The sequence below is a fragment of the Rhinoderma darwinii genome, chromosome 1, assembly GCF_050947455.1.
Source record: "Rhinoderma darwinii isolate aRhiDar2 chromosome 1, aRhiDar2.hap1, whole genome shotgun sequence".
NCBI classification, from domain to species: Eukaryota; Metazoa; Chordata; class Amphibia; order Anura; family Rhinodermatidae; genus Rhinoderma; species Rhinoderma darwinii.
The window spans coordinates 625,849,015-625,921,103 of NC_134687.1; the positions used below are offsets into that span (position 1 = coordinate 625,849,015).

The 72,089-nt window shown below is 45.2% G+C and overlaps 1 protein-coding gene across 1 annotated transcript; it reads right to left on the reverse strand.

Moving 5' to 3' along the window:
- Nucleotides 1-957: 957 nt before the first annotated feature.
- Nucleotides 958-50,203, reverse strand: MAP3K1 (mitogen-activated protein kinase kinase kinase 1). Its single transcript, XM_075842430.1, has 20 exons — nt 49,862-50,203; nt 22,241-22,391; nt 20,921-21,115; nt 20,205-20,405; nt 18,615-18,731; nt 17,149-17,297; nt 16,298-16,419; nt 14,375-14,456; nt 11,421-11,613; nt 10,229-10,513; nt 10,031-10,152; nt 9,851-9,942; nt 9,377-9,566; nt 7,431-8,706; nt 6,961-7,113; nt 6,569-6,731; nt 6,361-6,492; nt 5,892-6,034; nt 5,656-5,787; nt 958-4,879 (listed from the first exon to the last, which is right to left on the reverse strand). The coding sequence occupies exons 1-20, from the start codon at nt 50,179-50,181 to the stop codon at nt 4,730-4,732; spliced, it is 4,368 nt and encodes a 1,455-aa protein (XP_075698545.1). The 5' UTR covers nt 50,182-50,203; the 3' UTR covers nt 958-4,729.
- Between the last annotated feature and the right edge of the window lie 21,886 nt (nt 50,204-72,089).

Sequence of the window (72,089 nt, forward strand, 5' to 3'; positions counted from 1 at the left end):
GTTTACATTTTTTATGGCGTTCACGGTGAGGGTTACATAACGCTATATTGTAATAGTTGACTTTTACGGACGCAGCAATACTAATTGCTTTTTTTATTTTTTACATTACTTTAGGGGGACAATTTTTTTTTAAACTTATTTATTTTTCTCACTATTAAAACCCTTTTTTTTAAACACACTTTATTAGCCCCTCTAGGTGACTTGAACCACCGATTGTTAGATCGCCGGTACAATATACTACAATACTAACATATTGCAGTATATCGTCACTTTTACAGGCATCTGTTAAGCCCTGCCACAGGCAGGGCTTAGCAGAGGCAGAGTGAAGGCAGCCCTGTGGGTCTTCATTAGGCCCCTGGGCTGCCATAGCAACAGTCGTCACCCGCCGATATCACTCCAGAGGCTGCTCCAGGCTGTCTGCTGTCAAATACAGCCGACACCCGCAGCATATGGAGCGCGCTCCAAACATCACCCCCCGCACCCAGACGTAATGGCACGTCAGGGTGAGCGAAGGGGTTAATATTCTAATTTTCTGAGACACTACATTTTGGGTTTTCATTAACGGTTACTATAATCTTCAACATTAAAAGAAAAAAATGCTGGAGATCACTGTGGGTAATGAATCTATAGAATATAGGAGCTTTTCACTTTTTGAATTGAATTACTGAAATAAATTAAGTTTTTGATATTCTAATTCATTGAGAAGGACTGGTATTTATTCATTGTTTTTTTTTTGTATAGGTGAATATTGCTCTGATACCTCTGGCAGTGAAAAAGTTTGTCCAATGTCCATATAGCATACATGTATGCGGTCTGTAACATTATCAGGTATCTAATATTCACCCTGGAGATGATTATATATAAAACACTCAGCAATTTCTTCAAAACTTTTTTACTATAAAGACAAAAAAAAACAAAAAACACAAAAAAATACATAAAATAATGCTATAAAATCGGTTCATGGGTTAAAAACCTTTAATAATTAAAATATTTTGAAATATTTAAAACAATGGATACATTGAAGCCAAATTTTTTAATTTTCATCTTAACCCAGAGAATTCTGCAACATTTTTGCTTGCACAGTTATAAGGTGCTAAGAGAAGTTTTTAGCCCTTGAGCCCTGGAAGAAGTCTTAAGAATCAGTCATACAGCAAATATATAGTCTCATTGTGAAAAAGTCAACTTTGGTAGAAGAAAAATCTAGAGGACACCTGAGGTAGTAGAGACTGAAATCAAACCAAGCAGGAGGCGTTATTTACAGGCTCAAGAAGTACCAAATAACATTAAGAAGGTCACAAAAACAACAACGATACAATACGATTCTCAGTCCAGCTTTGATCCAAAGGAAATAAGATTACACCATAATCTGCATATAATAGAACACCACAATGGCAGCAAGTGGAGGAAACTAAGCGCAAGCCCACGAGGTGCGGAGATCTACAGGGTAATACTGATTCAGCCAAGGTTCATTTCTGCTTGGAGGGGGGGGGGGGGCAGCGATCAATGATCGCAAAACACAACAATCAATCTTCCAGTACAGAACATAAGAGTGCATCAAGACCATAATATATACATAAGAGTCAAGTACAATACAGTCAGAGCTACGAGACTTCACATTAAGGAACAGTCACTTTAACTCTTTGGAATTTGCTTGTCTGTCGCACGAAAAGGAATGTCCGATGTCATGAAATTCACATTTACACGGTCCCAGCGCGCTCATGGCGGCGGCTGAAACATTCAGTAGCTTATCGACAGCTGATCCTGAGTCACAATAACCAAATTCTTTTTCATTGTGCAACAACCTCACCTGGTTTCCAAGGAGTTAAAATCATTGGATTGATTGAAACGACGAGCGCCACGGCTGCTGCTTTCCTTCCATAGTACGTACGACGCAGAGAGTCCCCAACACATGCAGCAGGGGTGTCATCCATATGGGCATCGCCCCATTGCCATTGTGTTAGAGGAAATTAAACGTCTGCAGCACCTGAGTTCTAATTGGCCATATTCTCGGGGGTCGCACTTGTGATGGCTTTGCCGCTGCATTCATTTACTGCAGTGACCGGAGGAGCAACGTTAGTGGTTGGAAATGTATGAAACCTCAAGCACACATTGCATGTAGTTTTAGGCTGTAGTCGCACATCATGATCATATCGCAACGATACGACGGTGCATTTTGCTGGACACTCAAAAGAGATGTCATCTGAACACTTATTCTCACTTGACACCCCCTTCCCCCATATACATGTACTGCATTCATTAGGTAAAGGGGAGATGAGCGGCCTCCAGGCAGCTTCTTATCTCTGCAGTATAAAGGATCGGACACAATGAAATCCAACATGCCTGATACTCATCTCCCCTACCATAAGGGGACAGCCAGGAACCCTTCATACAGATCAGATGATCTCGGGATCCCACCAAAATAAGTGGAATCCGCTGATCTTACAGCTGCTCATCCATATTACTTTAAGTGGTTCCCCCAATATACATGGATGGCCTATGCCTAGGGTATACCGGATGAAGGGTTGCAGAGCTAGCGAGACCCATTTGTAATTTCTTCTACACAGCACCTCTGCTGACCAGGCTCTGTAACTGCATCACAGCCCCAAACCCAGTGCACTGCAGAGGTGTGAATGAAAATTCCTAATCCCCATAACATTTGGCTGGCCACATATGTAAAAAAAACTTCCCTCAGACACCATGTTAAGTCTGGCTCACTTAGAGTTAAAAGTTTAGGATTAAAAGCCAAAAATATGGCTGCTTTTTCTAGAAACAGCGCCACACCCATCCGCAGGGTGCATCTGGTATTGCAGCTCCGCTTCATTTAAGCGAATGCTGCTGAGCTCTACTACATTGCATAAGTGTGGCGCGGTTTCAGTCAAGTTGCACATGAAGACCCGAAGCCACACGGATCATGTATTACAGAAGGAAATCAGCAGCAAGATGGCGAATTAAAAACAGAAAGACAGATCGCAGTCAAGTCACAAACATTTTGATTTGGTTTGAGATCGATCCATCTTCCACAAGACAAAAGAATCACCTGACAATGAACAAGAACATTTTGTAAAAATTATGGAAGTTAAAAAGGCAATGAACCACGTCCTAACCAAGACAAGACGCAACGGGAAGAAGTTGTCACCTATCAGCTGAGCAACCTGGAAAAGAAAGGTATGGAGCTTAAAGTCGGTGTCTGTCAGTCACAAGAATTACAGATAGCACGGACCTATATCTGCAATTTCACCCCCATCTTATATTTCCTGCTATTTCAGGGACTGAAAACAAGTCTGTGCTGCATAGAGGGGCAGTGTATTGTACAGCAGACAACTTTGTGTGACCAAACCTGTACATGTACAGCCATGTACTCAAAAAGTTGTCACCCACACAGGAAGTCAAGTGGTCACTTACAGTGGAGCTCCAGCCCCTTATCGAGGTTCATTTGCCTCAGTCTATGTGAGGCAGTTCCCTGATAATCTTTTACTTACTGGGGGTTTTGTTTCTTGTAACTTATAATCATTCTGTCCTTGCTGAAATAGGAGTCATCTCTCCATGTACACCATGCAGCCAATCTAAATTGGACGTGCTGCAGGCTAAAGCATGGGGGAGGGTCAGAAGTGTGCCGAAACATGAGATGGATTTCAGACTACATTTAAGGAAAAGAACGCAGCCAAGCTGGGGGTAACTCATATCTATTACTTAAAAAGGTGTTGTCTCATGAAGACTACTATTTTGACATCCATATACCCCAATAAGGTATACAGAGGTCAGAGGGGTGGGTCTCCACACAGGAACCCCCTCTATGAGCCAGAACGGCGATGTGCTCCCTACCCTGCTTGACCTGTTGAATTGAATGGCCACCATGTAATACTACATTTGCCTTCTAGTGGCCAGCTCATCGCTGTGGGTGAGAGCAGCCAGACCAGCGGCGATCAGCAGATCACTGGGGGTTAGAGTAGCCAGACCAGTGGCGATCAGCAGATCACTGGGGAGGCTTCCATTTAATTAAATTAAAATAAAATCAATGGCTTCTCTTCATGGAGAGAAGCCAAAAAGATGATAAATAGCAGTACCCAAGATACTGACTAATGCAAGTGGAGCTCAACGTTAAGAATCCAATGTTCAGCACAACTAAATTGAGATTTTCAGATTTAGAATTTCCAGGTTACTCTTCTCACAGGGAAATATATTTGCAGCGGAGCAAGAAATTACAACCCCCAGCTGCCCGATGACATAACACATGGCAAGAAAAAAAAAAATAATTGTATGACATAAGGGGAGGAAGTGAACAGGTTGTTGTGTGTCGTACAGTGTGGACAATATTTACACATTGAAATTCTCTCTATGGTCACATCGCAGGAACCGATAAACCTGTAACAGGGTCTCTCCTCAAACGGAAGCCTCAGAACACCGGCTGACAACTTTTACATTATACAGCACCATCCTACGCCTTTGTGAAATTTATCAAAATGGCCACACCCGCTCAGAGACGTATTTTTCATATAAAATAAATAAAAAATGGATACAGTTAAAAGGCAGAAGGATAAGATCTCACTGAACCTCCCAACAGGCAAACGCCTGAACTATGGCCATAAGCTCCTGGTATTGAGGCGCGGGACAGCTAGAGGACACACCGGTATGGTTTGTGGCAGGGACAGGCCGCTGGATATTAGGAGCCCCCGTTTAACCCTCTCAGTAGCATGTTATAAGACGGTCCCCCTCTGCTTGAGACCGCTTTCTACCACTTTGTTCTGAAAACGGGGTGTTTCAGTAGCTCTCGGGATGGAGGCCGGTCTTGAGGTTGAAGTTCCAGACACCGGAGAGTCACATCCCGCAAACCGGGCGAGAGATGTGTTGGGATTGTTGGAGCAGTTGTTGCACTTGCGATCTGAACATGAAAACAAAAAAACAGTTGTGACCACGGCTTACCAAAATTTTCTGCCAAATGCCCGCTGTGATTTATTACTCAGCAGGTTCTCCTGATGCTATCCCATACACAACTGCAGACCTCCAAATACCCAAACTACCCTGCGCATTATGGGGTATGTGCACCTTTAATGTTTTTTTTAGATGTCATTGGTGGTGGTCCATGAGCAGAAGCCACCATGAATTGCTAGAATGAAGAATCCTTGGCATCTCGACAGATCCTTGCCATTATATCTCAGCTATGATCACAGACAAAACTGCATTGACTATTGGGAGTCTGCGGAAATCTCAAAACCTACCTCCTAGCTAAAGCTCTGCCCTCCTCCATGCTTTACACTGCACCTATGCCTTTTGAGATTAACAGACCTTGCCTCCTTAGATGCTTAAAAGGTATAGGGTTCAGAATTAGCAAAAGGTGGCTAATTTCTTCCAGCAACAGTGCCACACTTGTCCATGGGTTGTGAGTGGTATTGCAGCTCAGCTCCATTGAAGTGAATGGGGCCGAGCTGCAAGACCCCACAAAACCTGTAGTCCGGTGTGGCGCTGTTCCTAGAAGAAAGCAGCCATGTTAATGTAATCCTGTATAACCCCCTTAAAACAAAGCAGCGCTGCACTTGCTATAGTGCCCCAGTCCTCTTGGTGCTGCTTGAAGATTAGTCACTAAGAAAGGAAGTAGACAATAGATCTTCTAATAAAACTGGAACGTATCCCTCATAATATATTTAATATCAGCTATACCTTGAAGATCAGAGCCAGGTGGTTGGAGTGTTTCTCGGCGTTCCACGGAGGTTTAGCGCAGGACATCTCTATAATGCTGCAGCCAACGCTCCAGACATCACAGCTCCTGCCGTACTGCTGCCCCCTCAGCACCTGGACAAACAAACCACGAAACCCACACCATCAGTGTTTCTACAGCCAACGCGTTTCATCTTCATTACAATATACAGTGCTACACGACGGACATCATTCCTTACCTCCGGTGCCATAAACGCAATTGTTCCCAGCAGCTGGCCTTGAAATTCCCCAGCACCTGTGCCCTTTGAGGCGAGTCTAGCGGCTGCTCCAAAATCAGCAACACGCAGCCTCTGTCCAGTGCTGTCTATCAGTAGATTGGCACCTGTAAAAGCAAAGCAAAATGTCGCATTTATATAGGTTAAGAATATGGATCATCTAAGGAGCAGTTTACTAGGCCCCAGAGAAGACAACCTGGAGACGCGCCTATACCGACACTTCTTACAACTAGTCTTGACCAACCACAGTACGGTCGTATTTTAGTGTTGCGACACTAGAGCCTCCTGCAGTTCCAGTAAACAGGACTTTGCTCATCATATGTCGAGTACTGTAGAAAGTCAGGACCACACAAGACGCACGTCCCCCACATTTTTGTTTGCGGTACACCCCTATATCCATGTCATGTACACGAGGGCAACATTCGCAGCTTACCTTTAATGTCTCTGTGGATGATCTGATTCTCGTGCAGATATGAGAGTCCCCGCAGTAGCTGCTCCGTGTAGTTGATGACAACCGATTCCTTGAAGGCTCCATATTTACTCAGCAGGTGAGCGACAGAACCACCTGGAAAATGAACAGTGAATGAAGACAAAGCTCCACGATGGATTGTTATACAGCGGGAGGCATCGTCCATGGTTACCTGCCATCCACTCCACAAAGAGATTGTAGTTGCTCTTTTCACAGGTAGCCCCCAGCATTCTTATTATATTGGGGTGACTGAGGTGACCCATCATGCGGATCTCTTCCCGCAGAGCCTCCACCACCTCTTCTTGCTCAGTGGATGTATTCCTGACATAGGTTACCTAGCAGAAGGTAGAGGAGACAGTGATGACATGACCAGGGTAAGCATCAGGAAAGCGGCAGTGCTGGTAATATCCCATATGAGAGCTGTGAGTATGTTAGGGTGGACCTACCCTAGAAGCGGGCCATGCGGCTGCTATGGGGTCTTAAGGTGTGGGAAGCCCCCCCCCCCTCCCGAGGAGAATGATACTACCCGTGTCCAACCTCAGACCTACTGGCACGGCATCTCACCTGCTTAACAGCCATCAAGGTGCCAGTTCCAACATCTTGAGCTTGATAGCAGGAGGAGAAGGCTCCTAACCCTATCTGCTGGCCCTTCAGCCACTCAACTTCTTCCCGATAGTGATTCTTAGCTTTGGTATGACCGGGCAGTGTCTCCGGAGTCTGTCATGAGAATATCACAATGTAACAAGCAGAATAATCATTCAAGGGGTTTACAAAAACGCAGCTGCTTCCTTCCAAAAACAGCACCACACCTGTCCTCAGGCTGTGGGCAGTATTACAGCTTAGCTCCACTGAAGTGGCTGAGCTGCATTACCACTCACGACCTGTGGACAGGTATGGCGCTGTTTTTAGAAGCAGCCATGTTCCTTTCATTTTGTAGAACCCCTTTAGAGAGTCTAAAAAGGAGCCAATGTAATCCTCAGCCACTATAATTTATACCAATCCTAAAATTAGTAATAAAAGCAGTGTAAACTTACATCCTGCTGGATAATGATGATATCCTCCCCATTCTCCACTTGTAGCTGGGGTATGACTGGCAGAGCGTCCTGAGAAGCCGACATGGCGAGAGCAATAGCCAGCGCCTCCTCCTCCTCGGCTTCCATTTTCTCTTTGCACTTCTGATTATGACTGACATCTTCCTTATAAGTGTCATCAACCTCTGCTCGCTCGGGTGACAGCACAGCAACCTCCGATTTGAAGGTGACCGTGCTGTCACAGGCCGGCATGGAGGCTTCCAACAAGTCTTCCATGCTGGAATTAAGCTCTGTGTTGGCATCTAGTCGACTCTTCTCCTCTACAGGTGTGAACACAGTGTCGTCACTAGGTATAACAGCATTGGTACTACTACCACCACTGTTGTCACAGTGGGAAACATTTAGGTCAAGAGTCATATTGCCTTTTGGAGATTCTGCTGGTTTTCCAGTGTCCCCTGGTGTGGGCCGAGTTGGTTTTGGCCTGTGTATTTGAGGAGATGGCAATGGTCTAGCTTGGGTGAAAACGGGTGAGAGTTTTTCAGATTCTTTACCCCCTGAATGGTGCTTCTGTATCTGAAGAGAAAATTTCCTCTGAGTTTGAGGGGAAGCGGAGGAAAGTTTACAGGGAGCAAATCCCTGAGGTTTGGGCTTGGCGACATCCGGGACAGGGCCAGCTGTCCCAGACGCGGTAGAGGAAGGGGAAGGCAACGTTTGGAAGAATGAATGGGGTTGAGAGGATGAAGGGGAGTTCAAGCATTGACTTAGTGGTCTGCGTTTTGTCTGGATGGCAGGCTTTGGTTGTTCGGTGGGTGCAGTGGGCAGTGGAAGTCCCAAGGATAGAACTTCTAGTGTCTCACTCAAGTCCGCCGGGCTGGAAGCCGCTTTTGAGACACAGAGGTCCTTCCCAACTTTCCCTGATAGCTGCATAGTATGGTCTGGGGAATTACGTTGGGAGGTCACAGGGGAATTGGCAGGGGCGGAAGGCTGCACAAATGCTTCCCTGCGGTTTTCGAAAGCTTGTGAATCTTCAAGACCCTGCTGAATGACTTCCACAATGTCCATTTCTTCAGCGATGGCCATCAACCGTCTCCGCATGCGGCTGTAATGTGTTGAGCTTGTGGCGCTTAACATGTCCAGCAACTTGACGTACACGTGGGGGACGCGTGCCACCATCCTGGCCGCGCTTAGGAATACTCTGCGTGACAGCTTTCCAACCATTGAATGCGAATTGTCAATGGACTGCAATGCAAAATTCAGCAAGGACAGCAGGTTCCTATACCTACAAGAGGAAGAAACAAGTCACTTATTCAACGCGGACAACGGTGGAGCGAAAAGTAGGAACTACATGCTGGGAACTAGGTCCAAAATTAAGAATACCAAACAAAGAGACTTCTTCCGCTACGTGTGGACGTACCCTTAGGGGACCCATACCAGGGATGGCCCTTTAAAGCTGCCACTAGGCATTCATTTCTACACCAACATTACATGACACCTACTCAACTCAATGGATTGCAAGGAGTCCCACATAGAAGCGGCCCTTCATAGCAGCGGATGCAAGCACCCTGCTAAGGCTTCATGCACACGACTGTGCCCATAATTACGACACGTTTTTACGAGCCGTGCTCCCATTATAAAGTATGGGAGCACGGTCCGTAAAATGAAAAAATAGGACATGTCCTATTTTTTTCGGCAGGTTTCTACAGCATGGACACCCTCCTGTAGACATACGGGAAGGTGACGGCCGCCCATAGGAATGAATGGGCCGTGATTACGGGCGATTTTACGGTCGTGTGCATGGGGCCTAAATCTGTACATCTAGGGTATATTCACACGCGGCAGCTTGATCGTCCGAAAACCAGTTCCACTTATCAGAAAGCGGGTGCATGCGTATTACACATTTTCTTTCAGTAGATGTTGATATTCACATCTAACCACAACCCCCGGGTTACCTCTCGACTGCTGCGTCAGCCTGTACTACGTCTCCGCTGATGATGTGGGGGTAAAATTCAGCAGGGAATTCCAACAGCAGTCGGTCGATGAGACACAAGCGGCCCAGTAGTGCTTGCCAGTTGTTCGATTCTGGCTGGGTTGCCAGGATACAGTTCAAAACATATTCTACACCCCCAATGCCAATGGAACCTACAACAGAGCAGAACGTTACAGGTGAGAGATCGAGAGCTTGAAAATCCAGTCTGTATAGAAATTTACTACAGAAATCAAACTTTTGGGGATTTTTTTTTTTTTACGGATGTCTGTTGTGTTCTAGGCACTGGAAAAGGGGAGACTAAATGATAAAAGGGTCACAGCAACAACGACTGAAATTATAGCCGTTCAATTTCCTCACTTTCTGCGGATGGGGATGCCAATCAAAACGGCTGGATCACAGCAGGACAGCATATTGCAATAACCATCACATTACTAACCAGAATTGAGAATTTCTCTTCCCACCGCCAGCTCTCCAGCTTGTCCTTTGCATAGTTCCAGCAACGTTGACACTGAAAGTTGACTTGTGCGGCTGCAGGGGCGAAAACAGAACGGAAATTAATAAAAGCCGCCATCTGATTCATAGCCTATCAATACTAGTACTCGCCGCTACACGTCACCTGTTGGCATCGGCACACTTCACCAAAATGGTTTCCACGACGGGGTTTAGAAGTCGTTGCAGCTTTTTCCGTTCAGCAGTCGTGTGGCAAGGAGTGTACACCAACATGGCTCTTAAGGTTTTCTACAAATATAGATTTCCGATTAGGATTTGAAGACGTAAAAAGTTAAACAAACAGATGAAGAGGAGAGAAACCTACTAAAGCAGCGACGTAGACTTTGTAGACCGGGTCTCCGCAGACCATGGACAGCACGCTACAGCAGGCCTCCACTACAACATCCCCTGAGATACTGGGTTGAGATGAGCCGCTGGCAGAGTGGGTGGCGGTGCCGCCCGGTGTATTGCCAGTGCCGGACGTTCCAGTGCTTTCACCATTAGCCAAGAGCAAGGCCCCGCTGACATCATGTGAGAGACGCCTCAGCGCCATTTCTCGGATATTCCAGTTCCGGGAGAACAAACAGCCGACCAATTCCATTCCAAAAACCTATAAAAAAAAGGGGAAATGATAAATGAGCTTTAAGATTAATAAAGATGGGGGAGGTATAGCTAACAAGCAGGATGCAAGCAGTGTAAGCCCAGTGGCACAAGACCAAGTGCCACTCGGGCCATTTTTCATGGCACCTAATCGTTTTCACGGATCCATTATCTTTACTGGGTGAATCGGGTCAGTTTTTCTCTGATCCATGGAAAGATAGAACATGTCCCATCTTTCCACAGAGGGGACTCTGGCAGCGCAGCCATAAAATTTATTTACCCAGTTCCCTAAAAGCCAAGGGGCACTTACTTTTCTGATAATCCAAAACACTTGGGTATTATGGCAGGTGTCAGATTATCAGTTACTAAATATTGATAGCACAAATATAGAATGCAAAAAGTCTCTAAACGGGTTTAGGCCCTCAGAAAGATGTGGCCCCTCTTCTTGGAGTTTGAGATTGAAAGCCGATATAATTGTCAGATTTTATCCATTTTGGACGACTATCGGGATCGGCCAAAATAAACGACTTGTGTATCGCAGGATCGGCTGTATTCGGACAAATCAATTGCCATTGCGTGCAAGCTCCAGGAAGACTGTTTTTTAAAACCCACTACCTGATTGGCTGGTCTTTGTAGCTGGTGGGATCGTTGTATGAACGATCCCACAGACCATTCATTGGACACATTGCAGCCGATCACGATCTTAGGTGTATGGCCAACAAGTGGTAAGAGCTCAGATAGGATCTGTCCTTCAGACCAGTTTCACACAAGAGTATTACAGGTGCCTTATTGCAGGTTTGATGAGCCGAACTAGCAGCGTCATAGGTCTGAGGATTTCTACCCGTATTCGCATGTGTGAAACTAGCCGTATACTGGAGGAAAGACATGACATATCCGTGACGAGGAGGACTGTATACCTGAATCCACGGCTCAGCCATGCTTTTGTAAGAGGAAGGAATCTGCTGTACCCCATAATCAGTAAGGTTTAAATTGGAATCCTGGGATCTTCTTTGGGATCCAGCTGTAGGCGGCGTCGCTGGCGGCTGGAGGGGTGGCTGCTGGGCAGCATGGAGGATGGGAGGAGAGTCCACAGGCCCTGGCACATCATGACTGCAGATAGAAAGAACAAACATTACCCATGACGACAAGACAATAACTCCGTAATAAGACAGCCCAGTGATTTAGGCCCCATGCACACGACATTATTTTTATCTATCCCGAAAAACTGTCCGTAAATACGGATTCATAGGCATATATATATATATATATATATATATATATATATATATATACACATACACGGAAGGGTGTCCGTAAATACGGTCTGTATTGCATCCGTATACACGAATCCGTACAAAAAGAGGGAGGTTGCAAATGATAACATGTTGCCTAGAAAAAATTCTGTAAATACGGACGGTTTACAGATGCAAACAGTAGCCGTCCGTATTTACGGAAGCTCCCATAGACTTCTATGGGAGAATCCTTGCCGTGATGACTGACCAGAATAGGACAGGTTCTATAATTTTTTCAGCACGGACACCCAGCAGTAAAAATACTGAAAGGTGTCCGTGGCCAATAGAAACGAATGGGTCCGTAATTACTGATGAGAAATACTGTTGTGAGCATGGGGCCTCCCATGGTTAATAATGAGGATTTCCACCCACAACTTATCAAAGGCCAAATATCAGTGAGTCAAACGTTGGAGCAACAGTCAAAGTTGGTCAATAAGACCCCCCACCCCCATTATAGAAAGGCTCATGAATTGGCTTCTTAGCAAAAGATAAGTTGTCAGGTGTTCTTATACAAAAAGGTGACAACCGATAAAGCGGCAGATTAAATGGTCACTTTTGGAAAGCTAGTGGCCATGAGAATAGAAAAATACAGACCCTCTGACAAAATGTAGGCAATTGCACTAACTTTCCATTTTCTAATACAAGGCCACGTTATACTGCGGTTAAATTCCTGCTGACCAGGGTCATCCTTATGTTAGATGTTGCCCTGTGCGATATGTATGTTAACATACGTTAGCCAATACTATACAGTGCCGCCGCCGCCGCCACCACCATACACTGCAAGAATAATATACTGTGGTGCCTAAGTAGCAGTGCCCCACAATGCCTAGTAAAGACCGCCACACAGCACCCAAACAAGGCCGCCACACAGCACCCAAACATGAGCGCCCCACAATGCCTAGTAAAGACCGCCACACAGCACCCAAACAAGGCCGCCACACAGCACCCAAACAAGGCCGCCACACTGCACCCAAACAAGGCCGCCACACTGCACCCAAACAAGAGCGCCACACTGCACCCAAACAAGAGCGCCACACTGCACCCAAACAAGAGCGCCACACTGCACCCAAACAAGAGCGCCACACTGCACCCAAACAAGAGCGCCACACTGCACCCAAACAAGAGCGCCACACTGCACCCAAACAAGAGCGCCACACTGCACCCAAACAAGAGCGCCACACTGCACCCAAACAAGAGCGCCACACTGCACCCAAACAAGAGCGCCACACTGCACCCAAACAAGAGCGCCACACTGCACCCAAACAAGAGCGCCACACTGCACCCAAACAAGAGCGCCACACTGCACCCAAACATGAGCGCCCCACAATGCCTAGTAAAGACCGCCACACAGCACCCAAACAAGGCCGCCACACAGCACCCAAACAAGAGCGCCACACAGCACCCAAACAAGAGCGCCACACAGCACCCAAACAAGAGCGCCACACAGCACCCAAACAAGAGCGCCATACAGCACCCAAACATGAGCGCCCCACAATGCCTAGTAAAGACCGCCACACAGCACCCAAACAAGAGCGCCACACTGCACCCAAACAAGAGCGCCACACTGCACCCAAACAAGAGCGCCACACTGCACCCAAACAAGAGCGCCACACTGCACCCAAACAAGAGCGCCACACTGCACCCAAACAAGAGCGCCACACTGCACCCAAACAAGAGCGCCACACTGCACCCAAACAAGAGCGCCACACTGCACCCAAACAAGAGCGCCACACTGCACCCAAACAAGAGCGCCACACTGCACCCAAACAAGAGCGCCACACAGCACCCAAACAAGAGCGCCACACTGCACCCAAACAAGAGCGCCACACTGCACCCAAACAAGAGCGCCACACTGCACCCAAACAAGAGCGCCACACTGCACCCAAACAAGAGCGCCACACTGCACCCAAACAAGAGCGCCACACTGCACCCAAACAAGAGCGCCACACTGCACCCAAACAAGAGCGCCACACTGCACCCAAACAAGAGCGCCACACTGCACCCAAACAAGACAGTACTTCTGTATCAACATATAGTCGCCAACTTACAGCTCAATACATAATTTACTAGTAGTGCTATACGCTTAAAGTGTAACTAAACGGTCAAACTTCTGACATATCACATGTCCTAGTAACATATCTCAAGTTTTGATTGGTGGGGGCTCCGTGCTCGGACCCTCACCAATCACTAAAACGAAGCGGCAGAAGTGCTCACAGCCACTTTGTTTCTGTTCGGTACATTGGCTTCCGGAAAAAAACGGAGTACGGGCTCATAGAAAGTCTCAGCCCGTACTCCGATACATTGGCTTTCTGGAAAAAGCCGAACAGAAACAAAGCGATTGAGCGCTCACATGAGCACTTCTGCTGCTTCGTCTTAGCAATCGGTGGGGGTCTCAGGGCTCGGACCTCCACCAATCAAAACGTCTAACGTGTCACTAGGACATGTCAGAAGTTTGTTGAACGTTTAGTTACCCTTTAATACTAAACGATTGTCACAAGCGTCCCCTTCAGCAAGAGCAGTTAATGCGCCATGTAAGACCACACGAGCTGCACACCCCTAATGCCGGCCCTGCGACTGACCTATACAAGTCCTGAGATCTCCATTTTGAGCGGCAGAGGGGACAGATAAGAGGCTCCCGGTTTCTCCGGCATTCCTCAGCCCCTAAAGTAAAGATAAAAACAGCATATTAGAAGGAGCACAATATAATATTAGTAATAAAAGCTTCTAAATGCGTCAGCATATCTGTTATTATGTTGGTCATGTGACCTTTTGCCATGATTTTCACGCAGTATTTAGTTGTTGACCCTTCTAGCACTTCCAACCTCCTTCACAATCCCTTAGCTGCCTTGTACGGATGGTGAGTGTGTTGTGCGTGATCGGTACCGGTGAAAAGCGGTGCCTGGTCGCAGTGTACTAGCCACCAACCCTCTATGTGTCGCTGTGCCATTTTAAATAGAGAGACATACTATTAATATTAAGAGCATAAAATAAGCCGCATGTATTTAAAAAAAAAAAAAAAAAAAGGGGGGACGTTTCTGGGCGCTTATTGTGGTTGTTCCACATCTATCGCTTAGCCTATGGATATTGCATAATTGTTTATGATGGGAATACCCTTTAAAGCTTTCTAGATGCCTCCCCCGCCACCCCATGCAGCAAGTGGGACTCATGACACTGCTACTAAATTTTCCCAAACTATACTTGACTCTCCACTAGATGGCGTTATCAGCACGCAGATTATACTTTCCCTGCGCAAGTTTCCTCCCATGCTTCAGAATCATACACCTCGGTTAAATGGCTGTCCAGGATCGGAACAACATGGCTGATCCGCTCCAAAAACAGCACCATACCTGTCCACAGGTTGTCTTTGGTATTGCAGCTCAGATTTATTCACTTTAATGGAGCAGAGCTGCAGTACCAGACAACCCATGGACAAGTGAGCAGCTGTGTTTTTATAATCCTGGGCAATCCCTTTAAATGACTGCCTAGTAGGTGTGTCAGTTAAGTAAATAAGAGTGACCCCATTGGGAATACATAATTTTACTAGTATGAGAGGAGGTTACACATTAAGTATTCATCAGTAACGCAGTTCACAGCCCGTTCTCTAATAGCGGCAAGTTTCTCGGTCAGCACCAGAGTGCGGGATTCCATCTTTATTAAAGGAGTCCCTATGATAACGGATAAATGATCCCTACAATGAACAAGGCAGCTACAGAGATTTTACATTGTGGGGAACACCACATTCCTATATACAGGGAGGTGGAATAGTTCCTCCATGTCACTGTCTTCATTATAGCAGACAGCTTGTCATTAAAGATCATGTCCAGCCTGGAAAATACTTTATTTCCTAACATAAATAGGTTAGAATTGATTGTTAATTTCTTACTATATCTTTCCAGAAGTTGCTCAGTTTTTCTGAAACAGAGCACCAAATCCCATGCATAGGCAGATTTACATGACAAAATGTCGCCTGCAGCTACTACTAGAGGGAGCTTTATTATAGAGCTGAATGTGTAACAAGTAGGCAGTGAGCTCCCCCTAGTGCTGACTGCAGGCAGCAGAATGTTATGTAATAAGTCCTTGGGAGCTGTATACATCAGTATGTAGTGAGCTCCGCCTAGTGGTGGCTGTAGGCAGCAGATTATTATGTAACTATGGGAGCTGTATATATATCTGTATGTAGTGAGCTCCCTCTAGTGGTGGATGCAAGCAGCAGAATTTTATCATAACTGTGTATCCAGGGGATTTGGTGCTCTGACCGCTATAAAGATATATTATGAAATTCCTCAATAGCACAGATTATTAAACCTAGAAACGGGTTATTAAAAAGGTGGAAATTCACTTTTCACAATTCAGTGGCCAGCAGGTGGTGTTCTTATGACAAAGCAGGTGCTCCAGGCAATAAACACACAGTGCAACTCCCTGGCCTGCCACTAGGGTGTGCAGTTTAATGGTGCAGACATGTGTATGTGCCTTAGTGTCATGCACAGGAGCACGTGACGTACAGATTGACATGCAGTGGTGGTGTAGCTTGTTTCTGCAGCCTTCTTCACATACAGTCAGGCTCTCCTCATCCAGCATGCCCAGCAAGCAGATTGGGCACATCTGTTCATCTTCGTCTTTTATGCTGCCAACAAAGAAAAGGAAACCGATAAATGACAAAGCCTCCAATCAGCAGCAATGCACAGAAAATAGAGAGCACCCCCCCTACTAAAATCAAAGATCTTCTTCGGTTTTCCTTTGGTCTTTGCCTCCTCATATTCTATTTAGGCTTATGCAACATCAAATGTATTTAAACTCTCCTAAAATGAAGCAACCTTGCATATAGTCTTATTTACAAATCTCCCACCGTTTGTGTTCGCAGCTCCAATGCAGACCTATGTACATACATAAGTCCGGAGTCATGCTCCCTTCCATCCGTCTCCTACTTCTTGCTAATCTGCTAAATAGGTGTAAGAAGTAAGGACGCTAGGAGATTAGAACGGCAAAATCAGACTACACAGAGTTTGTTTGTTGTCTGTTACCATGGTTACACAGATCTGCATTAGAGCTCTATACACAAAATGGTAGGAAATTTGTAATTAAAGCTAATTGCAAAGTTGCTTCCATTTTTATTTTTTTGAAGGTGGACATAAAGACAATCCCACCAGACTGCGAAACAGGCCGAGTTTATGCAAATTTGTAAGAAAAAAAAAAAAAAGTGTGGCTTAAGTCAGAAAGTATAAAGAGGAATAAAATCACTTCTTAGACAGTAGAATAGTATCGAGTAACACAAGTATAACAAACATTATCATGAGATAAGACAACTCCAGAAGTGAAGAACCACACAACATTGTCGCAGCGCTCCGGTACAAACCTGGTATCTGAACTAGATGTGGAAGTGGTGGATGAGGATGAGGTATGAGAATTTGACATGCGTGATACAAACTTCTGGATGGTGCTACGAGATGGAGCTTTGATCCTTGAGCTACGTCTACTGTGATATTTCTGGAACAAACTTTCAACCTAACAAAAAAGAAATATACATGAAAAACAAAAACAAAAAAAAAAAAACTATGCAGAGCAAAATCAGATGGAGGCTGAAACACGAGAAGGCCGCGGCAAAAGGCGAATGTGTGTGACACTCAAACACCAAATTAAAAAGAGAATGGTGCCGTAAGTGAGGAATGAAAACTATTCTAAATGTAGCAGAGCTGGAGGAACCATATGAGGCTGGGGTTCACATTTGCTTTAGAGGTTCAGTCACAAATGTCAGATTTGATTGGAAGACCACGGCAACAGCGATGAACCCCATTATGAGTCCATGGGGTCTGTTGGGCTACGCTGGTATTAGTCACTACGTCGTTTCTGCTGTTATAAGTCCCTCAAGGACATATTACAGCTCTGTTCTAGTTGTAGTACGGCACCTATAGAAGTGTATGGAGCCTTTTTGTATTCCCTGTATGCAGAGGATTTCATGTTTGTTTTTTGTAAGATTCCTTATGTTTCATTGAACAGCATATCGTTGGGAAGATTAAACTTCCAAAATACGCCCATAAAGTGGCACATCGATCCTATGGCTCCATCGCACGGCCTGGTGCTTGTATGAGGCCTGAAACCCAACAATGAAGATACAGGTAAAGACTGGAGTCCAGCAGCATATGCCGTGGAGGGCAGACTTGATCGTCATTTTTGGCGGTAGGGACCAGGGAAAGACAACCTTGCATGGGATTTGCTCTGGACATTGGTGGGAGTCCCGACTAAAGGACTACGGTCAGGGGTGGACATACCAGATCTGCAGCTGCACAGGTGCCCAGTAGGGAACATTGCTACCTTAACCCCTTGAGGATGCAGCCTAGTTTAGGCCTTCAGGGCACAGCAATTTTTTTTTCTATCTTCCCATTCCGAAGGCCATAACACTTGGATGAGGCGATGCCAAATGTATAGTTATGTAAAGTCTTTCATAGCTCACATATACCGGTGGGTTGTTAGCGAGATATAAGGGGTGAACGGATGATCCGTTGGATAGCAAGGAGCCCATATATATACCGCTCTCGGACAGGGACCCCTCTCCTTTATGTGTCCGCCCTAACTAACGTACACACCTATATACAATGTCCGGTGTGAGCACATACCTGTCTATAAACTTTATGACCCCTATGTAGTCCCTCCTAGTTCTTGCTCAACAGAAATCTCATTTTACACAGTTTGAATTTGCACAGCCTGCAAGTAATTATATACCAAGTTTCCAAACCTCCTTCCCATTCAGCACGGGGAGGGGGCTGATAATTGCCGTTGTTGCAATACAATCATTTCCTTGAAACAAGAAGTCAATTTGCATACTTCAAAATTCTTCAAGGTTTTCCTCCACAGCATTGTATCTGAAGGCTCCAGCTGAAAGACTCGTAGCATGACGAAGAGGAGATGGATACAGAACGTGCCTCTGCCGCAGCTGCAGGTCTAGAAGGAAGCAGAGTAATAATTATACGCCGTCCAAAAAAACCACAATGCTGCAAATCCAGGGGGGAAATGGGACTGTTCCTCTGTGGGCAAAAGCTGCAACGGTAAAAACACATGGTCTCAGGTCTACCATGTTGTAATAGATGTGACCGTCCATTATTGTGCCACCATCCAATCCATTACAACCAAAGAGATTCAGGCACATAGGAACGCGGATACTGCTCCCCATACTGTCCACAAGTGTGGGATTTGTGGCGAAAAATTTTGCTGCAAATCCAGCCCAGAGTCTGCACCAAATTTTCTGCTGCAGAGAAAAAGCGGTGTTAAAAAAAAAAAAAAAAAAAAAAAAAAAAAGGAGCGCCACTATATTCTCCTCCCCTGACATTCTTGTCGCAACGCATCCCTCGCCTTCTCCCGGTCCCTGTTCACACGGCCTCCTGCGATGAAGTTTCGTCACGAGACCACTGCAGCGGTCACGTGTCGACACGACACCACTGAAGGCCGAGTGTATAGATACCGGCAGTGGACGAGGGACACGTTGCCACAAGAACGGCAGCAATATAGTGCCTTTTTTATTTTAAGCTTGCAGAATTTTCTCATCCACTCCGCTACAGATCATCAGTCCACAAATCCGGACGAAAAATCTGCAGCAATTCCGCAACGCGTGAGCATAACCTAAGACCCATAAAATGGGTCAGAACAGAAGATCCAGTATGTAAACACCGGCAGTTCTGCTGAGCATGACGTCGCTTGTCTCAGGAGCTTCTGGCAGCGGCAGCAGCTCTGAGGTCCATGTATGAGATGAGTAATGTAGAACATCTACCTGCACACAGCCCCGCGGGGCACTCACTTACTCGCTGCTTTGTTTACACACATTGTCTTTTTCCCACGACTTGATGAAGCAAATAATTAAATCAGAATATGAAGCATGAAACCGACGACTTTCCCAAGGGAGAAAAATAAAAACCCGCAATGAACCCTCAAGGTGCCTCTATTGCGGTTCCATTTGTTCAGGTATCTTTGCTAGAGTCTAGAATAAACGGTGCACAAAAACAGGTCAAACCGTGTCAGACTCCTGTATCAGTGCAGCCGACTGTTTCTGCCATAACATGATAAAATGTTGCAGTATTACAGCAGTCTGAAAACGGCCTGTCTGTACTCAATGTCAAGCAGCAGCCGCAAAAGCACATACGATTTTAAGGTGTTTAAAGAGAGATTAAAAAACGGATTCAAATGAAACATTACCCTCTATAAATCCCTTGTAAGGTCACATTGAATATGGATTCAGTTTTGGACTTCACATCGTAAATAAATCATAAGAGAGTTGACAACTAGATTATAAATGAAAGGCAAGAAAACTCTGTCTTATACAACTTGGAAATGAGAGGTTAGATGGGAAACCTTGTGGGCACCCCAGTATAAATGCAGCATTTTCTATGACTTTGTGATTAAATAAAAAGTTACTTTACAAACCTGAGGTCCAATAAAAACTCTGTATTTATTATCCGGGCTGTCGCCTCCAATTAGAAAAGAATTGGGTCCTATTTGCTGCAGTAAATACAGTCTTGCTCGCATGACCTTGTTTACTCGACGACTGGTTTCCTCGGGACTGTAAGGTGAGAATCCATCAGGAGAAGGAGCCCTCCTAGGTGGCGTGACACGACCACTCTGAAACTGGAAGAAGCACAAGACGTTACCACGTGAATGAACGCCACGTAAGTGGGCTCTGCTTGTAGGGCCGCCGCTGATCCATCTAAACTGTTCAGAGTCTCTAGAAATCTTGGTGGCAACCCCAATGGGCACTGTTATGGGGGACATTCAAGTGGTTGTCCCATCAGGACAAACCCAGCCCATATTAGCGCATATGGACGTCATAAATAGGGATCCCCCTCTTGGGCACCCCCTCGAAGTGCCAGAACGAAGAGCCGCTCTGTAAGAGTGGCTACAATTCTGGCGGACCCGGCGTGTCCTTGCATTATATAAACGGCCATCCTATAACGGCTGCAGCTTCATCCGATTAGAACAGCTGATCATGAGGGCCCCAGCATTGAGATGCTCTGCAGGCCATTATGGCACGGGAGAGAAAATGTTGGAGTATCAGAGCACGTGGAGTGGTCTACATGGGGAGCGGGGCATATGTAACTTCTCCATACATTACTATGTCAGATACCGGGTCTGAAGAAACTTACAGGGACTGGAGACAATCCTCTCCTCCGCACTCCTGGAGACTCTGGCTTTGACTTTGAAGAACTAGAAGAGCTGCTGGGAGAAGGACTGCGCCTCCCCTTTAAGGTGTGTGCAGACCCATTCACCGTCCCCTCCACAGAGGAGTCCGATTTGGAAGCATCCGAGCCGTCAGCTTTCACTGGAATTGGTTTTACGACCTGCATCATCATCATAATAATAAAAAATAAAAAAAAAGGTCAAGAAATAGAACTAAAAAAAACTATACAAAATAAACACTACAACAGACCGCGCAAAACCTGCATCAGGTGGCAGAACATTATTGAACACTGCACAGATGACAATACCCCATGCTAAAAAGATGGCCTGTTTACATTCGCCAATATAAACTGCAAACATGGTGTGAATAGAGCCTAAGTTCACATATGTTTACCGCTCCTCCGTCAGAGGAAGAGAGGATGGAAAGTCTAAACGGAAAGCAACGGTTCCATTAGAATTACTATTGTTTTCAATGGTAATGCCTTTGCTTGTTTCAATTGCTTTCCGTTTGTCCCCGTACACTAGTTTTTTTTTTTTTACAGTAACTAAAAAGTTCTGCAGGCTGCACTTTTACTTCCGTCAAAAAAACGGAAACCTAGCGAACGGAAACAAACGGAAAGCAACTGAAACAAAAGAATTACCATTGAAACCAATGGTAATTCTAACGGCACCGTTGCTTTCCATTTAATCTTTCGATCCTCTCTTCCTCTGACGGAAAAGAGGTAAACGTAAGAACTGGACAGGGCCGAAAGAACTGGACAGGTAAAAAAAATAAATCTGATCCATCATTTGCGGCTAATCAAATGCCTATGGGTAATTTAAACCGTATGGAATTAGAAAATCAGGGGGGGGGGGGGAAGAGAAGAGGTCTGTTCACCAGAAACAGCGCCACTCATGTGCAAAGGTTGTGTGTTGTATTGCAGCTCAGTCACATTCACTTCAATGGAGCGAAGCTGCAATACCAGAAACAACCCATGGACAAGAGTGGCGCTGTTTCTGGTGATCAGAGGGCTTGTTTTAATCTCATACAGCCCCATACTTTCATTTAAGGATTTTTAATCCCCCAGTAAAGGTTCCGATTGGATGACTGCAAGCAGGGTTCTTGAAAAACAGTGCGGAATGGATACAGAAAGTAGGTTGGAAAATTGTACTACTTTTCATCACGCAAAGAAGGACCTTTGATGGAGGTGCGCACCTTGTCGCTGCACATTGGAGATGTGCGATAGTCCCTGCTGACCTAAGAGGGCACTGTGACTCCATGAAGAAAGAGGGAAGTGCGGACTTACCACAGGGCCTCGCCTGCTCCTCCTCTCCAGCCATTCGTGTTTCCAGGCGGGCATACATGTTGCCTTGAGTTTTTCCCTGATCATGCGTTCCTCCGGGCGGTCGTCCATTTTCTGCAGACCCCTGAGTGTTTCTTTATTCTCCATGTCACGGCTGCAGGAAGACAAAAACAAGGAGACACAAACCTTTAGAGAAGTGTCTATCCAGGACGTCCCGTGGTACAGCATATATCAGTCCATCCGCAGAGCTCCTCCACGCTCATATTACAATTACTGCCCCATTATTTCCAACTGGCTGGAGCGCGGCACGTATGCAGCACTCGCAAATATTTGCTTGTTTGCTTTTTAGAGCAGAAGTGCTGTGGGGCATTGTAGATGCTGGGAAGTAGAGGAGACCGAGCTCCAACTAAATCAATAATCTCGCACAAATAAACAGACGCGGATAATGCATCTCAGTCTGCTGGGGAAGTGGATACTTGACAAAACCTTCCCGAAAACCATTACAGCGCGCTCAGGAATCGCGACACCCAAACTAGTCAGACAGCACGTCCATTAGGAGGACCGAAGTGACCAGATCCAGCAGCCAGATCACATAGAACAAGAGACAGACACTTGTCATTCTGCAGACTGCACCGGCGGCCCATCAGAGCGGCCCAGGCCGCACCGGCGGCCCATCAGAGCGGCCCAGGCCGCACCGGCGGCCCATCAGAGCGGCCCAGGCCGCACCGGCGGCCCATCAGAGCGGCCCAGGCCGCACCCCATCAGAGCGGCCCAGGCCGCACCGGCGGCCCATGAGAGCGGCCCAGGCCGCACCAGCGGCCCATCAGAGCGGCCCAGAACGCACCAGCGGCCCATCAGAGCGGCACCAACGACACAGAGCGGCACCAACCTTACATGTCACTAGTTTCCAAAAGATCTTTGAAGTACTCAAATTCCTAGAGCTGTCCCTAACAATTGCCCCAGCTTTCCTACCCTCCTGAATAGCAAGTCCGTCCCTTTACGCAAGGATATATCCCGTCCTGCATATCACCGAGATCCAAGAGTGTGAGAATCAAAACTTTGCAGACATTAACATGGCCACCACTGCAGCTCCGGTTGTTGTCACTGCGCTACCCCAGGTACAGATACAATTTCCATTCAGCCATTTCTTAACTTGACAAAGATATATATATATTTTTTAAAAGATTAATATTGGGAGCTCAGCCGACACGCTGCAACATAACCACCACCCTGTACAAGTTACGCCCACGTTGCTGTGTATTGTAGGGTGTGCTGACTGCTGACACAGTATCTGAGCGGAGAGACAGTAAACCTATTGACAAAACCAAGTTATGTGCCCGATACGTCCTTGGTGGGGGGGGGGGGGGGGGGGGAGTCTATGTTAAAAAAAAAAACAGACCATTACGCACAATGACACCACCACAAAACCAGATTAAGCACAAGGAAAGCTGGGAGACTGCGAGGAGGAAAGAGCGGATAAGATCCAGCATATGGCAGGCAGCCCCATAACACTATCCTTCCTGGAGGGGGGAAAAAAAACCCTCGGAGAGAATCCCTCTCAATGAACAAGGACGGGAAACGGGATAAGAGCGGAGCTTTGTGAGGCCGCTATATGTTTCTGCTTGATCTCCACTGGTCTGTGCGCTGGCAGGCGCATGGGTCTTAAGGGAACCACAATACACAAATTTAGAATACGCAGAATATTAAAGATTTTTTTTTTTAATTAACTACAGGAACTTTTTATTTACCGGTATATTTTATCTTAAAGGGCCCTGGTGCAAAACCTGTATCAGGGGCCCCCCCCAATCACCACACGTCATTGATGGGACTAGTGTTATCTTACGCAAATTCCTGGAGTTATTGGCCAAACGTTGCGATTGCATCGGTGGAAACTACTGACCGAGAAAAATTTTATTTCACGTCTGATCCCTGTAGCGAGATACGCTCACGACTGCGCATCTACGGAGCCGTAATAGGGCGTCTATTCTTCCTCCGTATACCTTTCATTTCATACAGGACTATACGTAGGTGTTCGGACTAATTCAGCCGCAACATGCGCTTCTAGGAAGGTGTACGTGACAACTCCTACGCCATTATAGCTCCCATTAGGGTTGTCAGACAGCTTTCCTTGGCCCCTCCCATATTATAAAACGGCGAGATTTGTTCTTCCAGCCGTGGAAGATTTACTTTTTGTAATGACATTAGGGCTGTCCGTGTGTAGACGCAGCCGCCATTGTCACCATCAGTTGTCGACCAGAGACCGAACACTTCTGCTTTAACCCTTCAGTGAACATAATCCAGACCAAACCGCAAAATCGTCCGATCTTTTCCTGCAGTGAGGGGGACGACGTGTCGTCCCCTATTACTTCAATCCCTAGTGACGGAGGAATTAAGTGACATGTTATTAGCTGAAAGCCTCATGCAGCGCTCAAAAGAAGCGGCGCAAGAGTTAACGTCACAAAAAGTGAAATAGATAGCCTGGCGCTACTTCCTGTTTTTTTTTAAGGAGACTTTGTTTTCTTTCTTGTTCAGACTTCCTGCACTGAAAACACAGGGACAACAGCTGCGCAGTTCCTGTCAGCATGGCAGAACACAACTAAAGGAAGTGCTTCAGAGCTGCACACATTTGACAGTGTGCTGGATGGGGGGAGGGGGACAAAGTGGGCTACAGAGCGAGAGGCAGGAACATGGGCAGGCAAATATAGCTCAGAGCGGCACATAAAAGTGAACCCTTGAGGCCGACCTGATCCTATCTGACACATGACAGCCAGTCTGAACAAAGTCATCTATTCTGAACGCCAAAAATACCGAAACTGCTGTATCGGAGGCGAAGCAAAGCAGAACATCTCTACCAAGGCCAGAGCCACCAGTATACAGGAGAAGTACACGCAATATATCGATCCCTGCCACTTTAATGGATTCTGACCGATTATCTGCTCTTGTACATAGGACTTTACTTGCCGCTACTCTGATTGGTCCAATCAGATACTCCGAGTGAAGAGGCAGTTTAAGAGAGTATTGTTCAACCTCAACCATCTAAGGCTCTGTTCACACTGGCATTCAGCGCCTCTGGCAGAGATAGTCAGTTTTGACTGCAAGAGCGGTATGCAGAGCCATCCTTCCTGTCAAAACACTGAACACTCCGATGGGCCCCATTACAAGTCAATCTGGCAGAGTTTTAAAACGGAAGCCATGACGCCAATGTGAACATAGTCTAAAGGGGGGTAATTAAAAAATAATATTTTTTTCTGCTTACCCATAGCAACCAATCACAGTGCAGCTTTCATTTTTCCACAGCAGTTTAAAAAAAAATAAAAAAAATAGCAGAATTCTGATTGGCTGCTATGGGCAACAAGGCCAGTTTTATTGAATAAGGCCCTGCAGTTAAATTGTCCTGGTTACCCATAGCAACCAATCAAAGCTCAGCTTTCATTTCTTAAACGGCTGTAGAAAAACAAAAACCGAGCTCTGATCGGTTGCTCATAGCAACCAGGAGTTATTGTAAGAGTGAGATGAGGCCCAAAGTATTTTCTTTCAACAATTATATTTATTTAACCCCATAATGATTGCCCATATATTAAGGCTACTTCTGCAACAGCACCGTGGAAAGGCACCAGCCCGCCACGGGGGTCCAGTGACAGCCAGGCTCTTGCTCTAACAGGTGGGGTTGAAGTTTAACCCCCAAGATGCTGCAGTAAATAGCGACTACAGCATCTAAGTGGTTTCAGTGGGAGGAAGCTCCCACCGTCACCACCGAGACGCAATCGTGGGGTGCCGTTTCCATGACAACCGGGGACCTAATAGGCCCTGCCAGACAATACAGAAGTATGATAGTGTATTAGAATAGCGAACAATCGCATTGTAAAGTCCCACAGTGGGACTAGAAAAAAATATATAAAATAAAAATAGTTCAATAAAAAGGTACTAAATAAATCAAGGCTAAAGCCCAAGCTAAGAAAAATAAATGAAAAACCTACTTCATCCCCCCACTAACAAAATGCTTTGTGAAATTTAAACAAAAAAATAAAAGTTTGGTTAGATATGGATGCAGCAATTCCAACAAACTATGAAACCATTACGTTATGAGACACTGAACACTGCAAAAAAAAAAAGTCAGAATAGCTGTTTTATGTTCATTCTGCCTTTAAAAAAAATAAATTAAAAAAAATATAAGATGTATGAACCCCAAACTGGTGCCAAATGGTCAAAGGGTTAATTTTGGCCACTAAAACAATTCACCTGGCTTCTAAACTTTTTAATTTCGGAGCTGAAGGCGTCTCGGGGATTCTTTTTGGTCTGGAGCCCTGCTCAGGCTGCGTTTTACAATCCACATTTGTTGTGAAGAATACAAGTAGAGCAGGAACCATCCCCTCTCATGTGACAGGGCGCACAATTTATTTCCCTCCGCACAAAGGCCTTTTGTTTCCCTAATGCAGGTGGGAACGGTGCAGGATTTTCGATAATCTAACAAAATACAATGTCTTTCGTGAAAGACAGGTTGTGTCTGGGGATAACACAGGACTACGAACGGACCATACAGGACCCCACAGAGAAGGGGCTACGGATGGTGCTCCCGTAAATGCAGCATCATGGTGCGTCACAATGTCGATGCATCACACCATGCGCGTACAAATCTAAAGAAATATAAAATATAAGAGCAGACAAAATCCAGAGTTCTTAATAGCCTCTTTCGTGACACAAACATGTGTGACAGACACCGACCGAAGGCAGATATCTGAGGTAACACAATGTATAAAGAAGGAAACAGAGCCGCACTCACCGTATTAGACGTTCTCAAATGCTTTATTGCTCAAAAAACGAAGGGATATCTGAGGTAAAGTTTATCTGCCATGTTGGATTTTTCGGTCGTTGTCGTGTGCCCAGAGCAATAGAGGCCCAGACGAGGCCACAAATCAATTTGCAATTTTAATTTATGGGGTGGTCGAGAACGACAACCTTCACTAGTGATTTCACACGGCCATTTTCTATATGACTTATGTATGGCCTCATGCTCACGGCAGCAAGCGCCTGTATCAAGGCAACCAGCGTTCCGGCGACCGTCATATAAAGTTGTATGGCGGTAATGTATTACAAGCGCAACTAGGGGAAAAGATCTTGTAATACGCCAGCCGATGGAACATTGCAAAATAAATTTGAACGCCATGTACCCTCGTGAAGTAGAAAAGGGCACCATTGACTTTTACGGGTGCCATATTTCAGCTCCAAGTCCGTATGTAGCTACAACACGGTCATGAGCCTTACCAGAAGCCAAATGTGGTAATCACTATCTAGGCATTCCAGCGCCCATGGGGGTTGTCAACAGCTTTCCACCGATGGACGACTGATAAATCCACATTCTTATGAAGGTTTACATTTCAAATCGGGTAAATGTCAGTTCTGGCAACTCTGCCGTTATATTCATAAACCAGGAAGAACTGTGGGAGGACGCATTCAGATTTGGCGGAAAGTTTGTCCGCTACGTTGCACGTGCAGAGGCTACATAAATCCGATAGAAACTCGCCATATGAGGCAAGTTGCGAATTTGAAAATGTACAGAACGCAAATTAAAATTTGTGGTGATAGAGCACATATTTTATTGGAGAAACCTCATTTGATGCCATGAATCAGTCAGTGTACACTGCTCATGTGCGAATGACGGTCGCAGGATGGACAAAAGTCTCTACCATTTTTTAGGATTTCTTGAGAACTGAATTATGGCTCCATTACACGAAGAAATTATTGTACAGATTTTTGTATAATAGTTTAAACGCCCTGTGTAATAGCGTGCAGCGATCGAATAACGAATGATAGTCTGGTTTCTATGGCCCGCCACATCTATCTCAACGAGAGGTTATCGTTAGTCACCGCCACATCCCCTCGTCCCAAATCAGAAATCTTCAAGTTGTTAGCAGCTCAGAGATGGTGTGGGCGAACGAGCAAGAATTGCAGTAGCGACTGAAAAGCGGAAACCGTTAGCAACGATTGGAACATGTTCTAGAGCGTCTTTCGGATGCAAACTTGCTAAATCATCACTTGATTAAAAATACAGATTCATTCATTTCTATGAACACCTTCCCGTTTACTTACGGGTAAGTGTCCGAGCCGTAGAAATAACCCGCAATAAAAAAAAGACAGGTCCTATTTTTTTTAAATTTGGAGACCGTGCTCCTATACTTTGTAATGGGATGACAGTCCGTGGCCGTAATCACGGACCGTGCACGCGGCTACGTCCGTGTGCCTGAGCCTTGGATTGTCGTAGTGGCCAGGGAGTGACAGAAGGGCATTTTTTTTGTAGAATCAGGTTATACACAAAGCGATTTATATTGCCCACTATCATGCAACCTAAATCCTGCCCCACAGAAAAACAAAAAACCCACCCAATGAAACGTGTTCACAACAAGTGAGAACCTGACTTATTACAGAATCGCTCGTCCAGGATAAGAAAAAACATGGCCGCTTTCTTCCAGCAACAGCGCCACTCCTGTCCACAGGCTGCTTTGGGTATTGCGGTTTCATTAAATTTTAAGCTGCAATACAAGAAAACTTGTAGACAGGTGTAGCGCCATTTTGGGGAGAAAACGGTCATGTTTTTCTAGTCCTGGATAACCCTTTTAAAGGAAAGCTACTGTACCATGAATTCTAATTGACATGTTGATCGTGAAAAGACAGAACATGGGATCTGCAGGCGGTAAAGAGGTTAAGGCAGGACCTCAGACTTTAAATTGGCTCAAAAAAAATTACAAAAAATTGTTTGAAGTCGTCTTGAAACGTAACAAAGGATTTCTAATTGCAGGTGGTCAGGGCTTTACTGTTTGATCCTTTCTGTAGCGCTTAACTCATGCACTGCTTTTTAATCAGCCAGATCCATCAAGTCCTGCGGCCTGCGCTCACTCGTCGTTTCCCACCCCCTGACCTGCCTTTCGTCTTTCAAGCTTAAGACACACTACTAATCTCCAGTTTCCTCTTATGCTGCAGTCTTTTCAGAGATTTTCATTTGTGACCTTTGCAGCAGAAGACACTTACAAAAGGGCTTCCCCCTTATGTACAGGGGCACAAAAAGCCCATTCTTGCAAAGAAGTAATAAAAAAATACAAATTAAAAAAAAAAAAAAAAGGCTTGAAAAATACAGACCTTCCAATCTAAGCCTGCGCAGCCTCGCTTGGACCGCCAGGTGAAGAGAGAGAGAGAGAAAAAAAAAATGGAGTTCACGGCAGGGACACTAATAAAATTAGAGGAGACGAGGGGAAGAAAAGCGGATGGACCGTAAAACATCAACGTAATCGCTCGGCAAAAATTCTGTAAACATCAAAAGACGACAACGGTGGAACATCCCGGTATATTCCCCCGATATAAATATATTCATCACTTTCTGCAGGCTGGCACTACATGTACCAGGATATGCTTTACGGAGGGTCCCATAATATTTAGGGCATGTCCACACCGGTCAAGGCAAGTGGATCCGTAATTTAGTATTTTAAAATACTCATCCCAGCTATTTGGCGTTGATTTTTTTCTGTATCATGGGAATAGGTCATAAAATCATTCCGCAATAATTGGAGGGGGGGGGGGGGTATTCAAAATGTTATCTGTCATGGATTGTCAGAAGCTTTCACCCCATGCAATACATAGGGCAAAACATGTCACAATCCGCACATGCTGATTTATGCCGCATATTCGTAGCAAGATTCCGCTGCGGAAAATATCTGCCATGTCTCAAGTCTACATCCCGGCAGAACTGGTAAGATGGCAGCTGTGGAGGGATAAGGAATGAAATTATTCCACGTGAGGCTGTAATCTAGGAAAGAGGTTCCGCAGTTATTATAACGTTCACCCCATTTCAGTCTTACAGGCACAACATGAGCGGCTGCATCTCTCCAGTATAAGATCACCCATCTCTTCGCTTTCTAGTCCCCCTCCCGGCCCCCATTTTAGCAGGACAACCCATTTAAGTCTGCTGAGACTATTAGACTATGTTCACGCCATGTCACATAACCTGACAGTACATCACAAAAAGTCTGTATATATTGTACATTTATTTATTTCAGTTACTTATATAGCGCCAACATATTACGCAGCGCTGTACAGAGGTCCTTACTTACTGTCCCCATTGGGGCTCACAATCTAAATTCCCTATTGGTATGTTTTTGGGGTGTGGGAGGAAACCGAAGCACCCGGAGGAAACCCACGCAAACACAGGGAGAACATACAAACCCCATGCAGATGTTGACTGTGGTTGGATGAACCCAGGCCTCCAGCGCTGCAAGGCAATATTGCTAACCACTTAGCCACCGTGCTGCCCTCAGTATACTTTTTTGGGTTCCAGACAGAATGCCAACTACATTGGAAAACAGTGAAAATGGAGTCTTAGGTGGGTGCAGCAGCAGTCTGGTATTTGCAAGGGAACCTCACAGATGACATCATCAGGGGCTCTGTCTGATGTCACAGGCCCCAGTACCACAATTATCTGCAGTGAGCTTGTCAAATATTGTTAACGCGGCATGTGATGCGTCAGACAACCACCAGTACACCAGGAACCCAATACTGGGTGACGATGACTATAAGTGCTGCAATGGAGGCTACTCCGCAATAAATAGTGCCGCAATAAGGCTATCAAATACAAGCATGGAATTAAAACATGGCGACTTCAGTTTAGATGATATCTATAGCAGTAGGTATACGTATGAAGTAGATTTACAGTCATACCTTAGTGAGAGAGATGTCCCAGCAACCAACAGCAAATAGTAAGACGCCGCATACAACAAAGGCCATCATATCTGTCAGATTTTCCTTCCCTGGATCTTTATACACTTCAGGCCTTTCTCGGCTTCCTCTTTCAAGAGACTAGAAACGGACATAAATAGGATCATGTGACCGTTATGAAAGTAGTCACTTGACTCGAGAGAGGTCAACAGCAGGATTTCCCGCATGCATCAGCCACAGATCTATGTACTATTACTACTGGTCTCATCTTGCATGACGGATCTAGTTTGGTTTATTCCAATTTTAATCGCTTATGACTTTACTTCTTAAAAATGCTCAATGATTTCCAGCTCCCTAAAAACGGTCTCATTGTAGGGAAAAAGGAGCAGAGCTCCCTGTAATTGCGAAGAATCTCTGAAAATTAAAAAGGGATCTCCGCTTTGGATAATCCCAACTGGATAGAGGGGTCCCTGACAATATGCTGAGCTGGAACCTGCAGCGATCAGATATAATCTGTAGAGAAACTTGGCAGTAAGCGTCCAGTTTCCCTGCAGCGCCACCACAGGTAAAACAAAGTATTACATAGTGCCCATTCATATCAATGGGTTGTCTGTTTAATACAGGACAGGTCCTGCAGAGTGAGAGATGCTCTTTATATCCACTCTGGTCAGGAGATGAGCAACCTAAACAGAGGACCCCCCTCTCTTGACTGCTAAATATTACTTCTTAAAGCGGTTCTATACCAATATAAATATATGTTACATAGTGTCGCACATCAAGTGCTAATATTTTGTAATATATACTGTTATAATTCTGGCAGCAGCTGCTTTGTCTCCTGTATACAGAGCAGCTGTATCTATCGCTGAAACCTGTAGCAGTCAGGTCAGCAGCACTAAGGGTATGTTCACACGCACTGCTTTCAGACGTAATTTGGGCGTTTTACGCCTCGAATTACGCCTGAAAAAACGGCTCCATTACGCCTACAAACATCTGCCCATTGCTGTCAATGGGTTTTACGATGTTCTGTTCCCACGAGGTGTTATTTTACGCGTCGCTGTCAAAAGACGGCGCGTAAAAAGACGCCCGCGAAAAAGTGCATGTCACTTCTTGGGACGTTTGAGCCGTTTTTCATTGACTCCATTGAAAAACAGCTCCAATAAAGTCCGTAAAACATGCCGCAAAAACGTGTGAAAGTCAGGAGCTGTTTTTCGCCTGAAGACAGCGCCGTATTTTCAGACGTAAATTTGCTAAGCCGTGTGAACATACCCTTACTGGTTCAGCGACAGCGGGTCTTGCGCATATAAAATATTAAATCATTATAATCCAGACTCAAATGCTAAGATAAACCAACGCGTTTCAAAGCCTTCACTATTCAACATCATGAAGGTACAAAATACCCCGAGAGCCAGTAACGTCAGGTCAATGACGTCTCACGATACAGAACAAGGGCTCAAATTTATCAGTCTTCTGTTAGAAATCCCTTGACGGCTGTCCTCACAGATCACTGTCCCAAAATACCTGCCAGGGCTAGAAATCCCTACAGTGGCGTCTGTTCGGTTGTACGTGTTTATAGTCGCCATTAACACTTGCAGGTCAACCGGCTTTCAAGGAGTCTTAAATGAGGTGGTGGGCCGTGTATGTATTTTACCTCGGCTTTCCAATGCGGTTATAACAAGTGAAACACTACCGCCGCTCTAAACCTTACCGGGACTGGTGATTTTCTGCGATTGAGGAGAAACGTTCTATGAAGTCAACAGAAATTCTGGACAATAATGTGTATGGAAAGTCCTCCCGGCAAGCAGAAGGCCCAAAAACCTTAGCTTTGAATTTCAAAGCGCATTTTTTTTTGCCAAGACTTATGCGAAAATCGCATAAAAAAATAAATAAATCACCATATAATATGGTGTCTGATGTCTTAGGCCTGTGGGCATAGGCCATAAAAGCTCCACATGTACAAGACTCCGAGCTCCCTCAGTCACCCGGATTAATAATGATCAGGCCAGCTTCACGTTCCTGAGAACAGTCATTCACTGCGCCACTTGCACCCCAATGGCTGAAAATTTAGACCATGAACCCAAGAAGGGGTAAAAGGCCGAGACAAGTAGTTGGTTTTCCTCAAGAAAGTCCACAAAAGGGGGTTGACCCACCAGGTTTTTTCCCAGCCACATACATGCATATATTAAAAATGCACACTAACTGCGTATTCACCCATCTCCAACTGCTAAAAAGGTACCCCTGCGGCACGGTAACCAGGGGTGTAGATATAGGGGTGCAGTGGAAGCAGTTGCACACGGGCTCCAAAGGACCCTGCGCTTCATAGGTAGACACCAGTATTAAAAATGGCAAATGGTAGGCGAGGGGCCCCGTTACAGATTTTGCATTGGGGCCCAAGAGCTTCAGGTTACACCACTGACTGTAAAGCCTGGTTCACACGGTGCTAAAAAAAAAACCACACGACACGCATAACGTGTCAAACAGTTGCGCTTTTGTAAAGCACTTTATAAAATACAGGCATTTGACGCTTTTTTTGGTGCGGAATGAAGACTCCCATTGACTATGGGAATTAGGCGCATTTTACGCACCAGAGTTGAACTGATGCGATTTTATTCAAGGTTTTTTTTGTAAAAGGCATAAAAAAAAAAACCACGTCGTATGCACCAACAATACGCTTTCCCATGGATGTCAATGGTAAGCTTAAATAATGCGCTTTTGATGTGTCTTTTGGCGCGTAAAATACGACAAATACACACTGTGTGAACAGAGCCTGGCACTCGCAATAGTCAGGTGGCAGAATGGGTGGGCAAGCACTTGAGACCACATGACTTCCCCGCTGCCAAACTGAAAACTACATTTCCCAGTGTACCCTGCTCTCTCGTGTGTAAGACACGCACAGACCGTCAGCCAGCCGGGCCTCTATGTAAAGGACACACAGCCGGCGGTGCACCCTGTGCAACGAATGCAGCCGAGCAACCGGAAAATATAGCAGACGGCAGGAGGAGCTGGAGCTACCGGGCAAGCGCTGGTAAACTGCAGAGAGAACAGCAAAACTGAGAATGCACCGTCTTACTGCGCAGGGAGAATCGAACCGCTATACTGAAATAGCGGAGAAGTACGCATGCTCGTCCTGTTAGAAGGACTACTAAGGGACGTAACCAGGGTCAACCAAGTAAAAAAACAAAATCAGGATTGGGGGGGGGGGGGGGGGGGTTTGGGGAGTCATATCTTTAGACACATCTACTTTTAATAATTGACACCATTTGCAAATACTACAAATTTTTTATAACTGGTACAATGGGGCGTAAAACGTGATGTTAGGAATACCCCTTTAAGGTTAAAAAGCAAATAGGAGCCTTTTCCAGCTCGCCGACCATATTCTGCGCTGGATCACAGCCGTACACATTTCTTTGTGACTTGTGATATGTGACACAGCTCCTCTATTGCCCCAGTTGAATCTCGAGCCCGGAAAAAAATTAAATAAAAATGGTTTACAAGGTTTGGTGAAATTCCACACTGCGCTCCATATTTCCACAGGAGATGCCGTCCTCAGGAGGTTTCTAAGAAGGGCAAACATGGAACTTTTCTAGACGTCACGTGATTATTAGCGGGGCCTCTGCTGGCGGTCTCTCTCGGTATACAGTGGAAGGACTTGCATGACTTCACACGAGGAACTTGGTTAATATTTAGATGGTCAGTGTCAAGCCCACAGTGCGGATGAAAATCACTCACACCATGTGCCTATACTGTCTTATCCGTCCTATAGCGACACCATTACACTGGGGTCATCCGCCAGGTCACTGGTTGGCACTGTATTCTGCTGATGGGTAGCAGGAGAAGATGTTGGGAGTAGGAAATACTCCATTTCCCTGCAGTTCTGGTAGAATTCGGAAACATTAGGGAACGGTAGAGGCTGCGGCGGGTTGTTAGATGACATTTCCCCACACTTGGGAGACTTTCTTCTTCGGAGTCCTGTACGGAGGTCACGCCAGTCACACACCCTTCCACGCCAGTTGACAGAACAAGAAGCTAAAAGACTTGGGAAGTCACATGTTTTGAGCAAAGGACAACGTTCTGTTGCTTTGCGAGGACATGTCTCGCCGGCGCACGATCCAACATCAACATAACCGACTGTACAGCCGTCTCCAAACCTTCATGGAAAGTGAATTCTATTAGTTCACGTATCATTGAAATTCAAGTCCTTATCTAAACGGAAGGAAAAAACACTTATCCCAGTATCTATAGGAGATACTTTATATACGGGAGGCATGAAAAGCTTACAAAGTTCTTAAAGGGAACCCGCTCCCAATTAAACAAAATTACTGGGAACTTTAGGAGACCAATAGACAAGAACTCTAAGGGTATGTGCACACAGCGTGTTTTTTGCCAAGTAGAAAAATCGGACTCAAAATTACTCATGCACACGAACGTGGTTTTGCGGCCGCAATTCCCCCGAAAATCCACGGGAGAATTACGGCCCCATTCATTCCTATGGGGCCATGCACACGACAGTGGTTTTCACGGTCCGTGCATGGCCCCGGAGTCCGGACCACAGAAAGAACGGGCAAGCCTTATTACGACCGCGTTCTGCGGTCCAGGCTCATTGAAAATAATGGTCTCGGCCATGTGCACAGCCCGTGATTTTCGGGCGGCTTGCAGCTGTCACTCTCTAGCTGACCGACCACAACCGTGCACATGGCTACGGTCGTGTGCATGAGTCCTTAGGTGTCTTGTCAATTATTTTTTAATTAGGCAAATGAAAAAAAACACAAAAACCGCTCCGAACGAACGGTGCTTTTTACACCCCCAATTGATTTTAAAGGAGGTTGAGAGGCAAATACCGCTCCAAGATAGAGCAGGACACGTTTTTTCCACCAGCAAAAACCAATTGAAATCAATGGAGGGAGATTTGGGCCGTTTTTCGGCATTGATTCAGACACGGTTTCGCAATCAAAATCAGCATTAAACAAAACAAAAACAGTTGGATCGGAGACTAAGGCTTTGTACCAATAGGCAGGATACGTTGCAAATTTTCGACAACTGAAAATCTGCAGCAGAATCTCAAAAAAAACGCAGGTAAATCAGTCGAAGAAATCTGCAAATAGTGCATTTTTTTTCTACGAAAACGCATTGCAGCTGTGAAAATTATTTCAGACTATCCGCAGCAATTTCACCATTGGATTTACTGTCAAGCATTTTGTGCACCTGCGGATTTACATCTGTTTTTACTGCATTTCCACGGCGTCAACGACGTACAAACTACAACTTGCGTAGTGCAGAGTTTTTCCTCCATTCAATGCTCTGGCCCTCACACGCGGCATTTCTCGCAGAATATGCAGCACAATTGGAGATACAGCGGATATGAAAGTTGCACTGCTGTACACGTTCCGCATTTTTCCCCCCCGCAACGTGGGACAGATTTGCAGAAATCTCCTCCACTTTGCTGCCACTGTAAAGGCTGCGGACTTTGCGAACAGTATTCCATCGCTGCGGATTTCCGGCGCAGATGGCATGCAGATTCTCACGAGAATTCGTCCCATTGAGGTAATCTGCAGGTTTCGGCAGGGAATCCTTGCCAATAAATGAACAGACTGTGGTTTTTAAAATCCCCAGTTGGTCGTTATTCCGTGTGAACATTTTTTCGGAGCATATAAAATTCCCCATTGCCATGCATTGCTAGTGGAGAACTTTGGGATTGTGTCAGGCGCAGAATCCACACCCCAAATCTGACCTGGCTCAACGCTAATAATGTCCCGGCTGCATTAAGAATAGACATGACTGACAAATTTTGGTCCAAGTACAGGCTGCCCTCGTCTACCAGGATTACCGCCTTTATATTTGTATTTCATAGCCCATGATGCCAACATTGCCAAACAAGGCCATGGTTTAACATGAAGGCAGCATGAGCTGACTGTTCCCAGACATGTGTCTTTTTATGAACGGCTGTAAATATCCTAAATCAGTACTTGCCTATTTTTTCCTTCCGACTATACAGCGCTGCTGCTCCGGTTGTCACCACAGCGTTGGTTTACATGCGGGCAGAATGTGAACGCTGCAGCCAATTTGAGGGCTCAGCGGTAATGGGTCATATATCTGGCATCATTGTGCCAATCGCTGAGCGCTCATGCCAGGAATACAACACATGACAGCGGTGCCGCCCTGATTGGCTGCAGCTGTCAGATGAGGCCCGCATGTAAACAGGACAAGCACCGCTGGATCGCAAGGGTATAAAATAGATTAGGATTTTTTTTTTTATTTTAGGACATTTGCCGCCATAAGCAAAATACGTTGACAACCCGGATAACCTCTTTAATGCTATTAAAATTTGTGCCCAGTATGTCGGAGGTGGTGACATGTATAGCTGGCGGCAACGTCACTTGGTGGCACAGTTGTTTGCCACCATTTGTCACGCTGAGACTACCGCTTTAATGTACAATGACAATTCATGCAACTTTCTAATATACACCGTCTTTTAGTTCTTCACTTGTGGCTGAAAACTAAACTTGACTCAATACAGCTGGGACTTTGCTACAATGCATCTGGCCTATGTGATCCACCGGAACGGAGACTAAGTCGGGATTGTATTACATCTAAAAAATCATTTTCCTTAGAAGAATAAAAGCTGCATGATCATAGCGGCAGAGACGACATTAGTCTGTCATGTGACCTAAAATGTGACCAGATTTTCTGGACGGCTATAAAGTGCCCCGGAGCTTCCCCTATACAGACTGCAGGGCCTATATTGACTGCATGGTTTACTGGCAAGTCATAAGTTTGTGCACAGAGTCCGACACCACAATAATCATAAGACTTGTGCATTTCTGGAAAGTCAAAAACTTTCATGTGAGATTTAGGCTACGTTCAGATGAGCGTAGGCAACCTCAGACGCGAAAACCTGCAGTTTTTCTCGTTAGATGCACCCGTGCGGGTCGCTTTATCAGGGACCTCTTAGACTAGAGTCTATAGAGGGATGCGTGAAACGCAAGAAAATAGGACATCCTATTTTTCCATGGACCCGTCACATGCTCCGTTGAAACGGTTGTGTGAACGGCCCAGTTGAAATACGTGTCCGTGACCGCCGTTGTTTTGTGCCTCTGACAACACTGCCAGTCTATCTATCCTAAAAACCCATAGCACGGATTTAATTACCATTATGGCTCCCCTAGTGCAATCCTACTGGCACCTTCACAGCTGTATTACTGGGCATGACCAGAGCGGAACACGAGCTCTGTAAACACGTCTTAAAGGGGCTATTCCACATTCACAACCCCTTTCCATATACCCTATTAGGACATATGGGTGTTATAGAGGGGTGCCCTACATGGGATCTCCCCGACACTGCCATGGCATTCGCTACAAGGATGCAACGTGCCCATGTTTTACCATTCACTTGGGTGCCACATTTTCCTCATAGGGTTTGAGAAACAAATACAGTGAAAGCGGAGGTCTGGCTGCTACAGGCAACAAGGCATGTTTTTTTGGACAGTTTTCATAGCCCATGAGGCCCATTACTGTTGCTATGCACAATGGGGGAGACGTAGTCAAACTGATGCAAAGGAAAAGTGCTGCAGTTGTCCATAGCAACCAATCAGATTCAAGCTTTTATTGTTCAGAGGAGCTTAGGAAAACTAAAGCAGTAACCTGATTGGTTGCTATGGGCAACTGTTTTACTTTTCCTTCGCACTGGTTTTGTTTAATCTTCCTGAATGTCGTCAATCAATCATGTCGTCTAATGCCGGCAGTGGTTTATCTACCAGGGGGAACAACAAAATCTGAAATCTAATGTAGCAATTACGAGACCGAGTCGGACCCCAGAAGTCGTTGGTTTCACCCAACATCTAATGTTATTCTAAACTAAAAACGGGGGGAGATATATCAAAACTGGTGTAAAGAAAAAGTGGAGTTGTTGTCTACGCCAACCAACCAGATTGCTGCTTTCATTTCCCAAAGGGCCTCTGACAAATGAGGTGAAATCAGATTGGTTGCCATGGGTAACTACTCGAATTTTCCTTTGCACTAGTATGGATAGGTCTCCTCCCGTGGCTCGCTTTTGTCATGCAGTTTATGCCATTTTGGCCTGTGAATCGTGAAAACGATTTGCGACTAGCTGTCAATTTAGGAAAATGACAAGAAAAGCGTGCGGTCCCCAAGGACACAGTTTTAGGGCTTATTCACGCGAACGTTTAGTACGACCGCGTGGCGGCCGTAAAACAACGGATCGTGTAAAGGGTCCGTTGAAAAACTAGAAGATGACCTATTTTCTTACGTTTTCACGAAACCTCCGGTGACTCAAGTCTATGGGGATCCGTGAAAACAGGTCCCACACGGGTGAAACGGACGTGAAAAACTGCAGTTTCTCGCGTCAGAGTTTCCCCACGTTCATGTGAATAAGCCCTTAGTCAACTTTATTACATATATAATAATCCTGATAACCGCACTCATTTTTCACCTGCTCATAGCAGATGTAGTTAGAGGTCTGCCTGTCCAACAGACCAAAAAACACAAAATCTATTAATTTGCGGGCACCTTTGCACCTGAATCCGTTAGATCTGTGGCACTGACGGGTTCAGTCTCTGACACGCAGAATCCACCGGTTATCAATCACATCTAGACGTACAAACTTCGATGTGAAACGTAACAGCTCGATGAGCCACGCAGGACCCGCTGACACTAAACCCGTCAGTGCCGCTGACCTGACGTAGCCAGCGCTGTAAATATAACTTTGAGGCGATGGGTGATAGAGACAGCGGAGAAGGCACCCTGCCAGCATGGAAACCACTTCCTTGCAAATGAGTGACCCCTGGTTTTATAAATAGTGGGGCACCTAGTTTCCCCCCAACTAAGGCGTCATGCACACGACCGTGTTTTTGCGTCCGCAAATCCACGGGTTAATTGCGGACCCATTCATTTCTATGTGGCCATACCCACTATCCGTGTTTTCACCGCTCTCCGCATGTCCGCACATCCGTGCCGCAGAAACTCCGGACATGTCTTATTACGGGCCGCAAATGCGCTGCGGACATGCCAATAGAAGTCAATGGGCCCGTGGAAATTGCGGATACACCTCCGTGTGTCATCCGCAGTTTGCGGATTTGCGGAAGTGTTGCTAGGCGACGACCGGGAATGAGTTCTGTCGTCATCCTGTTTTACCTAGGCTTTTTTTTTTTCATCCGCATTTTGCGGATTACATACGGATGAACTGCGGATTACATACGGATGAACTGCGGATGACATTCCACGGAACACGGTCCTGGAATTTGCGGACCAGAAAAACACCACGGTCGTGTGCATGATGCCTAAGGGTAACGTATTGAAAAGGAAAATCAAATCTAAAATGCACGGTGTCCAATCAATTGTTCTCAGTTATCAGCCATGTCAGGCACACAGCTTTCCCATGTCCGCCACGTCTGTCTATGTTGGCATTTTATCAGATATGGGGCAGTTTCAGTACCCGATCAGCTGGTGAGACTATTTTGGAAAGCCTTCCATTATGTGTGCTTGCAGAGAGAACACAACCTGCCCCCGGGGCTGCCAGGCTGCCCTCATATTTATTCACTGGCAATAGAGCAGCACCTGATTAGGTGCTCAAAACTGACGGACGAAATCAACTTTACATAACCCCGAGGTCAGTTTCGGGTCCCGGTACTGAAACTGGGACACAAACCAAATATTCCAAGCATGCACCCACTACTCCCTGCTACACACAGGCTGATCTATTAACAGCGGGCATGGGCTGAGGCAAGGGACGTTTCCCATTATTACAGAGGTCTGCAGAATGGGTGCCACAATCACGATGGAGGATCTGGGCAGCAACATCTTATGACAAGTTACTTTACACCAGAAACCACGCAGTCTACTACAACTGCCGACATTGCACAAGACCTACAACAAAATAAACATAGAACGGTCCGTCGGATGAATGAACACCCCAATGTGGGATGGGGGGGGGGGGGGGGAGGGGGTTGCGTTACATCACCAAGCAGTATTTGGGTAAGTGTTGGGTGACAAACAATATGGACGCCACAAATTCTCCTGCCGGGGTTGGTACTCTTCTTTACAACGCTCCTCAATGGCAGAACTACCTAGTTGTGCAGCAATAAAACCTGCTTTCCTGTAGCTCTGCATACCCAGACCGGCTTTCCAAGAATATGGCGTAACCTCTACAGGAGCCGGTATGGCGTTCATATTGGTCATCCAGTTTTCTGGTTTTATTTAAATAAATCTTAAATCTCTTCTACAACTTTCTAATATACATAGTGGTTAAATGTCTGGGATTTGTCAAAATCTCTGCTTGCGGTCAGTGAACGAGAACAATCTGGTTTACATCGAGGGGCATTAAACCTGTACATACCTAGCCCTGCTCTCAGATAAGAAGTGGTTACAATAGTCTCCTACCTAGACAACGCTCTGTGTGCTAAACACATCAACCGCTATACTACTCTCTCTGGCAGTTTGTTACAATGTATCAGTCTGGAGTACAGGCTGTTTAGCTCACAGAGCATTGTCTAGACTGAATACATTGTAACCACTTCTTAGCCCAGAGCAGGACTAGGGATGTATAAGCCAGAGTGCTCTCATTCAATGACAGCAAACAGGTCTTGAAAATGGCGAAGAATTGAAACGACGTACATAAAGAAAAAAAACGATCAGAGGGATCGCAAAGGGAGAGCCGCGGATGAAAGCCGGGGGGTGCCGGGTGGGTTCCTGCTCTATTCATTTATGGATGTCACTAACCTGGTTCTGCTGCGCTGGCTCCTGACAATGAGAAACATTATTTATATCATGGTGGGAGGGGTACATCAGGCCGTGGGCAGAACCCTGTAACCCCTTCACTGCTACGGGCGCAAGACGCAGCACCCTACCTACTAGTGAGAACTGCCATATTCCTTTCATAGGAAAAAATTAAATAAAAATTCTTGGAGTATATTCACACGCGCCAGATATGTAGAAGAAATCCATACACGCTGCAAAAACCGTCCTATGTAGAGATTGGATTTTTGGTCACATCACATGAACGTCTGGACCGCAGATAAACCACATACAGATTTACGAGAAGGGACCTGAAACATTTTTTTATTTGACTTTAGCTGTGAATGGAGAAGAAAACACCACAAAGGACTAAATGACTAAAAGAGAAGCACAAGATCTTGACAAAGTTCCTCCATCTTTTTATCTAGACTTCAGCTGTGAAAGGTTGGCAAAAAAAGGGGCGTTTCAGAGTGGCGGGCACCGTCTGGTGACACATTTACAAGACAGATCACCCCAATAGTCTGCCAGTCATTCTACACAGAGTAAAGAGGTCTTCATGGTCCTTGGTAATACTTACAACCAGACCAATCCCTATTAATACAACACTCGACCAAACAGACCACGTACAAAAACAGCCCCCGACCTTTCAAACAAGGAAAGGTCCCATTTACAGTGTTATTATACGATGTTTGATCAATATGCTGGGTAATATATAGGTCGTTTCCCTATATTGGACTTTAGCTCCCCCTAGTGGTGACTGCAGGCAGCGAGAATTTTATCATTGAGGCGTATATCCACATCGCACTGTAGTTTTTGCTACAATGTTAGGGAATGGGGTTTCCAAACCACCAGCAGAGATTTTTTAGGGCTGCAGATAGGAGATGGATGTAAAAATATCTTTGAGTATGGTGCAGCAAATCTGCCCTGTGTGAACGCTGCCTAAATGTGTGAAGGGAAGAAAGGCGATTGACAGCTCTGCTACATCATGGAATGAACCCGTATACCAGAGATGGTCATCACCCATGTGGATCCTGGTTCAAAGAGAGACTATTTACACTGCTACATAGGCACGACACTGGCTGCCGTTAATGACAGGGGAGGGTAGTCCTCCAATTTCTCACTAATGTTGGGATCTTCCAAAATCCCAATATTAGATCTGCTGTATATGCAATTCCGAATATAAGAATAGGATCTTCAGATGACTAAGTAAAATTTAAAAGGGGTCGTCTCATGAAGACAATAAAGTCAGCAACCGCCGCAGGGGAACGCTGTATTACATGGCGGCCATTTTTGTAATGGCTGAGTCTGCCAGAGTGGGAGCTGCTCTTATAGGGTGGACGACCCCAAGAGATATGGAGAGGGGTCGTCATCCGGAGACACCCACTTTTGACGTCACCGTCTACTGTACGTACAGGAAGTGACTTTCCTTGTAGGACGTCGGCATGATTGCGCCACGTACCAACGGAAACTAGCGTGGATCCTGGAACACGTCACAAGAACACACACAGCCGTCTACTAGAACCAGCAAATAACCCTCCAGAAAAGAGGCGACAACACGTATCCACCTTAAAAAGCGTTCCCCGCTTTCTGTAAATACATCTTAATCTTTGTATAAAATGAAAAGCTCTAAAACTTTCGTACAGACTTTGTATTTCAATTCTTCACCATTTTCAAGATCGGTGTTTGCTGTCAGTGAATGAGAACACTCTTGATTACATTCAGAGGCAGCAAACCTGTGCATATCTAGTTCTGCGCTTAGCTGAGAAGTGGTTACAATTGTATCCAGTCTAGACAATGCTCTGTAATATAAACAGCCTGGACTCCAGACTGATACATTGTAGCAAAACTACCAGAGAGGTGTGCAGCTGCTGCTGATGTTTAAATCACAGAGCATTGTTTTGACTGGATACAATTGTAGCAAACCCTCAGCTGAGAGCAGGACTAGCCTTTACAGGTTCTCTGCCACTGAATGGTCACAAGTGTGTGCTCATTCACTGACAGCAAGCAGAGATATTGACACTGGTGAAGAATAAAAACACAATGGGGCTGATTTATTCATGCTGCCCTAAAGTTAAGACAGGAAAACACTAGACCAGACTGAAAACTGCGCCAAATTAAATTGTAGTGGCGCACGCTGTATGATAAATTTGGCGCACCTGGTTAGACATATTAGATACACTTCTATTCATTATGCCACCTCTTGGCCTGTGTACTTGACACCAATATTTTAGGAGATATTTTTTTTTTTTTTTTTTTTTTTTTTAGCACATTTTACTACGCCTATCCCGCGTCACTTGAGTGCGCCAAAGTTGGTACATGCCCCGTACACCAGTTTTGGCCGCAATTTTTTCCCCAGAATCCTGGCGCATTTTGCTTAGTAAAATATCCCATAAAGTATATTGGAAAGTGGTGGAACTTTTCATTTATATAGAAATTATTTTTTAATTTATAAAAAAAAAAACTTTAAAAAAAGGAATTGTCCAGTTGAGAAAACCCATTGTCATACACCCTATTAGAGAATCCAGGGGTAATATTAGGGGGGGGGGGTCCTCTGTTCAGAATCCTCATCTCTTGGGCAGAGTCGAGAGTGATTATAAAGAGCGTCTCTCTCTCTGGAGGACCTGTCCTGTAATACAGACAACACATTGATATGATTGGACACGGTGTAATGCTTCATTTCTCCTGTGGTCGCGCTGCAGGGAAATTAAGCACTTCCAGATTTCCCCACAGATTACAGCCGATCGCTGGGGGTCTCAGTAGAGCTAAACATTGTGATATGCTTATTGTCAAGGGACCCCAACAAGTAGTGAACAGCCCCCCCCCCCCACACAAACCTATATACCTCCTGTACAATTGTAGCCTGTGTGTACTCCCCAATTTATAGATACAAGGACAGTATAAAAAGCTCCAGGGGTGACACAGAATAAAGCTACTAAACAGAGCTATAAATAGAAAGCCACTAGCGGGGGGATAACGCGAGCCTCCGTGATTTTCTTGTAAGACACAATGAGCCGCACTATTTGCGGTCGAGTTTCTGGCTCATCCGCTCATCCTATTAATGGCTCACGTTATTTCTGTCTGGGTTTATTTCGGAGGATTAGGGAGAACTCCGATACTTCAGTTTCCTCGGAGACCTTGTAACAAGTGGAAAACCGACTAAATTTAAAAAAAAATAAATAAAAAAAAAATTGTACAAAGGGCCGAGCTCCGGGGCATTTCCTGCGTTTGTATCGGTTTCAGTTTCCCCGTCATTAGACCCCTGCCCCTGTGACATATGGTTAAAGGATCACCCCCAGCCCCATCTGAGGCGCTGCTATACCAGGATGGCTTAAAAGGCACAGTCAGCACATATCCAAGAGCTGTAGGAACAGTAGAGACGTGTCAGCAGCAGCGCACTGTATGCCTTCTGACAGGAAACTGGACACCCCCCCCCCCCCCCATGTGCAGGGCATTCATGATGCATAGATTTGCCTCCAGTTGCTCCACCCACGCAGATAACAGGGTTCAATGTCTCCCCGAAATCTGTCCGACTACTTAGCAATCGTGGGGACAACCAATCTGACCCCCGTTAGACCTCCCACAAGGATTGTCACCTAATTGACGACTGCTCATACAGTAGCAGTCCCCAGACTACAAAACTTTTTAAAAGCAAGCAGAGGTGGTCGAGTAAGGCCATTTTCACACCATGTTTGGGACATATCCCTCCTCAAATGTACACTCCATTGTAATATTCCTCTGTTACTCCTCCTGGAAATGCATGAATAAATTGATAATTAGGTGTTACTGGACAGTGTCCGACTATAGGGACACGCCTTTTTGTCAAGGCGAATGGTAACACTTTAGTCATACGTTTCCAGGAGGAATAACAGAGGAATGACACAAAACGCTAATTTTGTTAGTTATTGGGGAACGCAAGTATTTAGTAAACCAGACATGTCAGCAGAGGTGACCGGACATATAACCGCATTAGTTTATGACAGACAATCCATAGAGTGTGAAATCTGTCACCAGGACGTCACATCTCCAGTAAGAACAGGTCACAATCTCACAACTCCATTTATATGTAGGCCAAATGCAGCCCCAGAAATACTCCACACAGGAGAAGACGACACCAGGGCCCAATTTGGCCTGCGATGGGGGTGGGGAGGTTAATTGTTTACATACTGTAGTCTTGTCCATATACACCAGGGGTCTGTGACTCCTGTTGTAAAACTACAAGCCCCAGCATGTCCTGACAGTCTGCTCCTATTGTGGCATGCTGGGGCTTGTAGTGCCGCATATTGCAGACATTGATGTCACACGTACATAGATACCTATACAAAAAAAACGACACACAACAAAGCCAGGAGTGATCGGCTGCAGGCCAAGCTCCCGCCAGCCCAGGTTATACTGGTGGTGGGGGGCGCGTTATACCATCTATATAAAGAGCGTAAAAAGATCCTGCTACTTGCCAGTTCCCACGTGTCCTAGTCCAGACCCGTGTCCAGCACATCCATCCGTCTATAACCTACGTGTATACGGAAGTCTAAGAGTGCAGCGTCCATAGAGGGCAGTATATAAACAGGGCAGCGCCATAGAGCCGGGGCCCGGGAGATCTCAGTCCAGGGGCCCAACACCACAACCTGCTGAAAACTAGAACATAACAGAAGTGCACAGAACCAATCTGATCACTACACGGTACTGCTTGAGAACCGCGCGGTGGCGGTATTATTCGAGCACCGCAGGGCGGTGTTATTCGAGCACCGCAGGGCGGTGTTATTCGAGCACCGCAGGGCGGTGTTATTCGAGCACCGTAGGGCGGTGTTATTCGAGCACCGTAGGGCGATGTTATTCGAGCACCGTAGGGCGATGTTATTCGAGCACCGTAGGGCGATGTTATTCGAGCACCGTAGGGCGGTGTTATTCGAGCACCGTAGGGCGGCGTTATTTGAGCACCGTATGGCGGCGTTATTTGAGCACCGTATGGCGGCGTTATTTGAGCACCGTATGGCGGCATTATTTGAGCACCGTAGGGCGGCATTATTTGAGCACCGCAGGGCGGCATTATTTGAGCACCGCAGGGCGGCATTATTTGAGCACCGTATGGCGGCGTTATTTGAGCACCGTATGGCGGCATTATTTGAGCACCGTAGGGCGGCATTATTTGAGCACCATAGGGCGGCATTATTTGAGCACCGCAGGGCGGCATTATTTGAGCACCGCAGGGCGGCATTATTTGAGCACCGTAGGGCGGTGTTATTTGAGCACCGTAGGGTGGCATTATTTGAGCACTGTATGGAGGTATTATTTGAGCACTGTATGGAGGTATTATTTGAGCACTGTATGGAGGTATTATTTGAGCACCGTAGGGTGGCATTATTTGAGCACCGTAGGGTGGCATTATTTGAGCACTGTATGGAGGTATTATTTGAGCACTGTATGGAGGTATTATTTGAGCACCGTAGGGTGGCATTATTTGAGCACTGTATGGAGGTATTATTTGAGCACTGTATGGAGGTATTTAAGAATTACTGATCCTACCTGCAGATACATTCATACAGACACAGGTATAGTCTCCAGGAGAGTGCCGCAGACAGAGCGGCATTGTGTGCTGCACATGAAGAGACAAGGTCAGGCAGCTGACAGGAAGAGACATTCTATGACCCCAATGTTTGCACTGCACAGTTGCACATAAACAGATGCAAAAAAAAAAAAGTTCTCTATTAACTCCTTCCACACCAGCAACACAGATCTATCCCATGGGAGGTGAAACAAAGGAATTAATTCAAGCCTTAACCAGTCGGCATCTACTGAGCAGCAGTTACATTATTACCATAGTGAAATGCCAGGGTACATATGTGCCCGGCCTGCCAGCAGCATCTGTCGTCCTCAGCTCAGGGACCAACAAGCATTTGCATAATTAATGAAAGCACAATATACGAGCGCAGCGTGGCTGGCAGCGCGGGCAAGAACAGTAGACAATCCGGCAAACAATCCCAGCAAGCATTGCACTACAACCTCCATAGAGGACTGGAGACATTTCTACGCCATGGAGCAGCTGCGGGTGACAGCCCGAAAGCAATTGCCATTTAACTAGTGGAACTAATGTCCGGGCCGCCATGTGGGGCAGCAATTTATTACTGTGCCCAGGTGTGGCTGTCAATGGCCACTCTCTGCCACACACCCTCGACCGCCAGCTCCACAGCAGTGGCGCCATATCCTGCACTTACCGACCACCTACGAGGCTGCACTCACAATGCCAATAACTAACAGTCTCAATAGAGACATGGGTGCATAGATATATATATATATATATGTAGCAGAGCTGAGTTGGTTTCTTGGCACAACTCAATGGTATGAGTTAGGTTTGGTTAATCAGAGTAACTGCAGTTGGTTTTCCCAGATCTGCAACTTTCCAATATAGGTTGTTTTTCAATATCTGTGCTTGCAATCAGTGAATGGAAGCTCTCCGGTTTACATCTAAAGGCTGAAAACCCATCCTATCCTTGTCCTGCTCACACAGCTAAAAACGTTTATTACAATGGTATTCAGTACAGACTGCTGCATTGTAGCCATGAGGAAATTCACTTTCTGGATGTAAACTGACAGCAAGCAAAGATATATTGAAAAGGATGAGGATTTGAAAAACACGATTCTAAAATTGCACGGCCTTTTATTATACAATGAATACTTATTTTTTTTCTATCCAAAACCCTTTATAACTTGGAATGCAGTCTCAATGAGAAACTAAATGCTGCTACTTCTGCGTATCTTAATGCCTACATATGAATATAGCTAATCCGAGCTGGGAACGGAGTCGCACCACGCTAAGGCCTTATTCACACGAATGTGTGCGTTTTGCGCGTGCAAAAAATGCTGCGTTTTTTGCGCGTTGCAGTTGCGTGTGTCATCGGTGTTTGCTGCGTGATTTTCACGCATATGCCATCCTTATGACACGCGGTTTTTAAGTTTAGAAAAAGAAATGAAGGAAGTGCTTTTATTTTTTCCTTCATTTCTTTATCTACTGTTGCGCGAATCAAGCGCGTCACACGGAAGTGCTTCCGTGTGCGATTTTCACGCACCCATTGACTTCAATGGGTGCATGATGCGCGAAATACGGCCAAGTATAGGACATGTCGTGAGTTTTACGCAGCGCACACACTCTGTGTGACAATCACGGACTGTCTGAACTGCCCCATGCACTAACATAGGTCCGTGCGACGCGCGTAATTTTCACGCACGTATCACAGACGTTAAACACGTCAGTGTGAATAAGGCCTAAGTCGCAGTCCTAGGAATCAATAAACGACTCAATGGCTCACAGCCGAGCGCAACGTACGCGAGATCCGACACTGCTGCGTTTCATATTAACACTGCGTTGTACGGGGAGACTAGTAAGACGCACAAATCATATTGTACAATTACCCGCAGTAACGACAGAAAACATGCAACTTAGTTGTGGTTTCCTGTATTTCATTGTGACTTTTGGGGGGGGGGGGGGGGAGACCTAGAAAACATTTTGTATAATCTAGAGTTTTATTAATAGACAGTTTCACTTCATTATTTTTAAAATCTGCTTACTGTCAGCGAATGGAAACATTCTAATACTGGTCACAGCCGAGTTTGCTACGATTGTATCCAGTCTAGAGAACACAGAACATATGAGCAGCATAATGCTCTCTCCTGTCCTGAGTTTGTTACACTGTATCAGTCTGACATCCAGCCTGCACAGCTCATAGAGGGTTAACTACACTGTATACAACTGTAACAAACACTCAGCTGTGTGAACAGGATGGGGGGTTTCAGCCTTTGGTTTTAAATAATGAACTCTCAATGCACCGGAAGCAAGCAGAGATCTTGACACCAGTGAGGAATTAAAAACACGTCAATATAAAATACACTGAATTTACATAAAGAAAGAGACATTTACATTGCTTTATGGAGGAAAAGTCGCAAAAGAATAAGAAGTGGCAGAAAAAACCGTCTAGATGCGGAGATGATGATACATTGCGCCACATGCGATTGCTGCTATGTGCGACTCAACGCATTCCTATAGGAGACGACAGCGCCTATTAAAGTCGGAGGCGCCGGCATGCTGGGAGTTGTAGTCCCTCCACAGGAATACAGTCACAGGTTGTCAGGGACCCCCGGAGACAGCGCAGGGACCCACCGAGCCGAGCCTCCCCCCTGCCCCCCACGTACCCGGCGCTGTGACTCCCGACCACCAGGTCTTCGACCTCGCTGCTTCCTCCAGGCAGGAATGTCCCGGGCTCCAGCTCCCCGCTGACACCCGCTCCGTGCTGGGCGTCCGACTCCGCTCTCCCCGCCAGCTTATCCAAATCCACACTCCGCACTTTGCGCAGATGTTTGCGCCGCCAGTCAGCAGCCTTGGACTCCCCAGCCCCGGTATCCGCTTCACCGACGTGCAGCTGCCCCGTCTCCGGACTGCCGGGGGCTGCAACGCCGCCCGCAGCTGAGCTTAATCCGGACGACGAGCTCCGACTCCCCGCCGCAGCCGCCATCTTCCTGGGGCCAGGTTTACATTCGTATGGGACAGCCCAGGCAGGGGGGCGGGGTCGCGAAGCAAAGGGGGCGGGTGCTGGTGGTTACGAATTTTACGTAACCTGGGAATGAGCCAGGTACGCAAATGGCGTAATGGTACGTGTCCTGACGTAGCGCTGTTGCGGTACACCTAGCCGGGTCATGTGTTCAGGTGTAAACAGCGGAGCACGGGGGCGTCAGATTATCAAAATCGAGTTGTGGAGTTTCCGTTCACCTCTGTTTGAAGGATTACGCTTGTAGCGTACGAACTGCACAAGGGTGTGGAGCATTCTTACGTGAACTGCGTAGTGTACAGGTGGAAAGTTACGCAGAGTGCGTAAACCGAGAGTGGGCGTGCGTCGTGTTTACTCTGCCGCCCACATGAGGCGGATATGAGGGCCGGGCACGTAATTCAAACACTACTACCTGACCAGGTCTGGACTATGAATCAGCTCTGCTGCATGTGGGAGTAGTGGTGTCCCTGCCAGCCTGGCACTACCGCTTACTGCAGGAAATCTTGCGCAAGCCGATAGAGAAAGGAGGTTGTATTTCCTTCTTGCTGCGATTGTAGATGAGTGAGCTGGATTTCCAAAAAAATGACCCAAATACACATTCAAAAGACCAGGAAAATGTCGACATAAATGTTTCGTGTTGCTTATATGGCATTAAACATATTTCACAGTGCTAACCACTGATCCACCATGCTGCAAGATAACAGTGCTAACCACTGATCCACCATGCTGCAAGATAGCAGTGCTAACCACTGATCCACTATGCTGCAAGATATCAGTGCTAACCACTGATCCACTATGCTGCAAGATATCAGTGCTAACCACTGATCCACCATGCTGCAAGATAACAGTGCTAACCACTGATCCACCATGCTGCAAGATAGCAGTGCTAACCACTGATCCACCATGCTGTAAGATAACAGTGCTAACCACTGATCCACTATGCTGCAAGATATCAGTGCTAACCACTGATCCACCATGCTGCAAGATAACACTTCTAACCACTGATCCACCCTGCTGCAAGATAGCACTTCTAACCACTGATCCACTATGCTGCAAGATAACAGTGCTAATCACTGATCCACTATGCTGCAAGATAACACTGCTAACCACTGATCCACCGTACTGCAAGATAGCATTGCTAACCACTGATCCACCATGCTGCAATATAACAGTGCTAACCACTGATCCACCATGCTGCAAAATAGCACTTCTAAACACTGATCCACTCTGCTGCAAGATAACAGTGCTAACCACTGATCCACCATGCTGCAAGATAACACTGCTAACCACTGATCCAGCATGCTGCAAGATAACAGTGCTAACCACTGATCCACTATGCTGCAAGATAACAGTGCTAACCACTGATCCACCATGCTGCAAGATAACACTTCTAACCACTGATCCACCCTGCTGCAAGATAGCACTTCTAACCACTGATCCACTATGCTGCAAGATAACAGTGCTAACCACTGATCCACCATGCTGCAATATAACAGTGCTAACCACTTTTCCACCATGCTGCAAGATAACAGTGCTAACCACTGATCCACCATGCTGCAAGATAACAGTGCTAACCACTGATCCACCATGCTGCAAGATAACAGTGCTAACCACTGATCCACCATGCTGCAAGATAACAGTGCTAACCACTGATCCACCATGCTGCAAGATAGAAGTGCTAACTACTGATCCATCCTGCTGCAAGATAACAGTGCTTACCACTGAGCCACCGTGCTGCAAGATAACAGTGCTAACTACTGATCCACCATGCTGCAAGATAACAGTGCTAACCACTGATCCACCATGCTGCAAGATAACTGCTAACCCCTGATCCACCATGCTGCAAGATAACAGTGCTAACCACTGATCCACCATGCTGCAAGATAACAGTGCTAACCACTGATCCAACATGCTGCAAGATAGAAGTGCTAACTACTGATCCACCCTGCTGCAAGATAACAGTGCTTACCACTGAGCCACCGTGCTGCAAGATAACAGTGCTAACCACTGAGCCCCCTGCTCCAAGATAACAGTGCTAACCACTGAGCCACCATGCTGCATGATAAGAGTTCTAACCACTGAGCCACCATGCTGCAAGATAACAGTGCTAACCACTGAGCCACCATGCTGCAAGATAACAGTGCTAACCACTGAGACATCATGCTGCAAGATAACAGTCCTAACCACTGAGCTACCCTGCTCCAAGATAACAGTGCTAACCACTGAGCCACCATGCTGCAAGATAACAGCGCTAACCACTGATCCACCATGCTGCAAGATAACAGAGCTAACCACTGATCCATCATGCTGCAAGATAACACTGCTAACCACTGAACCTCCCTGCTGCAAGATAACAGTGCTAACCACTGATTCACCATTCTGCAAGATAAAACAGCTAACCTCTGATCCACCATGCTGCAAGAAAACAGGGCTAACCACTGAGCCACCATGCTGCAAGATAACAGTGCTAACCACTGAGCCACCATGCTGCAAGATAACAGTGCTAACCAGTGAGCCACCATGCTGCAAGATAACAGTGCTAACCACTAAACCACCATGCTGCAAGAAAACAATGATAACCACTGATCCATCCTGCTGCAAGATAACAGGTCTAAACACTGATCCACCATGCTGCAAGATAACACTGCTAACTATTGAGCCACCATGCTGCAAGATAACAGTGCTAACCACTGAGCCACCATGCTGCAAGATAACAGTGCTAACCACTGAGCCACCGTGCTGTAAAATAACTAACCACTGAGCCCCCCTGCTGCAAGATAACAGTGCTAACCACTGAGCCACCGTGCTGTAAAATATCAGTGCTAACCACTGAGCCCCCCTGCTCCAAGATAACAGTGCTAACCACTGAGCCACCATGCTGCAAGATAATAGTGCTAACCACTGAGCCGCCATGCTGCAAGATAACATTGCTAACCACGGAGCCATCATGCTGCAAGATAACAGTGCTAACCACTGATCCACCATGCTGCAAGATAACAGTGCTAACCACTGATCCAACATGCTGCAAGATAGAAGTGCTAACTACTGATCCACCCTGCTGCAAGATAACAGTGCTTACCACTGAGCCACCGTGCTGCAAGATAACAGTGCTAACCACTGAGCCCCCTGCTCCAAGATAACAGTGCTAACCACTGAGCCACCATGCTGCATGATAAGAGTTCTAACCACTGAGCCACCATGCTGCAAGATAACAGTGCTAACCACTGAGCCACCATGCTGCAAGATAACAGTGCTAACCACTGAGACATCATGCTGCAAGATAACAGTCCTAACCACTGAGCTACCCTGCTCCAAGATAACAGTGCTAACCACTGAGCCACCATGCTGCAAGATAACAGCGCTAACCACTGATCCACCATGCTGCAAGATAACAGAGCTAACCACTGATCCATCATGCTGCAAGATAACACTGCTAACCACTGAACCTCCCTGCTGCAAGATAACAGTGCTAACCACTGATTCACCATTCTGCAAGATAAAACAGCTAACCTCTGATCCACCATGCTGCAAGAAAACAGGGCTAACCACTGAGCCACCATGCTGCAAGATAACAGTGCTAACCACTGAGCCACCATGCTGCAAGATAACAGTGCTAACCAGTGAGCCACCATGCTGCAAGATAACAGTGCTAACCACTAAACCACCATGCTGCAAGAAAACAATGATAACCACTGATCCATCCTGCTGCAAGATAACAGGTCTAAACACTGATCCACCATGCTGCAAGATAACACTGCTAACTATTGAGCCACCATGCTGCAAGATAACAGTGCTAACCACTGAGCCACCATGCTGCAAGATAACAGTGCTAACCACTGAGCCACCGTGCTGTAAAATAACTAACCACTGAGCCCCCCTGCTGCAAGATAACAGTGCTAACCACTGAGCCACCGTGCTGTAAAATATCAGTGCTAACCACTGAGCCCCCCTGCTCCAAGATAACAGTGCTAACCACTGAGCCACCATGCTGCAAGATAATAGTGCTAACCACTGAGCCGCCATGCTGCAAGATAACATTGCTAACCACGGAGCCATCATGCTGCAAGATAACAGTGCTAACCACTGATCCACCATGCTGCAAGATAACAGTGCTAACCACTGATCCAACATGCTGCAAGATAGAAGTGCTAACTACTGATCCACCCTGCTGCAAGATAACAGTGCTTACCACTGAGCCACCGTGCTGCAAGATAACAGTGCTAACCACTGAGCCCCCTGCTCCAAGATAACAGTGCTAACCACTGAGCCACCATGCTGCATGATAACAGTTCTAACCACTGAGCCACCATGCTGCAAGATAACAGTGCTAACCACTGAGCCACCATGCTGCAAGATAACAGTGCTAACCACTGAGACATCATGCTGCAAGATAACAGTCCTAACCACTGAGCTACCCTGCTCCAAGATAACAGTGCTAACCACTGAGCCACCATGCTGCAAGATAACAGCGCTAACCACTGATCCACCATGCTGCAAGATAACAGAGCTAACCACTGATCCATCATGCTGCAAGATAACACTGCTAACCACTGAACCTCCCTGCTGCAAGATAACAGTGCTAACCACTGATTCACCATTCTGCAAGATAAAACAGCTAACCTCTGATCCACCATGCTGCAAGAAAACAGGGCTAACCACTGAGCCACCATGCTGCAAGATAACAGTGCTAACCACTGAGCCACCATGCTGCAAGATAACAGTGCTAACCAGTGAGCCACCATGCTGCAAGATAACAGTGCTAACCACTAAACCACCATGCTGCAAGAAAACAATGATAACCACTGATCCATCCTGCTGCAAGATAACAGGTCTAAACACTGATCCACCATGCTGCAAGATAACACTGCTAACTATTGAGCCACCATGCTGCAAGATAACAGTGCTAACCACTGAGCCACCATGCTGCAAGATAACAGTGCTAATCACTGAGCCACCGTGCTGTAAAATAACTAACCACTGAGCCCCCCTGCTGCAAGATAACAGTGCTAACCACTGAGCCACCGTGCTGTAAAATATCAGTGCTAACCACTGAGCCCCCCTGCTCCAAGATAACAGTGCTAACCACTGTGCCACCATGCTGCAAGATAATAGTGCTAACCACTGAGCCGCCATGCTGCAAGATAACATTGCTAACCACGGAGCCATCATGCTGCAAGATAACAGTGCTAACCACTGAGCCACCCTGCTCCAAGATAACAGTGCTAACCACTGAGCCACCATTCTGCAAGATAACACAGCTAACCACTGAGCCACCGTGCTGCAACAGTGATAGCCACCATGCTGCAAGAAAACAGAGCTACCGTGCTGCAAGTTAACAGTGCTAACCACTAGGCTTCGCTCACATCTGCGCCAGGGTCCCGTTCTGTCTAAGCTTTCTGTCGGAGTGGGACCCTGACTGACACAAACGGAAACCAAAGGTTTCCGTTTCCATCAACATTGATTTTAATGGTGACGGACACGGTGCCAATGGTTTCCGTTTGTCTCGGTTGTGCAAGGGCTCCGCCGTTTTTACAGAATCAATAGCGTAGTCGACTATGCTATTGTTTCTGTCAAATCAATGGTGATGGAGACGGAAACCTTTGGTTTCCGATTTATGTCAGTCAGGAACCTGTTTGACAGAAAGCTCAGACGTAACGGGACCCTGGCGCAGACGTGAACGAAGCCAAAGACACTGTGCTGCAAGATAATAGTGATAACCACTGATCCACCCTGCGGCAAGATAACAGTGCTAACCACTGATCCACCCTGCTGCAAGATAACAGTGCTATCCACTGAGCCACCATGCTGCAAAATAAAAGTTCTAACCACAGATCCACCGTGCTGCAAGATAACAGAGATAACCACTGAGCCACCATGCTGCAAGATAACAGTGCTAACCACTGAACCACTGTGCTGCAAGATAACAGTGCTAACCACTGAGACACCATGCTGCAAGATAACTGATAACCACAGAGCCACTGTGCTGCAAGATATCAGTGCTAACCACTGAGCCCCCTGCTCCAAGATAACAGTGCTAACCACTGAGCCACCATGCTGCAAGGTAACAGTGCTAACCACTGAGCCACCATGCTGCAAGTTACCAATGCTAACCATTGAGCCACCATGCTGCAAGATAACAGTGCTAACCACTGACATCATGCTGCAAGATAACAGTGCTAACCACTGAGCCACCCTGCTCCAAGATAACAGTGCTAACCACTGAGCCACCATGCTGCAAGATAAAACTGCTAACCACTGAGCCACCATGCTGCAAGATAACAGTGCTAACCACTAAGCCACCATGCTTCAGGATAACAGCTAACCACTGAGCACCCTGCTCCAAGATAACAGTGCTAACCACTGATCCACTATGCTGCAAGATAACTGCTAACCACTGATCCACCATGCTGCAAGATAACAGTGCTAACCACTAAGCCACCATGCTGTAAGATAACAGTGCTAACCACTAGGCTTCGTTCACATTTGCGCCAGGGTCCCGTTCCGTCTGAGCTTTCCGTTGGAATGGGACCCTGACTGACACAAACGGAAACCAAAGGTTTCCGTTTCAATCATCATTGATTTTAATGGTGACGGATACGGTGTCAATGGTTTCCGTTTGTCTCAGTTGTGTAAGGATTCCGCCGTTTTGACGGAATCAATAGTGTAGTCGACTATGCTATTGATTCTGTCAAATCAATGGTGATGGAGACCTTTGGTTTCCGTTTTATGTCAGTCAGGAACCCGTTCGACGGAAAGCTCCGACGAAACGGGACCCCGGCGCAGACGCAAACAAAGTCTAAGACACTGTGTTGCAAGATAACCGTGATAACCACTTTAACACCCTGCTGCAAGATAACAGTGCTAACCACTGATCCACCCTGCTGCAAGATAACAGTGCTAACCACTGAGCAACCCTACTGCAGGATAACAGTACTAACCACTGACCCACCATGCTGCAAAATAACAGTGCTAACCACAAAACCACCATGGTGCAAGATAACAGTGATAACCACTAAGCCACCCTGTTGCAAGATAACAGTGCTAACCACTGAACCACCGTGCTGCAAGATAAAAGTGCTAACCACTGAGCCACCATGCTGCAAGGTAACAGTGCTACCACTGAACCACTGTGCTGCAAGATAACAGTGCTAACCACTGAGACACCATGCTGCAAGATAACAGTGCTAACCACTGATCCACCATGCTGCAAGATACCAATGCTAACCACTGAGACATCATGCTGCAAGATAACAGTGCTAACCACTGAGACATCATGCTGCAAGATAACAGTGCTAACCACTGAGCCCCCTGCTCCAAGATAACAGTGCTAACCACTGAGCCACCATGCTGCAAGATAACAGTGCTAACCACTGAGCCACCATGCTGCAAGATACCAATACTAACCATTGAGCCACCATGCTGCAAGATAACAGTGCTAACCACTGAGACATCATGCTGCAAGATAACAGTGCTAACCACTGAGCTACCCTGCTCCAAGATAACAGTGCTAACCACTGAGACATCATGCTGCAAGATAACACTGCTAACCACAGAGCCACCGTCCTGCAAGATAACAGTGATAACCACTAAGCCACTGTGCTGCAAGATAACAGATCTAATCACTGAGCCCCCCTGCTCCAAGATAACAGTGCTAAGCACTGATCCACTATGCTGTAAGATAACAGTGCTAACCACTAGGCTTCCTTCACATCTGCGCCAGGGTCCCGGTCCGTCTGAGCTTTCCGTTGGAACGGGGCCCTGACTGACACAAACGATTGATTTTAATGGTGACGGATACGGTGCCAATGGTTTCCGTTTGTCTCAGTTGTGTAAGGGTTCCGCCGTTTATCAATGATAACCACTTTACCACCCTGCCCTGCTGCAAGATAACAGTGCTAACCACTGGGCCACCCTGCTGCAGGATAACAGTGCTAACCACTGAACCACCATGCTGCAAGATAACAGTGATAACCACTTAGCCACCGTGCTGCAAGATAACAGTGCTAACCACTGATCCACCCTGCTGCAAGATAACAGTGCTAACAACTGAACCTCCGTGCTTCGCCGAAACGCGCGTCGGGACTGACGTTCTCTCCATGCAGAGGACTACAATGGGTATGTTACATGCTTCTTTTCTTGGGTATTTTTCCACCTAACTTGCCTGTATCATTAACTGCTGGCATACTATGCTTGTCATTCTGGACTACAGCTTTCTACTTGCCGTCTGTCGATAATCTCTGCACTGGTTATATTTACATCCAGCCTATATATACACATATCTCTTACTTTGCAGATTCACATCTTCGATATACAAATAGAGGTTTCCAATTATCAATTTGATCAGGCCACATCCACCCAGATAAAGATCCATAAATATATCTTTGACATTGTCACTCACCCCTTTGTTTCTGTATGTTCTCTGCAATTGTTAGACGTCTCTGTGTTTTTGCTCAGTATGACCTATCTTTTAATGTTGTATTTCTCAATAAAAATTGATATATGTTTCCTATCTACTTGTGTTAATTGTGCCCTATACGTTTTTAGGTTTATACAAAATATAAGTTTTAACCACTGAGCCCCCCCTGCTCCAAGATAACAGTGCTAACCACTGAGCCACCGTGCTACAAAATATCAGTTCTAACCACTGAGCCACCATGCTGCAAGATAACAGTGCTAACCACTGATCCACCATGCTGCAAGATAACAGTGCTAAGCACTGAACCACCAAGCTGCAAGATAAAAGTGCTAACCACTAAGCCACCATGCTGCAAGATACCAGTGCTAACCACTGAACCACCATGCTGCAAGATAACAGTGCTAACCACTGATCTGAGCCGTTTGGGCCGTTGTGTATTCATATGTTGTGCAGGGTATTATAAGGGGCAAATGCCAAGGGTCTTTACCATCGTTATTCCCTAGGACAATTCATAGTTCATAGCACTTCTCTGATACATCATCAACAACCATGGAGACCCAGGGTAGTGTGTGGCTCTGCTGCTTGAACACTGTATAGCACTGTCATTTAGGCAGTGTACGGAGGTAAGATTTGGGGAGTGGGGTACTAATATTTAGGCACTTTATGGGCTCTGTTGTGACACTGCGTGGTGGTGTTATATTGTTTGGTATGGCACTGATATTCAGGCATTTATTTGCACACTATGTGGTACTGGTATGTGTGCTGTGTCTGGTGGTATTATTTACCACTGTATACTTATTTCTGAGGAGCCAATGTTATCTAGATTTGCCTTTTAAAGCCTGGGAAAGTTGGGTGACAACAAGGGTGCGCTCACCATGGATCGAGGCAATGCATCTGTAACGGGCCCACAAGTAGGACAGTTCAGTGGGGAAAAGGCTGGAGTGGGGGGCCATGCAGTCCTCTCCTACAAGGGGTGGAGGGGGGTTGAGAGAGAACAACAAGCACCAGGCCATCCAGTCCCATTATGGGGGTTGTAATGACAAGAACCAATAACACCAAGGGATCCCCTTGTAGTAGCTATAATGGTGAACATGTTGGTTGTCACCCAGCTTTTCCAGAAACAGATAAGTAAGACGACTCGTAAATCATAATAATTTTCATTGATAAAATATTATAATCTCCAGTTGTCAAACCCTAGAATTAGGATTATGAAAGAAAATGACATAAAGTAACAGCGAGGAGTGCGTCCTCCTATACCAGCAGGGGATGAGTCCGGCCGCTTTGTCCCTTGCCTGTGATGTTGAACCTGGCCATGCCTGTGTGATTCGAGCAGTCATCCAGTACAAGGAAGGAAAAACAAAGAGTGACATTGCGTGACTTGAAAGGTGTCTCACAATGTGGATTCAGACCTGAGGAGCGATTAATGCGAGGGGCTCTGAGAATCATTTCCAAGATGTGGTCACTGGACTGTTACAAGTAAACAACAAAAATACTATTCATTTGCGTCATCAAAGAGCAGGAACGTATGCACTGTTACAAGTCCTAGACTTTTTAAAATTTTTTATTTTATTCCTTCAAATGCATCTAAAATAAAAAATGAAGCAACTTTGTAAAAAGTCTTGATGAAACATTTCCCACCGTTTTGTGTCCACAGCTTCTATGCAGATCAATGCGCCCCCATGGTTACAGACTACAAACAAACCCTCTGTAGTCTGGTCTGGCAGTCATACTCCTAGTAGGTTGGCAAGAAGTTTTGCAATAGTTTGAATAGGAAACTCTGGTATCAATGGGACCTGATAGGTGCCGGATTATCAAATACTCTCGATTATTGGATGGTCAGAGAAAGTTCTACAAAACTCACTTCCAAGGATGGAGAGCAAATTTAACATGGGATTAAATGGGTATTCCCATTTCATAAATTGTGATGGCATATCCCTAAAATATCTCATAGCATGCTTGACAAAGGGGGCGGTCCCCCGAAACGTGGCACAGATGTTGTCAGATGCCGACCCTCCACACTTGTTGTCTCTGCTATCGGCGAAAGCCCTGGATCTAACTGGGAAGACTAGGACGGAATTCTAACCTGGACACTTCCAGGACTCTAACCTTCTAATGGGTGAAAAAATCTTTTGTACACATTTGGCAATTGTCATGCCTTTGTTTTCTGTCAATTGACATGGAAAATATTGAATACAGTTTCCTACATTTTGACACTTTTGTCTCAATTAGTGTTTATTTTCTATACGCTATATCCCTAAAATATGCCATCACTTTATGATCGGTAGGGATCTGACCTCTGAGACCCCACCAATCCTGAGAATGACGGGGCCACAGCACTGATTTAGTGCCCTTCTTTCCCTGCAAATCGACAATTGCAGGAGAAAAAATGTGGATCATTCCAGGGGCGCTGCTGTGTGGTGGGAATAATGGGAGCGATATCCAGAGGTATTGATAGGTTCAGTTTAATTGAATGAGTGGCTACGCGTTTCAACGACGGACAGTCGTCTTCCTCAGGCCATCCCTGCAAATCGGCGCTCCCAGACACACGGCTGTGCAGGGAACTGCAACCGTCCACAATTACTTGACATGAGCCAGTGGTTCTCACTTGGAGGGTGTCTACAGACAGGGACAGCCATAGGGGTGTGAGAACTGTGCAGTCACACAGGGTGCATCACCTGTCAACACTAAAGGAGGTCCCACTGTCCTCGATGACCTGGGTACCGGAGATAGCAACCCCAATCCAAAATTTTGACCCAAACCTATGGAAAGGCAGCCACACAAGAGTCAACTACATTCAGTTTATTGATTTGGCAGTGTTATTTGGGCACTGTATGTTTGCATTATTTGGACACTATATGATTGTATTAGGCCACTGTGTGACTGTAATATTGGACTGTATCATTTGGCCACTGTATGACTATCATTTTGGCACAGTATGATTGTATCATTTGTGCACAGTGTGACTGTATTATTTGGGCACTTTATAATTGTACAATTTGGGCAATGTGGCATTGTATCATTTGGGCACTGTATGACTGTATCATTTGGTGCACTGTATGATTGTGTCATTTTGGCTCTTTACGACTGCATTATTTGGGCACTGTATGATTGCATCATTTGGGCACTGTATGATTGTATCATTTGGGCATTGTGTAATTTTATTATTTGGGCATGGTATGACTATAATTTGGGCACTGTATGATTGTATCGTTTGGGCGCTGTATGACTGTATCATTTGGGCACTGTGTGACTGTATTATTTGGGCACTGTATGATTGTATCATTTAGGCAGTGTATTATTGTATCATTTGGCACAGTGTGACTGTATTATTTGGGCACTGTATGATTGTATCATTTTGGCACTGTGGGATTGTATAATTTGGGCATTTTATGATTGTATCGTTTGGGCGCTGTATGACTATCATTTGGGCACTGTGTGACTGTATTATTTGGACACTGTATGATTGTATCATTTGGGCAGTGTATTATTGTATCATTTGGCACAGTGTGACTGGTTATTTGGGCACTGTATGATTGTATCATTTTGGCACTGTGGGATTGTATAATTTGGGCACTGTATGAGTGTGTAATTTGGGCACTTTGTGACTATTATTTGGGCACTGTATGAGTGTGTCATTTGGGCACTGTGTGACTATTATTTGGGCACTGTATGATTGCATCATTTGTGCACTGTATGATTGTATCATTTGGGCATTGTGTGACTATTATTTCGGCACTGTATGACTGGATCATTTTGGCACTGTATGATTGTATAGTTTGTGCACTGTATGTTTGTATCATTTGAGCACTGTGTGACTGTATCATTTGGGCACTGTGGGATTGTATCATTTGGACACTGTGACTGTATTATTTGGGCACTGTATGATTGTATTATTTGGACACTGAATGATTGTATTATTTGGGCACTATATGACTATTATTTGAGCACTGTATGATTGTATTATTTGGGCACTGTGTGATTGTATCATTGTGCTCTGTATGGCTGTATTATTTGGGCACTGTATGATTGTATAACTGGGCACTGTATGATTGTATTATTTGGGCACTTTATAATTGTATCATTTGGGCTCTGTATGGCTGTATTATTTGGGCACTGCATGATTGTATAACTGGGCACTGTATGATTGTATTATTTGGGCACTGTGTGATTGTATCATTGTGCTCTGTATGGCTGTATTATTTGGGCACTGTATGATTGTATAATTGGGCACTGTATGATTGTATTATTTGGGCACTTTATAATTGTATCATTTGGGCTCTGTATGGCTGTATTATTTGGGCACTGTATGATTGTATAACTGGGCACTGTATGATTGTATTATTTGGGCACTGTGTGATTGTATCATTGTGCTCTGTATGGCTGTATTATTTGGGCACTGTATGATTGTATAATTGGGCACTGTATGATTGTATAATTTGAGCACTTTAGGATTGTATTCTTTGGGCACTGTGTGACCATCATTTGGGCACTGTATGATTATGTAATTTGGACTGTGTGACTGTATAATTTGTTTACTTTATGACTGTAATATTATGACACTGTATGACTGTAGAATTTAGGCACAGTATGATTGTATTATTTGTTTACTGTATGATTGTATTATGCGGGCACTGTATGACTGTATAATTTTTGCACTGAATTACTATTATTTGGGCACTGTATGATTGTATTATTTGGGCACTGTATGATTGTAACATTTGGGCACTGTGTAATTATATTATATCGGCACTGTCTGACTATTATTTGGGCACTGTGTGACTGTATCATTTGGGCCCTGTATGAGACACTGTGTGACTGTATTATTTGGGCACCATGGGATTGTATCATTTGGTCACTATGTGACTGTATTATTTGAGCACTATGATTGTATAATTTGGGCACTGTATGATTGTATCATTTGGGCACTGAATGACTTGATGTTACGTCTATGGACGGGGGTCGTCGTTCTGACTTACCCCTTGACGATCCCGGCCATGGACGTTCCTCTTCTCGGCGTTCGCTCCCTCCAGGTCTTACGGGTCCTTGGACTGTGGCTTTAAAGGGCCAGTACGCGTCCAGCTGCCTTACATCAATTATCAGCCCAAATGGCTGCTGGACTATAATAAGGGGCCCTGCCCACTGGTTCCTTGCCTGAGCGTTGTTGTATACCCTAGTTTGTCTTGCTAAAGGTCTCCCAGTGTTTTCCAGTTCCCAGTGTTACCTGTTCCTGCTGTCTGTACCCTGTATCCCGTGCTATCGTTACCTGCTGTGAAAGTCGTCGTGTCTTCCCGCTGCATCCGCGGCGTCACCTGCTGTGAAAGTCAAGTCGTGTCTTCCCGCTGCTTCCGCGGCGTCACCTGCTGTGAAAGTCAAGTCGTGTCTTCCCGCTGCATCCGCGGCGTCACCTGCTGTGAAAGTCAAGTCGTGCTCCTGCCACTGTCTACATTGCCTCAGGTACCCGTTCAGAACTATAGACATTGTTTTGTACCTTGTTGGCCAGCTGCTACCCCGCTACGCGGTACGGCCAAGTGGGTCCACACCCCGCGCCGTGACACTTGATCATTTGGGCGCTGTATTATTGTATTATTTTGGGACTGTATGATTGTATTATAGTGGCACTAAGTGATTGTATCATTTGGGCACTGTATGATTATATAATTTGGGCACTGTATGATTGTATCATTTGGGGACTGTATCATTTGGGCACTGTATTATTGTATTATTTTGGTACTGTATGATTGTATTATAGTGGCACTATGTGATTGTATAATTTGGGCACTGTATGATTGTATTATTTGGGCACTGTGATTGTATCATTTGGGCACTCTATGACTGTATAATTCGGTCACTATGTGACAGTATTTTTTTTGGCACTATATATTGCACATCATAAGAGGGAGAGGTGAATAGAAACTAGTGCACAGGACCCTTATCATATCATTCTGGCACCAGCTATGGATTTATTAAAATTGATTATTAGCTGATTACTTTAAGAAGTAGCAGATCGTTACGTAATCCTTTCTATAACCAGGTGTACCCACATCTCTGATATTAAATATATTCATAGTACATTTCCAAATTGCAGTGACTATCAAGCTACGGTATGTTCCCATTGCTATACCCGCAGTGACTACCTGTGTTAGATACATGTCTATGTCGGGTCTGGGTACATGACCAGGCTAGAAATCATGTGTTATATATTCTGGCATGCCTGGATATCAACTCAGCAGGAAATACACAAGAAAGTAGGCCACATGTCTCCAGGGCAGCAAATCTGTAAGTGCGAGGAAATGAGATCTCAGTTCTGGAACTATTCTCTATGTAAAGTTCAGTTCTTATGCTAAGCAATGCCCTATAGCGAGGATCTTATCTCGTAATCTGCCTTCTTGTAAGGAAAGTATCCGTGCAGTATTCAGGCGCAAAATGTGATTGGATAATGATGAAGAGGAGACAAAAATAGCAATGCACGTCAGTTACTAAGGAAGATTTTGGAGCCATGAACAAGGGTCACAGCAGCTTCATTTCTCCAGAGAATAAACACATGGCCAGTTTAGAATTAAAGGGGTTTTCCGCTTTGAACCATCCCATTTTGTTAGAAGGGTCTCCTGAAGATAAGCTGATCACATGGTGTCTTGCATCCCAGCGATCAGCTGTAATCTGTGGGGGAACGCAGCTGTAAGTGTTGGATTACCCTGCAGTGCCACCACAGGAGAAATGAAGCATTACATACACAGTTCTCATTGAAATCAATAGGGTGACAGTGTAAGATATGATGACTTGCAGTAGTTATCAATGTGCATGATGGAAGGGGAGAGTGGACAATTGATGGCAGCTCACTGGGAAATCTAGGAAAGTAGGATAAGGAGACCAAATAAAAATGTCATGTCCTGATCTCACTCGCTGCTGAAGGCTGTCATGGAGGAGTGTGGCCCCTTAACTAGATAGGCTTTGCGGCCCTATATATATATATATATATATATATATATATATATATATATATATATATATCTCTACCAATCTGTCTATTATCTATCTATCATTCTGTCTATTTATCTATATCTATCTATCTATCATTCTGTCTATTTATCTATATCTATCTATCTATCTATCTATCTATCTATCTATCTATCTATCTATCTATCTATCTATCTCTCTCTCTCTCTCTCTCTCTCTCTATCTATCTATCTATCTATCTATCTATCTATCTATCTATCTATCTATCTATCTATCTATCTATCTATCTATCTATCTATCTATCTATCTATCTATCTATCTTTCTATCTATCTATCTATCTATCTATCTATCTATCTATCTATCTATCTATCTATCTATCTATCTATCTATCTATCTATCTATCTATCTATCTATCTATCTATCTATCTATTTCTCTATCTATCTATCTATCTATCTATCTATCTATCTATCTATCTATCTATCTATCTATCTATCTATCTATCTATCTATCTATCTATCTATCTATCTATCTATCTATCTATCTATCTATCATCTATCTATCTATCTATCTATCTATCTATCTTCTATCTATCTATCTATCTATCTATCTATCTATCTATCTATCTATCTATCTATCTATCTATCTATCTATCTATCTCTCTCTCTCTCTCTCTCTCTCTCTCTCTCTCTCTCTCTCTCTATCTATCTATCTATCTATCTATCTCTCTTTCTCTATCTATCTATCTATCTATCTATCTATCTATCTATCTATCTATCTATCTATCTATCTATCTATCTATCTATCTATCTATCTATCTATCTATCTATCTATCTATCTATCTATCTATCTATCTATATATCTATATATCTATCATCTATCTATATATCTATCATCTATCTATCTATCTATCTATCTATCTATCTATCTATCTATCTATCTATCTATCTATCTATCTATCTATCTATCTATCTATCTATCTATCTATCTATCTATCTATCTATCTATCTATCTATCTATCTATCTCTGTGAAAATGTGGATAAAGTATTTCCATATGTGTTAAACAAACCATATTAACCATGTTACCATGTCTTTCCTCTGTGGTCAGGGGCACATACCAGTATCTTGTGCACAAGCTCAGGAAACAGATGAGGGGAAACAGTGAAAATTATATCATTTAGGAAATTAAAAAAGGAATCGGAGCCTTTTAAGAAATGCGGAACCACACAGGGTAGAATACATTGTTCTGTTATCCGCCACTATAATGTATAGGCACGGCGATTGTGATGGAAAGTCCAGAGTCACATTGATGCGGCTCCATAGGCATAGATGTGTTAACACGATTATTAGTAATGAGTCGAGTAAAAGGGTTTCTGCATGTTACAATGTAGGTCAATTATTAAACTTTATTCACCCTTGCGTCGTGAGTTCCGTTTATTGCCACAAACCACAATGCATTGACTGATCTATAATACAACTGGCGAAAGGTAGACCCCCCATTGACTTACAATGCCGTTCGTCGTTCAACCAGAAAACTAGTGCAGCATGCAGAACCACTGACGGCAGTGAGAACAGAGACTTATCCAGGGCCGGCATCAGCACTGGGTAAAGTCGAGCAAAATTCGGGGCCCAATGCCGTTTGCTCTGCATTTTTTACATTCTGTGAAGTTGCTTTTGCACAGGAGAAGCTACACAGGACACTCTCTTTTTCTTTTTTTTTATGTCGTGTTTAGTGTGTATTTTGTAGGGGAGAAGGGGAAGGGGCCCTCCATGCCTTCTGATGGTGCTATGGAAAAGTCTATGTATTTAATTATTATTTAACCTCTTTTCTTAGCTCATCTCAAACTCAGGACCTGGTATATGGGAGGCAAAAACAAAAAATAAAAAAAATCTCTTTATACTGTACCTCCGTATACAATCAGGCTGTAGGCATAGACTATAATATGCACCATTGTCATACCTAAAAACGCAAAATGATTACTGCATTACCGTCTCAGCCTTGTTCAGTAGTAGAGTGTTCCGCAACATGTAGGCTGTCAGGGCATGCTGGGAGTTGCAGTTTTGCCATAGGTTGCAGGGGTAAAAGGGAAGTTTCCAAATGCACACTTTATAAACCCAGGTATTTTTGTCACGCTCCCGGTACCCTTTTACACTACGAGTATTGTTCTGCATGCATTCACCAGCCTAGCCTTTATTTTATAAGCGCTAATATAATTGGCTAGGCTAGTGGATATATAATGATCACTACTTGTAGCATAACAACCAGGACAGGTAGTGCCACACTCAGTGCCCCCTATAAATAGTGCCCTGAGTACATAGTGCCACAGTGCCCCTTGAAGATAGCACCACACACTGCTTCTTGCAGATAGTGCCTAAGTGTCCCCCGTAAATAGTGCCACATACTTCCCCCTGGAGATATTAACACAATGCCCTGTAGATAGTGCCACAGTGCCTATTTAGATAATCCCATACACTCCCGCTGTAGATAGTCCCCCACAGTGCCCCCTGTATATAATACCACAGTGCCTATCTAGAAAGTGCTACATTGCACCCTGTAAAGGGGGGGGGGGGGCTGTATGACATTATCTACAGGGGGCTGTATGGCGCTATCTACAGTGGGTTGTGTGGTGCTATCTACAGGGGCCGCTGTGTGGCGGAGTCTATAGAGAGGCACTATCTACAAGGGGGGGTTGTGTGAAACCCAGGGGAGGGGGGCCCCCAGTCAATAGTTTGCTATGGGGCCCAGTCTTTCCTAGTTACACCCCTGCCCCTGTGGATGGTGCCACAGTGCGTACTGTAGATAGTGCCACACACTGCTCCATGTAGATAGTACAATAGTACCACATACTGCCCCCTTAGATTGTGCCACAGTGCCCCTGTAGATGTCACAAATGTAGATAGTGCCACACTCACCTGTCCCCGTTCCCTCGCCGACCTCCAACTGATGGTTCCCCTGCCTCGCCAGCGCTGTCAATTCTTAGGACGCAGATACGTTTGAGTCCACTTGTAGATGAGGGCCCCCCTGGCCCTGGTAACAGGTTGGTTTCCGAGAAACTAGAAACCCTCCTTCCGTGTCCCCCTGTGCTAGAGACCACTGCTGTGGTAGAACATGATCATAACCCAGCGATATGCCAATGGTTGCTTTCTTGTCAACATCCAACCAAAGTTGGACTATTTATATAAGATAACAGTGTGGTCTAGCTTCTTTTTACAACCTGAGATCAATATTGTAATAAAATATGCATTAGGCATAATGTGGAGGTGATAATAATGTGATTTCTGCCAGAACATGTCCGTGATGCACGCTACACACAGGTCACCCTGCTTTAATGGCCCCTTTTAATTTCCCATTGTTCACATTCACCACCTCCTACACCAGAAGCATTTACTGCCCGAGGGCTCAGACTGTCCAGATCCAGCTGCCATAGTAAATAAAAATCATCTCGAAGAGAGCAACGAATGTCTCTGCGCCTCGCATGACCCTATTTTATTTTTCAGCATTGCAGCCATTCCAGGGATAAAAATATATGCGGCGGTCACATGGATGTAGCTCTGAAAAGTCTTAGATATAAAAGAAAGGGCCATTCAGTAATATGTGCAGAAATGAATGTTAATGTACATCTGCTGAGAAGCGTAACGTCGGGGTCCGACTGGCCCAGCGGAGGACAGGTCCTGACCTGGTAATGCGCCCCAAGTACAACAAGGCCAATGAGGTCCAACTGCGATTATATTACCCTTCAGTGACCAGCCCATTTTGTACCAAGCAATTTTTTTACAATTTTTTTCCATCGTTGCATCCCAATTTTTATATTTTTGTGTAGACAAAGCCGTGTGAGGACTTGTTTTTTGCGGAGCGAGTTGTCTTTTTTTAATGGCTCCATTTAGTGGTACTTGTAACTTTTTGAATTACTTTAAACGTAATAACTTTTTCTGCGGGTCAGTTCGATTACGATTATACCACATTTGTATAGTTTTTTATGTTTTAGTACTTTTGCACATTAATGATATGTTTTTGTATCGCCATATTCTAAGAGCCATAACATTTTTATTTTCGGCCGGCATAACTGTATGAGGGTTTTTTTGTTTTTTTTTGCTCGATGACTTGTAGTTTGTTGGTACCATTTTAGTGCACATATAACTTTTTGATCACTTTTTATTGCATTTTTTTTTTAAGAAGGGATAACCAGAAAACAGCAATACTATCATTATTTTTTTTTTTTACAACGATCATCATGCGTGTTACATAAAATGATAGTTTTATAGTTTGGGTCGTTACGGACGCAGCAATACTAATTATGTGTTGCTTCTTTTTTTATTTTTTCACAGTAAAGCATTTCATAAGGGGAAACATGGGCTTTAATTTTTTCATTATAAACATTATTGATCTACTTTTTTATTGTCCCAGTATTGGCTTTACTGTACGATCGCTTCATGATTGAATTTATTATCCCTATCTGTGTAAAACCTCCTCTGGCAAAGCCTAATAGACATACACTGATGGTAGATCTGGGGGTCTTTGCTAGGCCCCTGACTGCCATTGAAACCATCGACACCCCATTTTCGCTTTGCGGTGGTGCCGATGACGTGACAGAGAGAGCCCCCTCCCTCTGAAACCACTTAGATGCCATGTTCACTAGTTTTCCTTATCAATAAGGACCACGGCACTTAAGCGGTTAGATAGAGGGAAGGGGCTCCCTCTCTCACCCCATCAGCGATCCCATGACTCGATCGTAGGATGCTGATGGTTTTCCATAGCAACCAGGGGCCTAATAAGGGCAGAGGCAGGGCCTGATAGGATGCCTGCCAGCGACATACTGACAGGCATAGCCACTGCAATACAGAAGTATGGTCAATTTCCCTTTTGGGACCCAAAATCATGAAATAAAATATAAAAAGTAAAAATAAAAGTAAAAATAAAATGTTAATAAAAAGAATGCGTTATTTATCCTTCACAGTGCATGCTGTAAAATAAAATCCTACTAAATCAATGCTAGGGTTGCTGTTTGTTCTTTATCCCAGTTTCCAAAAAATTGAATAAAAATGTATCAAAAAGTTGTATAAATTTGTACCAATATAAACTACAACTCGTCACAAGCCCTGTCGATGGACCAAAAAAGTATTTTTATTGTGTATAAGTAGTAAAGCATAAAAAAAGGCATCAATTTGGAATAGTCATAATCGTATCGACACGCAGAATAAAGTTTTTATAATGCACGGTGAATGCCATAAAAACAAACCTCAAAAAACCATTGCCAATTGCTTTTTTTTTTACATTCCCCCCCGAAAAATTTACATTTTTACAATATATTATATGTACCCCAAAATGGAGGCAATTAAAAAATACAAATCTTCCCGCAAAAAAAGTCCTCTTACGGCTACGTCGATGGAAAAATTTAAAGTTATGACTGTCGGAATGCAGTGATTCGAAAGCAAAAAAATGAAATGCAAAAAAAGCCAACACAAAACGCGAGTAAATTCGCTGTGGGAATCCAGCGTAAATAGAAACGCTGAATAGCAAGCTGTCTGTCAGACTGGAGGAGACAATTACTGGTAAGCCCAATTTCTAATGTTTAGGCTGGGTTCACATATGCAATTTTGGTGCGGTTTTCAATACAGTTTCTCAAGCTAAAGCCAGTAGTCGACACAAAAGAGATGTATCAGTTTTTCCTCTTTGCTTTTTCTACCCTTTGGATTCATGCCTGGCTTTAGCTTGAAAAACTGCTTCAAAAACTGCCACAAAAACTGCATGTGTGATTTCAGCCTGAGTCCAAAATCACAGAAATGCAGTTTAAATGCAGTTTTTGTCTCAGGTTTTTGTTTTTCTTAGCTAAATACAGGAGTAGACACAAAAGTAATGAGATGCATCAGTCTTTTCTTCATCCCTTTACTTCCTTTTGGAGCCGCCTCTAGCTTGGGCTGCAAAAAAACTGCGCCACAATTGCATTAAAACTGTGTGTGTGATCCTAGTCTTAGGGGAGATTCACACGAACGTTGCGTTTTTGCGCGCGCAAACAACGCAGCGTTTTGCGAGCGCAAAAACCATTTGACAGCTGCGTGTGTCATGCGTGTCTGATGCGCGGCTGCGTGATTTTCGCGCAGCCGGCATCATAGAGATGAGGCTTGTCGACGCCCGTCACTGTCCAAGGTGCTGAAAGAGCTAACTCTTTCAGCACCCTCGACAGTGAATGCCGAACACAACAGCGAAAAACCTGTAAAAAAAAAAGATAAAGTTCCTACTTACCGAGAACTTCCCGGCCGTTGCCTTGGTGACGCGTCCTTGGTGACGCGTCCTTGGTGACGCGCCTCTCTTGACATCGGGCCCCACCTCCCTGGATGACGCGGCAGTCCAAGTGACCGCTGCAGCCTGTGATTGGCTGCAGCCTGTGCTTGGCCTGTGATTGGCTGGAGCTGTCACTTGAACTGAAGTGTCATCCCGGGAGGTCGGACTGCAGGAAGGAGACAGGAGTAATCGGTAAGTTAGAACTTCGTTTTTTTTTACAGGTTC

Excerpts from the sequence above, each read along its gene's own strand:
- MAP3K1 (XM_075842430.1), bottom strand. The coding sequence starts at position 50,181 with ATGGCGGCTGCGGCGGGGAGTCGGAGCTCGTCGTCCGGATTAAGCTCA. Across the intron at positions 14,457-16,297 it reads CCACCACTGCATGTCAATCT|GGGCTGAGGAATGCCGGAGA; the intron begins GTACGTCACGTG and ends TCTTTACTTTAG. Across the intron at positions 6,035-6,360 it reads CATCCACAGAGACATTAAAG|GTGCCAATCTACTGATAGAC; the intron begins GTAAGCTGCGAA and ends TTGCTTTTACAG.